Source organism: Solanum pennellii, chromosome 1 (assembly GCF_001406875.1).
Source record: "Solanum pennellii chromosome 1, SPENNV200".
Taxonomy (NCBI): domain Eukaryota; kingdom Viridiplantae; phylum Streptophyta; class Magnoliopsida; order Solanales; family Solanaceae; genus Solanum; species Solanum pennellii.
The window spans coordinates 17,757,748-17,829,836 of record NC_028637.1 but is presented as its reverse complement, the minus strand read 5'-3'; the positions used below and the strand labels follow the sequence as shown (position 1 = coordinate 17,829,836).

Genomic DNA, 72,089 nt, shown 5'->3' with positions numbered 1-72,089 from the left:
CATAAGATCAGCAACACACGAGATCAAGTTCTCCTATGATAAAAATGTGTAATGCAATGAAATTTAATTTCAAGTATAGTGATGCATGTTTGACCTAGTGATACACACCCATCGTCTCTCAGTCCTGGACTCATGAGGGACATATATGTCCATGCATCCATCGTGGTGCACGACACGTCCTTTGGTAATAGTATTCATCACGACGTGCGATATGGTCCTCGAAATATAGTATCCGTCGTGGAGCGCGACACATCCATCGAAATGGTACATCATTTATAATTTCTTACTCTCTCTCAATTCACATAACACTTGTCACAATCATGTCTTAGAATAATGCAAATGACATGTTCCAACAAATTATGAGGAGATGACCATTTTCATAATAATGCACAGTTCACAATAACACAATTGTGATACAACATCCACAATGAGTCAACAAGTCTTTCAAGCCATTCTCAACAAATCACACATTAACAATTAATCACACTGTTATTACCATTTTTCATTATTAGAATTAATTAATATGGACAAGTCAATCCATCATAAAGTCTCCCTACCCCCAAACATGAATCACAAGGAAATACACTAATTCCATACGCTTAACAAGGGTTTAGAAATTCACTTGCCTCAAATCATCGAAGAATCACTCCGACTCTTGAGCCTTCCCCTTTCGTTAGACATTCAAATCAACGGCTAGTCCCAAAAACCTACACAAACCTAAAATCAAGTTCCTAAATTTTGATGCCAATTATCATGTCAACTAAATACTTCAAAATTTCATGTCTAGGGTTAAGTTTTCACTATCTAATACCATAAATCTAATGGTAATTATATAATAAAATGTATCAATATTTAATTACTTGTATCAATATATGAAAACTAATTTGATAACTATAAGAAAATTGTGAAACCAAACAAAACCCATAACCATTATGCTTACTACAGACCGCCGTATAAAATATTTAGACCATAATCTTAATAAATCATTCATTCCGCAATCCTAATTAAATCCTAATTGGAAACCATTGACTTGGACTAGCGCTCTTTTGTAATGATCCTACAGGTATCGAAAGTTTGAGTATAAAATATCCTTGTCGTTGAGCTAAAAGATTTTGAATATTTTGTTTCATAGTTAGGCATATAAAGGTTTTGTCAAGGAGATAAGTAGAAGATAATTCATCTCTTATTCACTATGTTCAATTACAGAGTAACTCCTTAGGAACATACATATACTAATATAGAAGAATAATTTCAAAGGGAAAAGCATACTAACCTTAGGATATAGATTACTTTCAATTTGCTTCCGCCATTCTTTTTTTAAAAATTTATTCATTAACTAGGTACATTACATGTACTTCGCACATGATTGAACTATTTTATTAAGCCTACATATGATCATTCAGTAATATTCGTATTATTGAATTATACACTACATTATCAACAACATTTTATCTAAGGCAAATTGTTCTTCTGAAATATTAAAGTACTATTTTTTTTTATTTTCATTTTTGTTGTAAAAAAATTATGAGTCATTGAGAGATTTTAAGCAAAGAAGGAAGGAGACAAAGGAAGGCTTTCTTCTTTCTTTCAGAGTGAGAAAGGGAAAGCAAACGAATCGAAGCAGGGAGGCTATAACAAATAAGTCTAAAAAAATCACCCTTTGTTAGAAGTAATGAAATTTTTTTAATTGCAAGATGTTATAAAGAACAACATCAAAAGTTAAAAAAGAGACCAAAAGCGTCAAACAACAACACTCCCAAGTAAACAGGAACATCACGTCCATACAAGTTCATAATTAACTAAATTCAAATGGACGACCTGGGACTCCTTTCTTATGAATCTTAATCAATTTCTTTTTTTATTATCATATTTTATATCAAGTATACAACTAAAAATGACCTGAAAATTGTTATAATAATAAATGTTTTTTGTCATGTCTCAAAATAGTCATTACTATTTTAAGGTTTCATATCATCAGCCCCAACTTATTTGGATTAAATCATAGTTATTGATATGTTTATAGTATGCAGTTACATTGAATTAATGCAATTCTCAACCAAGCATTATGTGGCATCTGATCGTTCACATCGGATATTCTAAACCTAAATTTTGACACAAAACATATTAAAATCATGCAGCATAATTTGTGAGAACTTGAACTCACAAATATTAAAAAATAATAATAAAGACGAGCTTACATTCTTAACAATCAAGAAGAAAACGGCATGTTGGTTCACGTAATTTTTTTTAAAATAGACTTTTGGGTTGTATCTAAGTTTACAGCTCACAATTATAATTGAAAGAAACCAAAAGAAAGAGTTGTTACTTGTTTATAAAAGAAAACTTTATCAAAAGAATGAGTTATCAGTACAACAAAAATTTTCGTGAACGTGCAATTTTTTAGTTTCAAGAATACTTGATCTCTTATTATGTCATAAAAGAAGAGAAAAATAAATATGACAAATTTGTTAACTTGCGATAAAAGATACGGACTAATTGTCTATATACAAATTTTCTAGTTCAAGGAATAGTGCAATGGCATAAAAATCTTTGTTCCTAAGAAAAACAATCAAAATGATATACTAATTGTGGTAAGCAAGAGAGCAATCATTTTAGTTCTTTTAACAATCTTTATCATTTGTTCCGTATTAGTTATCAGATATTTGTTGTTGTGTGCTATCAAATATAGCATAACCTACAAACAATTTTCCCCAAAAGTATATGAAGAAAAACTATAGAAAGGGACAAAAGTGAAGACAAATTTTAAATCATCCTCACTGAAATTTTGAACACAAATTTTAAAAAAGTCACCAAAATAGCAAAAAGAAATTGCAAAATAGATACATGAATTACTATGACTTATATTAAAATTTAAGCTTTAGGAAATAGGAGGAAGAAAACATTGGTGAATGAAACACACTTCATAATAAAGCTTAATCAATGTTAATTAATTCAAAAGAAACATACCAATAATAGTGTGAGAAATAAAAGATTTGTTTACTAAAGAACCAAATGTAATGAATTCAACAATCGACCATTTCAACAATTTTACGAGTTGTTCACTGAGAGATTAATGAGTAGTAGTGTCACATTACAAGTGAAATCAATTTTCTTTGTTTAGATGAACAAACGTATAAAAAGGGACCAAAAAGAAGATCAATTTTAAATCATACTTGCTGAAACTTTAACATAGTTAAAAGAAGGTCACAAAAATAGGAGAAATAAATTGCAATAGTTACATGAATCACTATAACTTATAGTAAAGATTAAGCTCCATGAAATAGGAGGAAGAAAATTCCTATGATGAAACAACTTCATAAAAACTTAATTAATGTACTTCAATTTGACTACCCTATACCGGGAAAAAACACTACAAATTATAGTGACATGAAATTCTTCTATTTATAGACAACATAGGGGTAGTGTGGCAAAATATTTATGCCTTATTGAAAAGGTCACAACACTTTGTAAAAGTTTCAACCCTTCGAAAAGGTTACATCCGTTCATAAAAGTCACAATTTTTCATAAAAGTTGCAATTATTCATCAAAGTCACAACTTTTCATAAAAGTCATTCACAATGTTTCATGAAAAAGGAAGACTGGTTTTTGAAATAAATAAACTTAAAAGGGGATCCTAGTTTATGGTTGCGCCATAAAGGCGGGCCAAGGGTTCTCTTTTATATAAATATATGATATGATGACTCAAAGAATAGCAAACCCTCATTTATCATTAATTTGTTTTTACATGGCCAAGTGATTTAGGGTCTTGAATATTACGGACTTGGCCCATTAACTACTTACCAAAATTAACTATTTAAAACTTACCAAAATCGTTCAATGAGTAATTTAAAATTCGCATTTAAATTTACGAAAAGGAACTTTTATGAAAGAGAGAGGACTAGTTCTCAAACTGACCTTACGGGTCATTACAAAGAACAACCCGAATTTTATTTTATATCCCCGAACACCATTTTTCCAATAACCCTGAAAATAGAATATTACATGTCCTTTCAATTTTACTTCAAGGAAAAACTCAAATCCTTATCTTGATCACTCTGATAAATCAAGTTGGTGCTGCTGGATCTAAGAAGACGAGAGGTCTCAGTCGAGGAAGTCTTATGTTTATGGCAACATTGGTTTGGGTCATTCTCTTACCGTACTAGTTAATCATGTAGATTCTAGTGTTGTTTCTTAAGAAAATCTTGTTCAGATGTCCCATGGCAGACCCTTAGGCTCCAAAAAGAAGCAACAACGATAAGCATTCACCATATGTGTCGTCATTACTTCAATTATGTATGTAGCTTCTCATTTGGAAAGAGTTTAACTTATATACATTCAAAAAATAAATAATTTGTTTGGTATTGGTTACTAATCATAAGTAGGTTGACTATATTTAGGGGCCAAATTTATAAGATTATTCAATTTCCAAAATTGAAGTTTAGCATATGGATACACTATAGTGATTTTCTTATTTAATAAGTATCGTTCGTTGCAATTCTTTTTGTAAAAGGGTGAATTTGTTTTAAAACATTCGTCAAAGTTCACATAGTTTCAATATTTGGTAGTGTAAAATATCAAATCATAGTGAAATTGGGTTTCTTGATGGTGGGCAGGTGCAATTTAATATGTAGTACTCAATACGTTTTAATATCTGAGAGGGAAAATATGTTCTTCATTACTCATTCAGATAAAGTATAAATATTTCCATCATGATTGATAAAATTATGATTAATATGTATATTTTACCAATGCACTAGTCAATATATGTTGTGTTGCATATTGTTAATTTGCAACTGACCCGAATTTCAAATTTCTTGTGAGAGAAAAAGGAGGAAATTACTTTAATTTGTATTTATTTGTTTGTTAGATTCCTTTTTAATCTTTTCAGTACATACATCAATAGTTCATTGATGGACAATTATTCAAGGATTAACTATAAGAATCAAATTGCTCAGACTTTTTCGAATTTATATAAGTTTGAAATTGAATATTGTCCTTTTATATTTTGATAATGAAAACTTTGTGATTTTAACTATCCTAACTGAATTGAGAGCTTACAAGAACAAATTTACATTGTAGCCAATGAGCTAATTTTCCATTTCAAATTGATTGAATGACTTGCTGAATTCAGAAAGTTCCTATGTATAGGAAACTACCAACTAACATGTGTATGACATGCCTTAAACAGAATTGATAACAGAAAATTAACAAACTTTAAAAACCTTGACTCAACTGCCTAACTTCCTACCAATTTGACTATTCTTCAGTGTCATATTTCAATATATAAGTTCCTTTCAATCAGAAAGGTGATGGGGTGATCGGTTTCTCCTCCCACATTCAACACTGCGAGATTGAGACTGACCTTCTTCATTTATTAATTCATCGTTGGTGAATCCGCTGATCCGGCATAGCTTCTGTCAGGCCAACAAAGTTGCAGATGCCCTAGAAAAACATGGAGCCCAGCTAGCAGTGTCTAACCTAAAGATCATCCTTGCCGATCCATCAGTCCCTCTGCGATACATTGTGGCTGCAGATAAACAAGGAGTGTCATCTACTAAATGTATCTATATTAACTAGTAATAAGCTAGCATCTTTTGGAAATCTTTCTGTACTTCTGGATCCTGACAATAGCCAGGTCTCGAACTCTGTAATGTAAGGGCGTTTATTATATATAAATTTATCCTGTTTTAACAAAAAAAAAAGATTAGTTCATATACTATTTTTTATCTCAAATATTTCAATGAGTTACTTGGAGGATGTATTTCAGCTTTTTGATCAGAGTGGGCTATCGAGTTTGTTGGTTGTATGATATCAGAATTTGATTATTTTTCATTTACTTTGATATATACTTACATAGCAATTACTTTTGATATAAGATAAGATAAATTGTAGAGTATATCCTTTTTGTTGTATTCCTTGAGCCCTTTCTTTGCCTATTACTTTTTAAATAATTATATCTTTAACTACTATACTTCGAATACTAATTATAAAAAGCAAATGATCAAAATCACATGTGAAACATTCTGGTAGTGTTATTTGAACCATCTGGTGCTCCCATTTTTATCTAAATTATCACCAACTATTTAAGCGTCGAGGACATAATTATTACTCTTTTTAATTAGTCTATAGTTTCTCATGACTAATCAAACTGGATATTTATGAATTAAATCATTAATGCAGTTATTTTGTGTCACGCCCAGAGCCTATACCCTGGGCGTGGATGGCACCCGACGACCATTTTGATATTGAGCGAACCCTTGGCGTGACTTACTTAACTCAGCGGAACACTTAAACATTAGATATAACTTAAGAGTAGCTTTTAAAATAGTTTTTAACCAATATGACAACTTCAAGTCTTAGCAAATGAATGAAAATAAAACCAAAATTAACAGAATCTATCTATGAAGCCTCTAAAAGTACTAAGATGAATGTTGAGACAAACCTCACAACATTCGATAACTAAAAATGTCTGAAAAACAATAAAAAGGAGTCCTCCAGATGCAATGAGGCTCACCACTGACTCTGAGCTGCTCACTGGATCAACGGCACGCCAATTGCTAATGCTAGTTACCTACGTCTGCATCATGATATGATGCAGGCCAACTAACATCACTACATTGAATGAACGAGTATGCGAGTTGGAAAGCTAAAACAATCTTAAGTTGGAATAGGAGTAAGAAGAAACACTTACCTTGGCTCTGCACAACTCATGGATTACTACTCATTTCAATATAATCAATTTAAAAGTAATGTGCAATATAAAGAAATTTGTGTCAAACATGTTGAAATCTCTAAAAGTATGCAAGATACAATTAACTATGACATGTATATAAAAATACAAGTAAACTGATGTATATAATAATACAAAAACTTTTGTGGGAGCTTCTCTAACAGAGAACCATCAATTAAAAGCTATAGTGATGATACAACGTTACTCGGCGCACGCTGCCCGGTTATACTAATCTTGATAGAGTAAAGGACCTGAACTGCCTAATGGGTCCACTAGTAAATTGCGAAAATGTTATATCTAAAAAGTATAACCCTTTTCTACCCTTGATGGCTACATGGTTTCCATGGAGACTTGAGTTGCGAAAAGGTTTCATCTAAAAAGTATAACCCTTTTTCTACCCTTGATGTCTACATGGTTTCCATGGAGACTTGAGTTATTCTGAAACTCGCATCCTCTCATTGGTGCTCAATACTACTCTCAAAAATATATTGGCTCTTATGTTTTTAAAACATACTGATTCTGTGGTTTGAGATTAGTGCTCAAAACATAGCTTTAATAGCTCTCTTTGAAATCATAGTTTCCCTGCTTGCTTCATTTCATAAAGCTATTACTTCCGTCTGAAAACTAGTCGAAGGCTCTTTACTTGTTTAAAAGTGAAAACTTTGTAACTCTTAGGGATTACTTAGTCCCCTTATAAACCTTAAAATGAACTACACCATTTACTCTTGCTTAAATTGTAACACGAGACTTAAAACAAAGTTGAAATTTTTTTTTAAAGACTCTTGGAAACTTTAAGAACTCACTTTGACTTGGTTCTTAACTTTAGACTTGACTCTTAACTTCTTTGATTTTGATCTTAACTTTCCTTCAATAAGATTATGGATTCAAGGATCATGATCCCATGTTTATGGATGACTTTATGATGTTTAGATGTACTTTAGAGTGTAGGAATAAACTAGGAATTATAGGTACATCACTTAGGAACTCATGTGAAATATAGGGGGAAAATGTGATCTACAGGTGACCCTGGTTCTCTAAGAGGCACGTGGCACCAGAGCCTGATGGACAAAGACTGTCCTGAGAGGCTATAGATAGCTTGGCGCGCCAGGCCCTATCAGACAGAGGCTGCCATGAGGGGCTCTGGCAGGCGCGGCGCCCGAGGGTCCGTCAGACGGGATTTCTGACTTTTTTTCTATGATTTTCAATTCTAAACTCCCATGGATATCACCCCAAACACTTATGGTCACTAAAATCCTCTATACCAAATAGTTTAGATTTGTAAAACAGCACGGAAACATGGATCAAACAACCAAAGATATACTACAACTCAACCAACAAGGATTCAATGGTTTTTTTACGAAGAACTTCAGTGTTCATCATTCAATATACTCTAATTGATATCAATTAAACATATTGTTTTTTGGGTGGAAGAACCAATCACAGAAAGATCTAACATACCTTAAAAGGATCACCCCCGATGAAACTCACTCAACGGTCTTGGCGAAATCTTGGTCTTTTCTCCTTTCTCCTTCTTCTCTTCTCTTTTCCCCAAGCCCTAAGTGTATTCAATCTTCTAAAAACTGATGTAATGCTTCATTTTACCCCTATTAAACCCTTAAATGAAATTAGGAAATAGTAGGGTGAAAAGACCACTTTACCCTTACTAAAATCCGGATTGAACTTTCCTTAGTCCAACAGCCAAACTTCGAAAAGGCATATCTCCCTCATAGAATACGAAAAATGTCCAAACATGGCGGGTCGAAAATATCTCTTCACGGTCTTCCCAACCATATATAGAAATTCCCCTAACTCATCCAGAGCTAGAAGTTATGACCATTTGAAAATGACCAAAAACTTACTTTTACACTTAAGAAACTTTTCAAATTTCTCTTATTCTTTCCAAAAATGATTATTCTTAGTTGTTTGTTTAATCCTATATATTTCGGATTACAATATGTTACAATATCTCCCATTTGGGAACATTCATCCTCGAATGAGAACTTTTTCATTGAGCGAAGGGTAGTAACACTACATCATTTCAGCACTCAACCAACAAAAGCAAGCAGTACATGCTTACACATAGTCTTATAAAGTGCTAAGAAGATAATTTAGTACCTTGATCTGCATTCTCTCCGGATTCAAAGAGACGTGGATATCTGTTCTTCATATCCTCTTCAACTTCCCAACTTGCTTCTTCAACAAATTGGTTCCTCCAAAGGACCTTCACTGATGCCACTTCCTTAGTTCTCAACTAGCAAACTTTTTGATCTAAAATTTGAACTGGAATCTCCTCATAGGATAAGCTATCTGTAATCCCAACATTCTCAGTTTGTACTATCAATGAAGGATCACCCAAACATTTCTTTACCATGGACACATGGAGTACCGGATGAACCGCTTCTAACTCTTGGGACAACTCATATGCTACATTTCAAACTCTTTTGGAGATTCTATAAGGGGAAATATACTGGGGATTAAGTTTCCCCTTCTTACAAAACCTCCTAACACTCATGGGTAAAACTTTTAGATACACCCAATCGTCCACCTCGAACTCAAACAGCCTTCTTCTAACATTTGTGCGGGACTTTTGGCAACTCTGTGCCATTTTCAATATCTATTGAATCACTTTGAATTTCTCCATGGATTGGTGAACTAAATCAGCTACTATTAACCCTACCTCACAAACTTCAAATCACCCAAATGGATATCTACATCATCTCCCATAAAGAGCCTCATAGGGAGCCATTTAGATGCTCAAATGGTAACTATTTTTGTATGCGAACTCAATGAGAGGTATGTGATCATCCCAATTCTCTTTGAAATTCATCACACAAGCTTTCAAAATATATTCTAAGGTATGGATAGTACGTTATGCTTGTCCATCTATTTGAGGATGAAAAGGAGTGCTTAAGTTCAACTTCAAACCAAACCTTTTTGCAAAGATTTCCAGAATTTTGCGGTAAATTCTATACCTCTATCGACAATAATGGAGACGTGAACTCCATGGAGTCTTACCACTTTTTCAAGGTACAACTTAGCATAATCCTCGGTCGAATATATAGTCTTTACCGCCAAAAAGTGGGCTGATTTTGTCATTCTATCGACAATTACCCAAATAGAATCATTCTACATGCGAGGTCTAGGAAGGCCTGTGATGAAGTCCATATTGATCATCGTTCACTTCATTCCAGAAGTTTTATAGTCTGAGCCAACACTCCCTGCCTTTGGTGTTCTACTTTCACTTGTTGTCAATTTGGGCACTTGGCAACAAACTCTGAAATGCTCTTCTTCATGCCTTCCAACTAATATACATCTCTCAAGTCGCAGTACATCTTTGTGGTATCCAAATGAATGAATATCTGGAGCTATGAAATTCCTCCATGATCCTTATTTGGAGTCCATCCACCCTAGGTACACACGACCTACCTTGATACTGTAGCACACCATCTCCCCATTGTTCAAAAGCCAATGCTCTTTGACTATGAACATTTGCCTTCAAATCAAGCAAAATGGGGTATTGGACTTGTTTTTCTTTCACCTATGACACTAGTGATGATTCAGCCCCATTAGTCACCACTATTCCTCCTTCTGTGGAATCCATATGTCTGACTCCCAAGCGTGCATGTGAACATCTTTAGCTAACTCCCTATTTTCTTCTTCAACATGGGCAATACTCCCTATGGATAACCTGCTTAGAGCATCAACAACCACATTAGCCTTACCTGGCTGGTAAAGAATACTCATGTCATAATCCTTGAGTAATTCTAACCACCTCATCTGTCTAAGATTTAGTTCCTTCTAAGTGAACAAACATTGGATACTCCTGTGATCAGTGAATATGTCAGCATGAGTGCCATACAAGTAGTGACGTCATATCTTAAAGGCAAAAACTATTGCAGCCAATTCTATGTCATGAGTTTGATAATTCTTCTCATGAACCTTGAACTATTCGGAGGCATAAGCTATAACTTTTCCATTCTACCTCATAACACAACCCAAACCAACTCTCGATGCATCATAGTACACCACAAAACCTTGAGTACCCTATGGCAAGATCAAAATCGGAGCGGTAGTTAATCTCTTTTTCAGTTCATCAAAGCTTTTCTGACAATCTTCAGACCATTGAAACTTGACTGTCTTTTGAGTTAACTTGGTCAAAGGAGACGAGATATTTGAAAACCCTTCCACAAATCTCCTATAATAGCCAGCCAAACCCAAGAAACTCTTTATATCTATTGGGGATGTGGGTCTAGGCCAACTCTGAACTGCTTCTATCTTTTGGGTGTCAACTCTATTCCCATCACTGGAAACAATCTGGCCCAAGAATGCCATTAACTTAAGCCAAAACTCTAACTGGGAGAACTTGGCATATAGTTTCTTATCTTTCAATTTCTGTAGCACAATCCTGAGATGACTAGCATTATTTTCTTCATTCCTTGAATAAACTAGTATGTCATAAATTAACACAATGACAAACAGATCTAAATAATATTTGAAAACTCTGTTCATAAGATACATGAACACCGCTGGTGCTTTTGTCAAACCAAAAGACATAACTAAAAACTCATAATGCCAATGCCTTGTTCTAAGAGTTGTCTTTGAAATGTCACATTCCCCAACTTTCAAGTTATTGTAGCCTGAGGTAAATTTTCAAGAAGCAAGAAACACCCTGAAGCTGGTCGAAAAGATCATTTATCCTGGGGAGAGGATAGTTATTCTTGATGGTCACCTTATTCAATTGGCGCTTGACTATACACATCCTAAGGGAACCATCCTTTTTCCTTACAAACAAAACCGGAGAGCCCCAAGGTGAGACACTTGGTCGAATGAAACCTTTTTCTACTAAATCTTTCGATTGTTGTTTTATCTCTTTTAACGCTGGTGGTGCCATTCTTTATGGCAGAATAGAGATAATTTGAGTATATAGGATGATATCTATGCCGAAGTCTATCTCTCTTTCAGGAGGGACTCCGGGTAGATCATCAAGAAAGACTTATAAGAAACTCTTTCACTATAAAACTGACTGAAGGGAAGGTACCTCAGCACTTGAGTCATTAAATCGGACTAAGTAATAAATACAAGCCTTTGAAAGTAACTTCCTCGTCTTAAGGTACACAATGAAACGACCCTTAGGAACTGCTGAACTAATACTCTACTCTAGTACTTACTCATTTGAAATATGAAACTTGACAACTTGAAAATTGCAATCTATTGATGCATAACAAACATGGAACCAGTCCATACCTAGTATGACATCAAAATCTACCATGTCTAACTCTATTAAATAATCCATGGTACTCTTGTTACTGAAAAAAATAGGACAATCATGATAGACTCTTTCTACTAGAATGGATTCACCAACAGGTGTGGTAACACTGAATGGTTCGCTAAGTTGCTTAGGAATAACATAGGGAGTTACAAAAGATAAACTCACTCCTAGGTATGACAATGCATAAACAGTAAATCCAAAGGCTCGAATCATACTAGTGACAACATCTGGTGAATTCTCCTGTTCATGGCGATTATTAAGAGCATACAAGCAGTTTGTTCCTCCGCCAGCATCAGAAGTATCTCCCCTAGGTGCAGCCCTGTCTGGTGGAGCAGCTGATGAAGATTGAGCTCTATTAACCTATTACCACCGCCTCGCTTGCTCCTTGTGCACTCTTTCATGAAATTCCCGGTCTGACCGCACTTGAAACAACATGGGGAGCCTTCACGACAAATACCGGAGTGAATTCTTCGACACTTGGCGTATGCCGGAGGCTTATTACCTCCCATCTCCACACTACATATAACATCTCGTAAATATAAATTGGTAGGATTAACAAAGAAACTAAAAGTAGTTATTTTATGCAAAGAATATGAGAAATCAGAAAAATTTCCAAAGTCCAAAAGTGAGTTTTTTGTCATTTTCAAAAGTCCATAACTTCTAGCTCCATATGAGTTAGGGTCAGTTCTTTCTATGGTTGAAATACCGTTATGAGATCTCCAACGTCAACAAGTTCGCAAATTATAATATCATGTGAGGTAGATATGCCTTTCAGAAGTTGAGCTATTGGACTGAGGAAAGTCGAATCAAATTTTAGTACGGGCAAAGTGGTCTTTTCACATACCATTTACTAATTCATTTTAAGGGTTTATTAGGGGTAATAGTAATCCTTAATTCAGTTTAAGATAAGTTGAATACGCTTAGGTCTTGGGAGAAAAGAGAAGAGAAGAGAAAGATGAAGAAATCTTCAAGAACGCTAAGGTGTCGCGAGTGGAATTCGTCGGGGGTGATCCCTATAAGGTATGTGAGATCTTTATGTGTTGGATTCTTCAACCCACACAACAATATGTTTAATTCAACACAATTATAGTATATTGAATGATGAACATGGAAGTTCTTAATGAAAAACTTTGAATTCTTGTTTGATGAATTGTAGTGTACTTTTGGTTGTTTGATTCGTGTTGCTGGGCTATTTTATTAGTCTAAACTATTGGTATCTAGGATTTTAGTGATCCTAAGAGTTTAAGGTGATATCCATGGGAGTTTTGAAGGCTTAGAATTGAAAATCAGAGAAGATATGTTAGAAATCCCATCTGATAAGCCTGGGGCGCTGTGCCTGCCTGAGCCCCTCAGGGCAGCCTTTGTCTGATAGGGCCTGGCGCGCCGTGCCAGCCTGAGCCCCTTAAGACAATCTCTAACTATCAGTCTCTATTTCACCGCACCTCTCAGAGCGCCAACGTCACCTGGACATCCCATTTCCCCTCTCCCCCACTTTTTCGTAGTATTTGCTAAGTGATATACCTATAAATCCTAGTTGATTCCAACACTCTAAAGTACGTATAAATATCATGAAATCATCCTTCAACATGAGATCATGACCCTTCAATACATGATCCAATTCAAGGAAAGTTAAAATCAAAGTCAATTAAGAGTCAAGTCTAAAAGTTGAGAAGCAAGTGAAACTAAGTTCTTAAAGTTTTCAAGGGTCTTAGACAAAAAAATTTACTTTTTTAAGGCTCAAGCTACAAGTTGATAAAAGAGTAAAAGTTGAGTCTAAATCTCAAAAGTTATAAGGGAACTAAATATTCCCTAGAGTTTAAGTTTTTAGTAAAGCAAAGAGCAAATAGTGAGTTCATTACTCAAAAGCTATAAGGGAACAAAGTAGTCCCTAAGAGTTACAAATGTTATCACATTTTGAGAAAGAGAGGAAGCTAGACTTCCACATAGCCTTTGGCTAGTTTTAGAAAATGGGAAGTATGATTCCCGAAATAGCTTTTAAAGCTAAATTTTAGAAATTAACTCAAACTAGAGAAGAAGTTGTTATAAAAACATTCGAGCTAAGTATTTTGGGAGTAGTATTGAGCATCAATACGGGGACGAAAGTTCATATCAACTCAAGTCTCCATAAACCATGTATCCAACATGGAAAGATAAAGGGTCATACTTTTTAGATGATTCCTTAGTGTTTTTAGCATAGACTAGTGGATCCAGTTAGTAGTTCAGGTCCTGTACCGACGGTAAGGAATAGAGCGGTCCTCTTGCAACGTGAGGTAAGACGTTTTACATCAGTTAGGCTCATATTAATGATTTTTGGTTAGAGAATCTCCCACAGAAACTACATTACTTTCATATATAAGTAAAGTTGAGTTTATTATTGCATTACCTTTAATGAACTAAGTTTTTAAACTGTTTTTACAAGCTATATATATATATATATATGTATATATATATATATATATATATATATATATATATATTACATGTGTCTATAATGTTTTATATTGAGTTATGACTTCTTTAGTTAAGCAGAGCCAAGGGTAAGTTCATCCTTACTCCTTTCAAGATTAGTAGTTGTTGTTTCACATTCCAACTCGCATAATCATACATTCAATGTACATTGGCCAGTTGGCCAACATCATTTCATGATGCATACGTAGCTAACCAGAATCAACATCCAGTGCTTCGTTGATCCAGTTTTAGCATCCAGAGTTAGTGGTCAGCCTCCTTGCTTCCGAGGTTCCTTTATTGCTTTCTGTATTTCCTTATAGAATGTTGAGGGGTTTGTCCTAACATTCATCTTAGTAGTAGTAGAGGTTTCATAGACAAATATATAGACTGACATTCAGTTTGGGCCTCTCTTTATTTTATACATGTATTGTTTTTTTTGAAACTTAAGTGCCATTTTGCCGAGACTATTATTTAAAGTGTTTTTCATGAAAATGTTTCCAACTTTATATTTGAGTTAAGTCTTTCGCTGAGTCAATTAAGCTAGGACAAGGGTTCGGTCAAGGCCAACAATTATCGTTGGGTGCCATCCACATCCAGGGTGTAGGATCCAGCATGAAACACTTGTTATCAGAGTATAGAGTTAAAGAGTCCTAGGGAGTCTATGAAGCTATGTCTGTAGAGTCTTAGTCATCGAGTGTGAACCGCACCACATCTATGATTAGAGGCTACAACAATTAGGAAATTCTCACTTCTTTTATACTCATTTTGTACGCTAGAGTTTATCCCTAAAAGTTTCCCTCGAATTCATGCTTACGTGTGTTTCAGATTAATCATGCCTCCACGAAGAGCAGTCAGAGTCCGACAAGCCAGAAGGAATATTGAAGAACCAAAGGTACATAATGCACCGAATGTGCAACCTTTACGAGAAGTCACGAAAGTTAAATTCTATGAGGCTATCCAGATGTTGAGTAAGATTTGACCAACCAAGTTAGACAGCAAAGAGGGTCTCGACAAGAATGGGCAGACACCACAAGAATTCAGGAACTCTAGAAGATGATCCCCCATGTTTTTCTGATTCAAGGACTACCGAGGAACTGAAAAACTTTGTGGAAAATTTGAAGAATGTGTTTGAAGTGATGCATATGGTTGATAGTGAAAAGGTTGAACTAGACGCATATGAACAGAAGAATATGCCTAGGACTCGGTTCAATCAGTGGAAAGGGAACAGAGATGATAATGCACCACATTCAAGTTGGGTTTGCTTTTAAGAAGCCTTCTTGGGACGTCTCATTCCCTGAGAACCAAAGAAAGCAGAGGTGCGGGAGTTTCTTACCTTGGAACAGGACTCCTTGAGTGTTTATGAGTATGAGTTAAAGTTTACCTAACTGTGTTGCTATGCTTCGAAGATGGTTAAGGATACGAGAAGTAGGATGAGCTTATTTATTGCTGGCTTGGGTCGTACTTCAAGCAAAGAGGGTAGGGCTGCAATATTGATTGGGGACATGGACATTTAGAGGTTAATGGTCTATGTACAACAAGTTGAAGAGGAGAATATGAGAGACAGAGAGCAGTATAGGAAAAAGAAGCTAAGATTTGGAATGAGTCTAGTTAACATAAGGGTGGTTCAAGTCGACCATAATTTTAGAAACAAAAGGGGCATGTACCATCATCTTCTAGTGCACCTGCGCCAGAAACAAAGGTGAGTATAATAGCCAGAATTCACAGAACTATAAGGCTAGAACAATCCAGTCCCAAGGTGGGGTGGCACAAAGAGATAGTTGGGCTCCTGCATGTAGTAGGTGTGGTAAAAACCACGCTGGTAAGTGTCGTGATGGCGAGTTGGATTGTGTGAAATTTGGTCAAGAGGGGCACTACGTGAAAGAGTGTCCTAAGAATAAGTAGGGAGGTGAAAATCTAGGAAATAGAGCCCAATCTTCATCAGTTGCTCTACCAAACAAGGCCGCACCTAGAGGAGCAAGAGCACTCTCCAGATGTTGTCATGGGTATGTTCAAAGTCTTTACTTTTGTTGTTTATGCTTTGTTAGACCCAGGAGCAAATTTATCTGTTGTATCTCTTTATATTGCAAATAAGTTTGATATACTTCTTGACAAAACTTTGTGAATCCTTCTGTGTTTCCACACATGTTGGAGAGTCTATTCTAGTGGAAATAGTCTATCGTGATTGTCCAATTTCTATCAATCACAAGAACACCATGACTGATCAAGTAGAGTTAGAAATGGTAAATTTTGATGTCATTCTAGGCATGGTGTGGCTTCATGCCTGTTATGTGTCAATAGATTGTAGAAATCGAGTTGTTAAATTTCAGATTCCTAATGAGATAATCATAAAGTGGAGTAGTAGTTTAGCAGTGCCTAAGGGTCGTTTGATTTCGTACCTTAGGGAGAGAAAGTTAGTTTCAAAGGGGGTGTATCTATCACTTAGTCTGAGTTAATGAAAGGGAAATATTACCTTCCCTTCAGTCACTTTCTGTAGTGAAAGAGTTCCCAAAAGTCTTTCCTGATGATCTACCCAGAGTCCCTCCTGAAAGGGAAATATACTTCGGCATAGATAACATCCCAGATACTCGTCCTATCTCTATTTCTCCATATAGAATGGCACCAACAGAGTTAAAGGATCTAAAAGAAAACCTGAAAGATTTGTTAGAAAAAGTTTTCATTCGACCAAGTGTCTCATCTTGGGGCGCTCCGGTCTTGTTTGTAAGGAAAAAAAATGGTTCCATAGGATTTGTATAGACTATTGCCAATTGAATAAGGTGACCATCAAGAATAAATCCTCTTCCAAGGATAGATGATATTTTCGACTAACTTCAGGGTGCTTGTTGCTTCTCGAAAATTGATCTCAGGCTACCATCAGTTGAATGTTAGGTACTATGACATTCCAAAGCAGCTTTTAGAACCAAGTAAGGGAATTATAAGTTTTTAGTTATGCCCTTTGGTTTGACAAATACACCAGCATCATCCATGGATCTTATGAACAGAGTCTTCAAAACATATTTAGATCTTTTTGTCATTGTCTTCATTGATGACATACTGGTTTGTTAAGGAATGAAGAAGATCATCCTAGTCATCTCAGGATTGTTCTGCTGACATTGAAAGATAAGGAGCTATATGACAAGTTCTTCAAGTGTGAGTTTTGTCTTAAATCTGTGACATTCTTGGGCCACATTGTTTCCGGTAATGGGATTAGAGTTGATACAAAAAAAATAGAAGTAGTTTAGAGTTGGCCTAGACCTTCATGTCCAATAGATATAAGGAGTATCTTGGGTTTGGGTGGCTATTATACGAGGTTTGTCGAAGGTTTCTCATCTATCTCGTCCCCTTTGACCAAGATAACTTAGAAGACAATAATTTACAATGGTCTAAAGCTTGTGAGAGAATTTTTTTGGAATTGAAAAAAAGATTGACTACCGCTCCGATTTTGACCTTAGCAAAGGGTACTTAAGGTTTTATAGTGTACTGTGATGCATCGAGAGTTAGTTTGGGATGTGTGTTAATGCAGAATGGCAAGGTGATAGCATATGCCTCCAGACAACTAAAGGTTCATGAGAAGAATCATCCAACTCATGACTTAGAATTGGCTGCAGTAGTGTTTTCTTTGATGATATCGCGTCACTTCTTCTATGGTGTGAAATTGGATTTGAAGGATTTTGGAATAGAACATTTGGAACACAAATCGGTACCGTTTGGAGACTCATAAGTATTTCCCCTATCCTCCCCCCCATGTATTTCCTCCAACATTTCTGTGAGGCGCTAGACTTGAAAACCCCTCAGAATGCGTCGGTGCAGTTCCCGATGAATATCGTTAATTACCGTGGCAACCTCCTTGTGATTTTGAATAAGATGCTCCCAATTTTCCAGAGACATATGTTCATGTTAACATATTCATGGATCAAAAAATCCTCCAATATGTGTTCACTCAGAAGGAGTTAAATCTCAGACAAAGGAGGTGGTTAGAATTACTCATGGATTATGATATGAGTATTCTTTACCACCCATATAAGGATAATGTGGTTGTTGATGCCTTAAGCAGGATATCTATGGGGATTACCACCCATGTTGAAGAAGAAAAAGGGAGTTAACTAAAGATGTCCACAGACTTGCACGTCTTGGAGTCAGATTTATGGATTCAACAGAATAAGGGATAGTGGTGACTAGTGGAGCTAAATCATCACTATTGTCAGAGGTGAGAGAGAAACAAGACCAAGACCTCATTTTGCTTGACTTGAAGGCAAATATTCATAAGCAAAGAGTATTGGCTTTTGAACAAATGGGGAGATGGAGTACTGAAGTACCAAGGTAGATTGCGTGTACCTAGGGTAGATGGAATCCAAGAGAGGATCCTGAAGGAGGCTCATAGTACCTGATATTCCATTCATCCCGATTCCACCAAGATGTACCGCGATTTGAGAGAGATATATTGGTGGGAAGGCATGAAGAAAGATAATGTTGAGTTTGTTGCCAAGTGCCCAAATTGCTAACAACATAAAGTAGAGCACCAAAAGCATCATGGTTTAGCTTAGACTATCGAACTTCCGGAATGGAAGTTGGAGATGGTTAATATGGACTTCATCACATGCCTGCCAAGATCTCGTAGGCAGCATAATTCTATTTGGGTGATTGTTTATTGAATAACAATGTCAGCCCATTTCTTATCAGTAAACTCTACCTATTTGGCTGAGGATTATGCTAAGTTGTACCTTCAAGAGGTGGTGAGACTTCATGGAGTTTTAGTTTCTATTATTTTAGATAGAGGTGCACAATTTACTTCAAAATTCAGGAAAATCTTTCAAGAAAGGTTTGGGTTCAAAGGTGAACTTAAGCACTACGTTTCATCCTCAAACAGATGGACAAGCAGAGCGTAGTATGCAGACCAAAGTAGATGATATCTTGAGAGCTAAAGTGATCGACTTCAAAGGGAATTGGGATGATCACATACCTCTCATTGAGTTCGCTTACAACAACAGTTACCGTTCGAGCATCCAAATGGCTCCATATGAGGCTCTTTATGGGAGAAGATGCAGATCTCTTATTCGGTGGTTCAAAGTTGGTAAATCGAGATTAATAGGACCAAATATAGTTCACCAAGCTATAAATAAGGTGAAAGTAATCCAAGAGAGATTGAGATGACACAAAGTCGTCAAAAGTCCTACACAGATATTAGGAGAAGGTCGTTAGAGTTTTAGGTGGATGATTGGGTGTATTTAAAAGTTTCACCCATGAAGGGGGTTATAAGGTTTGGTGAGAAGCGGAAACTTAGTCCCTGGTATATTGATCCTTATAGAGTCTCCAAGAGGGTTGGGAATGTAGCATATGAGTCGGAGCTACCCCAAGAGTAAGAAGTGGTTCATCCAGTATCCCATGTGTCTATATTGAGGAAATACCTGACCATCTTAACCTTGCTAGAGTATATGACCTGAACTATATAATGGATCCACTGGTAAACCGCAAAAAAGGGTTCATCTAAAAAGTATGAAGGTTTTCTACCCATGATTGTTACATGGTTTTCAAGGAGACTTGAGTTAATCTGAAACTCGCATTCCTACATTGCAGCCCAATACTATTCCCAAAAATATACTGGCTTTTATTTTTTTTAAACATACTGATTCTGTAGTTTGAGATTAGTGCTCAAAACATAGCTTTAATAGCTCTCTTGGAAATCATAGTTATCCTGCTTGCTTTATTTCATAAAGCTATTACTTCTGTCTGAACTAGTCGAAGAGTCTTTACTTGTTTAAATATAAAAACACTTGTAACTCTTAGAGATTACTTTGTCCCCTTATAACTTTAGAGAATGAACTCAACCTTTACTCTTGCTTAACTTGTAACTCGAGTCTTAAAATAAATTTAAAAAAGTTTGTTAAAGACAGTTGGAAACTTTAAGAACTCACTTTGACTTGGTTTTTAACTTTTAGACTTGACTCTTAACTTCTTTGACTTTGATCATAACTTCCCTTGAATGAGATTATCGATTAAAGGATCATGATCTCATGTTTATGGATAATTTTATGATGTCTAGATGTACTTTAGATTGTTGGAATTAACTAGGAACTATAGGTACATCCCATAGGAACTCATACACAAAGATAGGGGGGAAATGCGATCTCTAGGTGTTACTGGCGCTTTGAGAGGCGCGGGGCGCCAGAGCCTGACAGACAGAGACTGTTTAGAGACGCTCTAGCAGGCGCGGGCGCGCCGAGCATTGGCTGACATTGGCTTCCTTGAGGGGCTCAGGTAGGCGCGGCGCCCCAGGTCTATAAAATGGGATTTCCGACTTTTCTTCTCTGATTTTCAATTCTAAACCTTTTAAACTCCCATGGATCTCACCCCCAAACACTTAGGATCACTGAAATCCTCAATACCCAATAGTTTAAACTCGTAAAATAGCCCGGAAACACTAATCAAACAACCAAATGTATATTACAACTCAACCAACAAAAATTCAACAGTTTTTTTTTAAAAAAACTTCAAAGTTCATCATTTTCTCGACTCTAATTGCGCTGAATTAAACATATTGTTGTGTTGGTGGAAGGAACCATCACAGAAATGTCTTAGATACCATGAAGGGATCACCCCCGAAGAAACTCACTCAACTATCTTGGCAAAATCTTGGTATTTTCTCCTTTCTCCTTCTTCTCTTCTCTTTTCTCGCAAGCCCTAACCGTATTCAATCTTCTAAAAAGTTACTTAAGGCTTAAGTTTACCTTTAATAAACCCTCAAAACAAATTAGGAAATAGTAGGGTTAAAAGACCACTTTACCCTTACTAAAATCAGGATTGGAATTTTCTCAGTCCAACAACCCAACTTCTGAAAGGCATATATCCCTGATACGATATTGAAAATTCCAATACTTGGTGGAGTTGAAAAGATATATTCAAGGTCTTTCCAACCATATAAAGAATATACCCTAACTCATCTCGAGATAGATGTTATGACCGTTCGAAAATGACCAAAAACTTACTTTACACTTTAGGAAATTTTCCAGATTTCTCTTATTATTTAAAAAAATGATTGTTCTTAGTTCTTTGTTTAATCCTCGCTATTTTGATTTATGAGATGTTACATTTCGATTAGGACTCAGATAATTAAATATTAATTATTACACAATTAGATACAGTGCTTTGCTTAACGGTTAAAATCTGCTATGTTTGATTATTCTATTGTATGAGAATATTGTTCTAGTTTCCTTTCTCCTGGTTTTTTTTTTCTATTAGAAGAATTCTGCTTATAAGTGTGATTAATGTACTTCAAGTGGGATAAAACATATCAAACCTTAAACAAATGGCGTTATGCCCATATTACATCAAATAGAACTAGTTAAGGCTTTTTTTTTCGTTTTTGGTCTCTATTCCCTAAGACTCTCTTTCGGAACGATATGGCTACTATGAGTTCTTTATGATATATTTTGGGTCTAATAATGGCCCTATAACCTTTATAGGCTTGATGAAGTGGTAGCCCATTCCTTATCTTTATTGATTTGTCATAGTTTTCATTGATGATATTCTTGTATACTCACAGGGCAGTAGTGATCATGAGCAACATTTGAGGATTATTCTCAAAACTTTGAGATATCACCGTCTTTATGAAAAATTTTCAAAATGCAAGTTTTGTCTTGAGTCTTTTGCATTCTTGGGGTATGTAGCGTTCAACGATGGTATCATGGTAGATACGACATCCATAATTCACCTAGGTCTACTTTAGCTAATAAGATTCAAAAGCATTGTCGGATTGACAAGATACAACAGATAGATTGTGAAGGGTTTCTCTACTATTGAATCACCCATGACGCAATCAATTCTTCTTAATTTTCCTTTTAAATGTTCTGAGTATCGTGAGATTATCTTTCAAAATGTCAAGGACTTGCTTACCACTGCTCATATATTGACTTGTCTAGTTGAGGGTGAGGTATTCAAAGTATATTGTGATGCATCCGACATTGTTTTGGGTTGTGTGTTGATGCAGTTGGGAGGGGTTATTGCTTAAGCATTGAAAAAACCTAAGCTACATGAGTGAAACAACCCCACTAATGCCTAGGACTTGGGGGGCGGTAGTTTAGCGCTTAAGATTGTGAGGAACTACCTATATTGGATTTATTGTGAGATCTAAACTGATCACATGAGTCTCAATATATTATGAGCCAGAGGGACCTTAATGCAAGACAATACCACTGGATTGAGATCTTGAAGGACTATGACATATCTATTCTCTATCATTTTGGAAAGCGAATAGGGTAGCATATGCCTTGAGCTAGAAAGTGGTTATTATGGGTAGTCTAGCCTATTTTCAACTTTGGATCATTCTTTATCATAGGAGATTCTTCTTGTGGCAAATAGGACAATTCTATTGGATATTTAAAATTCTAGGTGTATTTTGGCGTAGATGAGGGATTAGTCTCCCTTGCTTGATCAGGTTCACTGTATCATTTTTAGGATGAGACGTTGATGCATCTTTCAGATATGTTGTTAGAGGGTGATTCAAGTCAGACTCTCTAAAATTTAGATTGGATATTGAGATTTACTTTCCAATATGTGTTTCGAGAGTTTGGAATTTGATACAATTATACTTTGTAAGACCCATAATTCTAGATATCCTATCCATCTAGGCACCGAGAAGATGTATTATGATTTGAGATATGATTATTGGTTGAGCAACTTGAAAAAATATATTGTAGACTATATGTCCCATTTCTTGTGTTTTGAGTAGGTGAAGGCCAAACATTTGAAGCCTTACAGTGAGTTTTAGAGATTGCCTATTCTATAGTGAAAGTAGGACCACATTACTATGGACTATGTTGTGGGTCTGCCTCGAAGATCTATAGTTGTTGACAACATTTGGGTCATGGTTGATTGACTAAAAAATTTTGCATACTTTCTCCATGTTCAATCTTCATTTAGCGCTCATAGGTTTGCTCGTATCTATATTTGGGAGGTGGTTCATCTTCATGGTGTGCGTTTGTCTATTATCTCAAATCCGGGTTCTTAGTTCACTTCTAGTTTTTGAAAGACCTTTAGGAAGGAGTTAGTCACCCATGTTGACTTTAGCACATCTTTCCACTCAAAGACCAACTGACAATTGGAGTGTACTATTTAGGTGTTTTAGAACATAGTGTCCGTTTGTGTTTCAGATTTTGGAAGTCATTGGGAATAGTTATTTCCTACGGCGGAGTTCACATACAACAATATCAACCATAGTAATAGATGGCCTTGTTCAAGGCCTTATATGGTACGTGTTGTCGCTCTTCAATTGGTTGGTATGAATCTATAGAGACTAGGCTACATGGTACAAACTTGATTCAAGAGGCCTTGGACCAGTTGCGTGTGATTCAGGATAGGCTCATGACAACTCATACTAGACACTAGATTTAGGTAGATCACAGTCACCCATAAATGGGGTGATATGATTGTGGAAGTAGGGCAACCTTAGCCCCAAATATATTTTCCCTTTTGACATCCTTCAGACAAATGGTGAGGTTGCTCAATTTGGGTTATTTAACATGTGATTCAAGAATAATCGAGGATATGCAGTAGGGGGTAAAAATGTTAGGGCTCTTTGTTTTAGGTAAAACTCGCGTTTTGGAGGATGCCTTTGCTTGTTATTGGTTCTTTATGTGTGACATTATTTCATGTTGTTCATGCGACCTATTGAATAGTTAGTGTTCTCATTCCCTAATTATGTCCTATTCTTGTGGTATTTTGATGATTTTCAGGTATGAAGACGAAGAGACAAGGCAAGAATTAATACTTGGAAGAATGGTCAAAAAAATTTAAAAAGTGTCAACTCTACACAGGTAGTCGTCTAACCAAAAGGGAGGATTTCCCAAGTGGTTTGACCTCGCCTGAAATGATAATTGTAAAATCTCCCACCTCACAAGAGCCAATAATAATCTAAGAAACTAAAAATAATTACTTTAAAGAAGAAACGGAAAAAATTGAAAATTTTCCTAAGTTCAAAAAGTGATTTTTGGTTATTTCAAAATGGCCATCTACTATCTTAGGATGAGTTAGAGTCAATTATTTTATACGGTTGGAAATCCCTTTGAGAGTTCTTTTCAACTCCTCCAAGTATATTCATTTTCAATATCGTATGAGGGAGATATGCCCATCAGAAGTTGGGTTGTTAGGTTGAGGAAGGTCACAATCCGGATATTAGTAAGGGTAAACTTGTCATTTCACCCAACTATTTCCTAATTTGTTTTAAGGGTTAAATAGGAGTAAAAATAGGCCTTAAGTTAATTTTAGAAACCTAATTCACGCTTAGGTCTTGGGAGTAAAGAGAAGAGAAGAAGAAAAGGACAGAAAGATCATGAATCATAGAAGGAGAAAAGGAGAGAAAGATCAAGAATCCATCAAGAATGCTAAGGTTTCGTGAGTGGAATTCGTAGAGGGTGATCTATATTGAGGTATGTGATATCTTTCTATGTTTGGTTAGTTCATCCATACACGAATTATTTTAATTCAGCAAAGTTTTAATAGATTGAATGATGAACAATATTGGTTAAATTCTTGTTGGTTTAGTTGTAATATGTTTTAGTTGATTGGATTCATGTTTTCATGTTGTTTTTCGGGTCTAATCTATTTGGTATTGAGGTATTTTATGAGCCTGAGTGATATGGGTAATATCAATCGAAGTTTAGAGGTTTTAGAGATGAAAAATGGAGAAGAAAAGTTGGAGGTCCCGTCTGAGAGACCCTGGGGCTCAGTGCCTTTGAGAGCCCCTCAGGACAGTCTTTATCTGAGAGGCTCTGGCACGCCGCTCCAGCCAGAGTGCCTCAAGACAGAATATGTCCATCAGACTTCTGGCGCTCGATGCCTCTAAGAGCACCAAGGACACCTAGAGCCCCCGTTCTTTCCCTATCTTTTTGTACTAGTTCCCGAGTGATGTACCCATACTTTTTAGTTGATTTCAATACTCTAAGATACATAAAAACATTATGAAATCATTCATAAACATGAATAATGAACCTTTAATCCATGATCCAATTCAAAGAAATTTGGGATCAAAGTCAAGGAAGTTAAGAAGTCAAGTCTAAAGCTATGAAGTAAGTTAAAGTAATGTTTATTAAAGTTTCCAAGAGTTTTATTTAAATGTTTTAACTTTGTTTTAAGGCTCAAGTTTTGAGTTAAAGAAAGAGTAAAAGGTTGAAGTCTTTCCTTAAAAAATGTACAAGGGAATTAAGTATTGCCTAAAGAGTTGATTAGGATCAAAAGTTTCAACTCAAGCAAAGAGTTACACAGTTGAGTTAATTTCTCAAAAGATATAAGGGAACTAAGTATTCCCAAGAAAGTTTATAAATGTTTTATATATTTAAGTTAAGAGGAAACTAAGATTTTCGAACAAGAAAAGTGAACATTGATTCCAAAAGAGCTTTTAAAACTAAGTGTTGAGAAATTATCTCGACCTAAAGAAAGGAAGTTATTTTTAAAAGCATGAGCTAAAATATATTTTGGGAGTAGAATATAGCACTGATGTGGGGATAAGAGTTCATATTGACTCAAGTCCCCATGTAAACTATGTAGCCATCATGGTTATTAACGGGTCATACTTTTTAGATGATCAGGTAAGTTAAGATAGTGGATCCACTAAGTTAAGGAGTCCTATGCGACAAAGACGTATAGGATAGTTCTGGCAGCGTGGGAATGACGCTGCATCACCACTTAGGCTCATAGTGTTGGTTGTTGGTTAGGGAATCTCCTACAAACTATATTACTTTCATATATGAGTAAAGTTGAGTTCGTTATTGCTTTTTCTTTAATGAACTAAGTTGTTTTATTGTTTTACAAAGCTTTATATATCACATTAGTTTTAAATTGCTTTATATACATACTTTGGGTTGAGTATTTATGAGTTGGGCATAGCCAAGGTAAGTTAATCTTATTCTTATCAAACTTAAGTCTTGTTAACATTCCAACTTGCATACTCGTACACTCAATGTACTGATGCCAATTGGTCTGCATCGTATTATGATGCAGACACAGGTAATCAGGATCAACATCTAGTGCATCATTGATCAAGTTTGAGCACTCAGATTCAGAGTTGAGCCTCCTTGTATTTTGGAGGATCCATTTTATTCTACGGAGTCTTTCTATTTAACAATGTTATGGGGTCTGCCCCAAAATTCATCAAAGAATTTTAGAGGCTTCATAAACGAATAATCAGTTATTTCAATTGGATGTGTTTTATTTTAGATATAATATTTTGAGACTTATGTGCCATTTTGGGCAAGAGATTGATTTAAGTAATTATGAGAATGCGTGTTATTTTTCATTTAGTTATGTCTTCCACTGAGTTAAGTAAGTCAAGCCAAAGTGTCGTTCAAGGCCAGCAATGATCATTAGGTGTCGATCACGTTCAGGGTGTAGTATCTAGTCGTGACAATCTTGGTATCAGAGAACACAGTTCAAAAGTCCTAGGGAATCTATGAAGTCATCTCTGTAAAGTCTTATTCATCGGTGTGAAGCACGCCACATATATGATTAGGAGGCAACAACATCTGGGAATTTCTTCACTTTCTTCATCTTACCTTTTTGTTCATTAGAGTCTTATCTATAAAAAGTTTCCCTCTAATTTGTGTTTGCGCGTGTTTTAGATCATCATGTCTCCACGAAGAGCAGTCAGAGGTAGTCAAGCCAGAAGTAATGTTTGAGGAACGAGAGGTACCTAATGCATAGAATGTGTAACCTCAAGGAGAATTCACGAATGCTGAGTTTTGTCAGGGTATCCAAATGTTGAACCAAGCGTTGACTAACCAAGTCGGCAACAAAGAGGAGCTCGACAAGAAGGGCCGGAAACTTTGAGGATTTAGGAAATCCTGAGGTTGAATCCCTTAAGTTTTTCTGGTTCAAGAACTACTTAGGATCCAAAAAACTTTGTGGAAGAGCTGAAGAAGGTTTTTAAGGTGATGCATGTGGTCGATACTGAAAGGGTTGAGCTAGCGGCATATCAGCTGAAGAATGTGTCTAGGACTCAAATCTACCAATAAAAGGAGGAAAGAGGTATGGATGCACCACATCTGAGCTGGGCTTGTTTTGAAGAGGCTTTCTTGGGGCGTTTCTTCCCTCAAGAATTGAAGGAGTCAAAGGTACAAGAGTTCTTTACTCTGAACCAGGACTCCTTGAGTGTTCATGAGTAGGGGATCAAATTCACCCAACTATATGGCTATGCTCCTGAAATAGTTAATCATATGAGGAGAATAATCAGTTTGGGTCATGCATCGAGTAAAGATGGAAGAACGGCAATGAAGATCAAGGACATGGACATTTCCCGATTGATGGTTTATGTGAAACAAGTTCAAGAGGAGAAGATGAGGGACAAAGAGGACTACAGGAACAAGAAATCCAAGACTTGGAATGAGTCTGGGCAGAAGAAAGGTGGTTTGAATCGACCACAATTTCAAAAAAAGAAGGGACATGCACTATCATCTTCTACTGCACCTGCGCCCAAATATAGAGGTGAGTATAATGGTCAGAATTTGCAGATTTTCAAGGATGAACCAGCACAGTCCCAAGGTAGTGAGGTACAAGGAGACAGTTGGGGTCCTGCATGTGCTAAGTGAGGTAAAACCCTCCAAGGTAAATGTTGTGATGGCCAAACAAGTTGCTTCAAGTCTTGTCAAGATGGTAACTTCATGAGAGAGTGCTCTAAGAATAAGCTAGGTGGTGGAAATACGGGAAATAGAGCTTCATCTTAATTATTAAGTCCACTAGATAGGGCTACATTTAGAGGAGACACTTCTGGTAGTGGCGTAGGGAAAACCCGTCTCTATGCAATCACTAGCCGACAAGTTCAAGAGAACTCGCAAAATGTTGTTAGGGTTATGATCAAAGTATTTAATTTTGATGTTTATGCTTTGTTAGACCCAGGAGCAAGTTTATATTTTGTAACTCCTTATGTTGCAAATCAGTTTGAGATTCTTCTTGAGAAAATTTTTGAGTCCTTATGTGTTTCTACCCTTGTTTGAGAGTTTATTATAGTGGAAAGAGTCTATCGTGATTTTCCTATGTCTATCAATCACAAGGACACTGTGGCTGACCTAGCAGAGTTAGAAATGGTAGATTTTGATGTCATTTAGGTCTGGAATGGATTCATGCCTTTTATGCATCAATAGACTATACAATTCGAGTTGTCAAGTTTCAAGTTCCTAATGAGCAAGTCATAGAGTTGAATAGTAGTCCAGCAGAGTCTAAGGATCGTGTTATTTCATACGTTAAGGTGAGAAAGTTAGTTTCAAAGCTGTGTATTTATCACCTAATACGAGTTAATGACTCAAGTGCTGAGGTATGTTCCCTTCAGTTAGATCCTATAGTAAGAGTTTCCAGAAGTTTTTCTTAATGATCTACCTGGAGTCGCTCGTGAGAGATAAATAGACTTCGGCATAGATATCAGTCCAAATACTCATCCTATCTATATTCCTCCATATAGAATGACATCAGTAGAGTTAAAAGAGTTGAAAGAGCAGCTGAAAGATCTGTTAGATAAAGGTTTTATTCAACTAAGTGTCACACCTTGGGGTGCGTTGATCTTGTATGTAAGGAAGAAAAATGGTTCCCTTAGGACATGTATAGACTACTGCCAACAGATAAAGATTACCATCAAGAATAAGCATCCTCTCCAAAGGATAAATGATTTTATCGACCAGCTTCAGGGTGTTTCCTGCTTCTCAAAAGTTGATCTGAGATCTAGCTATAATCCTTGAAGAGTTACAGAATGAGACATTGCAAAGACAACCTTTAGAACTTCATATGGGCATTATGAGTTTTTGGTTATGTCTTTTAGGTTGACCAATGCACCAACAGGGCTGACGGATCTTATAAATAGAGTCTTCAAGCCTCACTTAGATATGTTTATTATCATCTTCATTGATGACATACTAATCTATTCAACGAATGAGAAGATCATGCTAGTCACCTCATAATAGTACTTCAGACATTGAAAGAGAAGGAGTTGTATGCCATGTTCTCAAAGTGTGAGTTTTGGCTTAAGTCTATGGCATTCTTGGGTCACATAGTTTCCGGTGATGGGATTAGAGTTGATACTCAAAACATAAAAGCAGTTTATAGTTGGCCTAGACCCACGTCCCTAACCGATATTAGGAGTTTCTTGGGTTTTGTTGGCTTCTATACAAGATTTGTTGATGGGTTTTCATCCATCTCATCACTTTTGATTAAGTTGAACCAAAAGATATTCAAGTTTTAATGGTTTGAAGCTTGCCAAATTAGCTTTCAGGAATTGAAAAAAAGGTTAACTACTACTGCAGTTTTGACCTTAAAGGAGGGTACTCAAGGTTTTGTGGTATACTATGATGCATCAAGAGTAGGATTGGACTGTGTGTTGATGTAGAAAAGCAAGGTCATAGCTTGTCTCCAGACAGTTGAAAGTTCATGAGAAGAACTACTCAACCTATGACATAGATTTGGCTGTTGTGGTTTTCACCTTGAAGATATGGCGTCACTATTTGTATGACATTCATGTGGATACATTCACTGGACACAAGAGCCTACAATCTGTGTTCACCCAGAAAGAGCTCAATATTAAACAAAGAAGGTGGTTAGAACTACTCAAGGATTACGACATGAGTATTCTTTACCACCCTAGTAAGGCTAATGTAGTTTTTGATGCCTTAAGCATGTTATTCATGGGGAGAACCACCCATGTTGAGGAAGAAAAGAGGGAATTACCTAAGATGTGTACAAACTTGCAGGCCTGGGAGTGAGACTTATGGATTCTAGAGACAGAGGGATAGTGGTGACCAATGGGGATGAATCATCACTGGTGTCAGAGGTGAAATAAAAGCAAGACCAAGACCCCATTTTTCTTGATTTGAAGACAAATGTTCATAAGCAAAGAGTATAGAATTTTCAACAAGGGGGAGATGGTGTGTTCAAGTACCAAGGTAGACTGTGTGTACCTAGGGTAGATGGACTCCAAGTGAGGATCATGGAGGAGGCTCATAGCTCAAATATTCCGTTCATCTGAGTTCCACCAAGATTTACCGTGATTTGGGAGAAGTATATTGGTGGGAAGGTATGAAGATGGAGATGCTCAATTTTTTGCCAAGTGCTCGAATTGCCAACAAGTGAAAGTAGACCGCCATAGATATAAATAATTCGCTCAGAATATAGAACTTTTGGAATAAAAGTGGTAGATGATTAATATGGACTTCATCAAAGGCTTGCCAAGGTCTCCCAAGCAACATGAATTTATTTGGGTAATTATCAATTAAAAAAACAAAAATCAGCCCACTTTTTGCAGGTAAAGACTGTCTATTCGGCTGAGGATTATGCTAAGTTGTACATTAAATAAGTGGTAAGACTTCATGGAGTTGCGATCTCCATTATTTCATATAGAGGTGCGCAATTTACTACTCAGTTCTGGAAGTCTTTTCAGAAAGATTTGGGTTTAAAGGTGCACTTAAGCACTGCTTTTTTTCCTTAGACGGATGGATAAACAAAGTGTACTATCCAGACCATAGAAGATATGTTTAGGGCTTCTGTGATTGATTTCAAAGAGAATTGGGATGATCACATACCTTGCATTGAGTTCGCTTACAATATTAGCTACCATTCGATCATCCAAATGGCTCCATAGGAAGCTTTTTATGGAAGAAGTTATAGATCTCCTATTGGATGGTTTGAAGTTGGTGAAGCAAGGTTGATAGGACCAGATCTATTTCAGAAAGCCATAGAGAAGGTGAAAGTTATTTAAGAGAGGTTGAAGACGGCAAAGAGTTACCAAAAGTCCTACACAGATGTTAGGAGAAGGTTGTTACAGTTTGTGGTGGATAATCGGGTATATATTAAGTTTTAACCCATGATGGGTGTTATGAGGTTTTGTAATAAGGGGAAACTTAGCCCCCGATATATTGGACCTTATAGAATATCTACGAGAGTTGGCAATGTAGCTTATGAGTTATAGCTACTACCAGAATTAGTAGCGATTAATCGAGTATTTCATGTACCCATATTATAGAAGTGCAAGGGTGATCCATCATTGATAGTACCAACTGTAAATGTTCAGATTAAGTATAGCTTACCATATGAGGAGATTCTGTTCAGATCTTAGATCACCAAGTTTGCAAGTTGAGAACAAAGGAGATTGAGTAAGTCAACATCCTGTGAAGGAACCAATTTGTAGTAGAAGCAACTTGTGAAGCTGAAGAGGATATGAATAAGAGATACCCACACCTCTTTAAATCCACAGAGAATACAGATTAAGGTACTAATCCTCTTCCTAATACTTTATAAATTATGAGTAAGCATGTTGTTGCTTGCTTTGATTGATTGAGTGTTAAACATGATGTCACTATTCTTAGCATAGTGAAAGAGATCTCATTTGAGGATGAATGTTCACAAGGAGGAGATATTGTAATATCTCGCACTTCATAATAGCCAATAATAATCTAAGAAACTAAAAATAATCACTTTTGGGAAGAAAAAGAAAAATCTAGAAAATTTCTTAAGCTCAAAAAGTGATTTTCGGTCATTTTCAAATGGCCATAACTTCTAGCTCAGGATGAATTAGAGTCAGATCTTTATATGGTTCAAAATCCCTTGGAGAGATCTTTTCAATATCGTATGAGGGAGAAATGCCTATTGGAAGTTAGGTTGTTTTGGTTGAGGAAGGTCCCAATTTGGTTTTTGTAAGGGTAAACATGTCATTTCACCCAACTATATCCTAAGTCATTTTTAGAAAACCAATTCACGCTTAGGGCTTGGGAGAAAAGATAAGAGAAGGATAAAAGGAGATAAAGATCAAGAATCCATCAAGAAAGCTAAGGTTTCAAGAGTGGAATTCATCGGGGGTGATCCCTATTGAGGTATGTGAGATCTTTCTGTGTCACGTTTCGGCGCAACTATTGGATTGGGTTAAAATATTCAGGCACAATTATAGGAGTAGATTGCGACGTTTCGGCAAGCTAACAGTTTGAATTTGGGTTCCTTAAGAGGACCACTAGATTGGATTCCGTGAAAGGACCATTGAGTTGTGTTGTGTATCTACTTGTGATGATTACGTTTATATTTAATTATGATTGATGTTGCAACAATATTTGTTTCTTTGAAAAAAATCATTATTTTCTATTTCAACTCATCTTCTGAAAATAGATATTTTAGTGGTTTGGGTGTATGAAAATATCATATTTTTAACTCTTAAGTCTTTCCATTTTGTTTAGTGTGATTGCTTGAAGTAGGATTGAGATTTTCTCAAAATAAGGGTTTTAGAAATTAAGTGTTCTGAAAATAGGGTTTTTTCTAGAAATTATGTTTTCCCTAATATGTCATGATGTTTATAAGAGAAGGAATTTTTTTTAATTATATTTTCCCTAAAATGAAAGTAATCATTAAATATTTAGACACTGAACAACACAAATGAATGAGAATAGTTTTAGTACGACGTACCTGTTGAGAGTTGCTTTGAATTTTCTCAACATTCAAGTATTTCTCTAATTGAAGAGATTGGGTAATTATCTCATGTTGATGCTTGCTGAAGTTATCTTCCTCTGTCTGTTTTTTCAGAAAACAAAACAAAAATCAGATTCATTGCTTAATATTGCATCATTCACTGATTACTCATAACCGCCATCGAGAGTAGTACATTTAGAAGGAAGCATACGTGTAGCAGTAAATGATCGTTTTGACTGGGATGACTTTTTTATCCAAACTGTTGACTCAAGCTCATCTTAAACAAATGTCTACCTGCAATCTAACTTATGTTGTGAATGTCCACAATTTGATAGATTATGTGAATGAACAAACTTGACAAGACTTTATTTTCTGATTAGAGTTGTATAGATGTATAGTTCTGATGATTTACAATAGTGTTGCAAATTAAATTTGTATTGAGAGAAATAACCAAGGATTACAGTTAGATTTGAAATCAAATTCATTCTATATGCATAATACAAAAGTTTTTATGTCTTATTTAGTCAGAAAGAATGAAGTATTATCTAGTGCTTAAAAACTAGTTCTGATTGTATTTTGACTAAGATGGTATTTTTTCTGTATTCTTGACATAGCTGCACATTGTACATTATTTATATTGTTATTGTTCCATATTGTTTCTAATAACTAAGGTAATGAAATGTTGTAACGTTGCAAGCCCCTATTGTTATAACCTCGTCATCAAGGACTAGTTGATATTCACTTGAAGTAAACCTCACTCTTCGTTTCTGTGTCTGATTTAGCTCAAGATTTAAGTTTTGAGGTATTTTGTTTACTTAATCTAACTACGATGAATATTGTTGTGATTATCTTGAGACAATTCAAGTTAAAGCCTTTTTTTAAAAGATCAGTGAAAAGTTTGGAGAATTTTAGTTCTGTTGTCGTGGGTGTTTTTGTGATTAGTTCTTGCTGGAGGAATATATTCTATTTTTTTAAACTTGTTTATTGCTTTTATTTTTTTGAATAATACATTTTAGACTTTAACTTTTTCTTTGATTTTATTTGCTAGAGGAATTGTTGTACTTATAGAGGAAAGTCATGTGGTTTTCATAGGAAATATTTTTTGAAATAAAGATTCTTATCAACTGCTTGTTCGGAATCTTAAAATATTAGCCAAATCAAATCAAAGCAACTACATAGTCATCAAGAACCTCACCAACATAAAGATAGAAAAGAAAAACATCACCAATGCCTCGCTTTGTTACATAAATGTAGGGTCATTCTCCCTTCTTTGGAACTACTGCTTTTGAAAAAATTAATCAAATTTTCTATACCATGCCCGTGGAACTTGCTTTAGACCATAGAATGTCTTTTTCCATTTGTATGCTTCGCTCTTCCGTTGACTAGATATCAAGCCTTCAGGCTGGGAGACGTATACATCTTCATGTAAGTCACTATTTAGTAAGACAAACTTTACATCAAATTGGTACACAAGCCAACCAAGTTTACCAGCCAAGCCTTGAGTTGTTGCAATGCTTTCAAAGTGCACTATTGTTAAAAATGACCCTTCAAAGTTGATCCATTATCGACCTTTATCCCTTTTCATAGTTCCGTCAACATTGTAGATGTTTAAAATTACTTTAGCTCAATAACATTCTTCCTATAGAAAACCTCCAATGATTGGTTTTTCTCAATTAATTGAATCTCTTCAATCATTACAATATGCATAAAAATCTTTCGGCGAACAAAAGCATATTGGTAAAGTTCCACTAGATGAAGATGAAAAGCCCCTCTCTTTATTTCATTATTTCATTGATGGGTTTTCACGACGTAAGCCAATGGAAGCAAACAGGCAATCGGCTGCCTACAGGACTCCGTTCCAACAGTTGTGCCAAAAATTGACAACTCGGTCCAAGTTAGTTTGCCGGAACGTGGCAATGTGATCCCCAATCACACCCTACAGTCACAACACAAGTACATCATCAAGATCATACGACAAGAGGTTATTCATGACATACAATTATTCAATTATCCACACTTACGATTAAGGTGATCAATAATGTACATTCGCATATATACATGCATTATAATGAAGCACTTACCAACATGAAATCACAACTATCACCTACCTCGAATCCAAGCTTGAATACCCTAAGTAACTTAAATGTTCCATTTTCGAATTCTTTCCACTTGTTTTAGGTCTACAAATAACATTTTATATGCACCAACAATGAAAAGTCTAATTATCACTACAACATCTTAGACCTCTAACCACCCTAGAAAAGTGTGACCTAAACTATGAAAAAGTGTGGCCTTTGATAAAAGGCCACACTTTTTGAATTTAGGCCACGCTTTTTTGGAAGTGGCCGAATGAAGTGTTACCTTAGAGTTTAGGCAACACTTTTCACATGTTGCCTTATCAGCTACACTTAAAAGCGTACCCTAAAATATAAAAAGGCCATGCTTTTTAAGCTACGCTTAGAAGAGTTTCCTTCTAAGCTACATTTAAAACTGTAGCCTAAAGAGCAAAAAGGCTACACTTTTGCAATTACACTTAAAAGTGTTTCCTGATCAGCTACACAAAAAAGCGTAACCTAAAAGGCAAAAAAGCTACACTTTTGCAGCTACGCTTAGAAGTGTTACCTTATCAAATACGCTTAAAAGCATAGCCGAAAAGAAAAAAAGACCACGCTTTGCAGCTACGCTTAAGAGTGTTGCCTTGGCAACTACACTTTCAAGTGTGGCCCTTATGTATGACAAAATTCTGAAGTGTAGTCCTTTCCTATATGCATATCTTTCAATTTACACTTCTTTCTACACTTCTATGTGTGGTAATATTATTTTGGCTATAAAATATTTATATGCCACAATTTCTAATTAGACACACCAATATTATTTTGCAATTAATAATCTCAAGCATCAAATTAGCTAATAATTAGTTCAAATATATAAATTTATAGTAAACTTCAAAGGATAGTCTTGTGTACATACACATACTTATAAAGAAATATTTTAAATATATGTGTACATGTGAATAGTTCAAAAAGTATTCAAACGTTTGCAATAGTTCAAAATCACTTCATTAATCATCAACTTTCACTTCAATGAGATCAAATTAACTTGTGGCGACCCTTCAAATTTGAGCACCTCTATTGCCCTATACACATTTAAAACAAAATATAATTAACAATCAAAATAAACCAACAAATCAGATTGCAACAGTTTGTATCAGTTAACTTTAAAAAAACACCATTAATATAATAAGAGCTAAGAATATAACAGTTTGTATCACTGCACATTCAACACCAATACTTACTCTGCACATTCACGTCTTCTTCCAGAGTTCTGCCTTCAAAATTTCAAAACACAATGGTGAATAAAACGACGGTCTTCAAATCATACATGAAACAACAAGAATTGTGCAGTATATGTCTCACTGCATGAAATAACAGAGAGTCACGAAACACATAACATAACAGATCAACAATCATACAGAAACAAATTTGGAAAATAATTTGGTAAGAAAGAACCTAGAAATTTGACGATTAAATTTTATGCACTTAGACGGACAAAACAAAAATTCCTGTAAATTTAATGCTTATTTGACGATCAAATCTTTGTGTTTTTGGTTGAGTGGAAAGATGATGGTGTCCTATGGGTAGACGAAAAGAGTGATTGAAAATGACTACACATTTTCCTGAGACGTGTGGTGGTGTGTACAACAGAGACACCCTAGAATATCAATGACGAGGGAGCACAATCTTTTTGTTGAATTCACGAAGGGAGTGGAATTGAGATACAAAAATGGGAATGTGTTGTTGCTTTATATATACAGAGAGGAAAAACATCTTATTTCATATCGATTCCACACCCTTTATGAATTCTAAGAACTGATCATGCTCTCTCCCTTCTTGAATTCTAAGAAACGATCATGCTCTTTCGACACTGATATTCTAGGATTTATCTGTTGCACATGCCACAACTGTTCTCTGGCGAGTGTTCCATCATTTTTTATTTCCCCTTTATTCTGCCCATAGGACACCATCGGCTTGCCATCCAACTACAAACGACATGATTCCAGCCACAAAGATGCGATAAATTTGGCCGGAACTATTATTTTTTCTCCATTGAAGTGCATATGATCAAGAGTACCAAAGCATTTTTCAATGGCGAAAAAAGAATAATGCCAGTAAAAGTTATAAACAAAGCAATAGCAATCAATTTTTAAGGATAATTAATATGGACCCAAACCGAATAAATGTTAATACAATTTATAGACAAAGCACTAGCAAATCAAGAGTACCAAGGCATTTTCAAAGAGAAATCAACCATTACCTATGACATAATGTATAAGCAGATTGAAGCTGCCATTTTGAAATATCAATAAATCAACGAAAAAATCAATGAGGGATTGAAGTTTTATGTTACCCTACAGGAGGCTACCACTAACGTGAAACAACAACGTAGTGATTTTGCGATTAGAAGAAACTTGTAGTGAAGAGAAATGATATAATAGGTAAAGAGGCAGATATCAAGTCTCAGAGAAATAACAAGAAACATGTAGTGCAGAAACATGTTTGGATATTCTCAAACATGTCCTCCTTATAGATCTCCACAAACGCCTTACCATTTTCCAGGTCAAGGTTCAGGACCACGTAAAATGGTGAAACTTTTTCTAATAGAAGTAATAGATGGGACAAAGCTGTGTTATCAACTATTTTCAGAATTTCCATCACTATATAAACTGATCCTATAAGATGTACACTAATTCTATACCTGCACAAAAAAAACCCTTATAAGGAAGTTGTATCCAAAACTACACACACAAATCAGCCACAACTACACACATAAATTAACTAACATAAATTAACTATAATGATCTTGTTGTGCATGATCAACCAACAACCAAGAAGAACAAGAAAACTATCTTCCCAATTTGATACTTCAATAAAGGAGAGGGAGAAAGAGAGAGAAATACTTAAGGAACAAAAAAAATACTTGTTTAAGAATTGGATCATGAGTTGACCCTGAAGAATTTGGATATCGTGGCCTCTTAGAGCTTGTGCGCTACTTGCATCAACAGGTGAAACAATATTAGATCCAACAACCCCAGGTATATCTTGAACATTCAATCCAGGGTTGTTTTGCAGCAATTGACTAAAAAATGTCGCATTTCATCTCTCATTTCATTCATATTTTAATTCATTTCTTTCTTTAGAGAAGTGAATTCATTAGCATGCTTTTGTTTGATCTAGTTAATTTTCTCATCTTCTTTCAGAGAACTTGTTGTCACTGATCTTCCATAGCACCTAAGTCGTCCAGGTTGCTCCTTTCCAATCACTGCCCTAAAGGAGTCATCATCTGTTTCTCCAGAATTTCGACGATTCTGAAGTTCAGTCTGTTGAATAAAAATTGACATCCATAGTTAACTGTAAGAACTATTTACTTAAGACCAAAATCACCTTATTATTCATTTGTTACCTTCCTTCCGAGCAACTGTTCCTGTATTAGTAATCAAGAACTAAAAAAAGCTAACTACTTTTCCCAGAAAATAATTCGAAATAAAACATATTTTAGATATCCTCATACTTGTACACGAAGAAGAAGAAGAAGAAGAAGAAGAAGAAGATGATGATGATGATGATGACATGCTTAACAAAAAACAATGGTCTCACACTGTCCACAATATACAAATTTTAATTCTGAATCAAATTCACCAATATTCCTATTTAAAAAACGTAATATTGCAACTTCAATATCGGGCTGAATTTCCTTTCTCGAATTTGTACGAGTTGCGATAAACATTTAAGACTGTGATGGTTAATCATTGTTTTCTGTTGTTACATACTACCAATTATATCAAAAGAAATTTAAAAAAATCAACATGTTCTAATTATGTATGAAAAAAGGAAATTCACATGCCTGATAAGTATTACCAATGTCACCCGTACTCTTACAAAATTAATCGGTCCCATTCGATTCCTCCACATTTGTTGTTTTCTGCTTTTAGAGTTCACCTCATATATGACCTGCAATTAAATAAATAAAAATATGTTTGAGGAACATTTCCATTCGAGGAACATTTTTAAGAAACAAACATGATTATGTTTAAGTAAATATGTTTGAAGTACATATTTCTATGTAATGGACATAGATTAAATGGAGAGAACTAGCAACCTTTTTCAGAAAACTAACAGAATTTCCTATCAAACTAGTGGCTAGTGCTGAAAATGCAAAACTTTCAACTGCTGGTAGAGCATGGAATTGACAGAGAAAAAGAGTGAGATCGGATCGCATTGCAGGCTAATTGCTGAATATATCACTGCATACAAATTGGAGAACATAATGATGAACAAGTATACCCAAATTGGCCTCAACCCACTTCCTCCCCAATTTCATTCTCATTTTCACAAATTCCTTAGAAAACCCAAAACTTAGTGTACTATTAAGACTCACATGAACTGTTCAACATACAATTTCATGTTCTCTAGATTCATCTGAACTGTTTATTTAACAGAGTGAGTCTACTTTTAATGAAATACATATATTAGATTTTTTTAGGACAGTATTTCAAATTTCCAAGAGCAAAATCAAGAAGAGAAACAACAAAATAAAACTTCGAATGACAAGTAGGGGAATAACAACTATGAATACAAATTCTCGAATATTTAATGTGATATTACATCAAACCAGCAAAAATAACTAATTAAGAAATATATCTCATATTGAATCAACATCAACTCAAAGATAAATCAAATAAAAAGAAACAAACTTATCTAAACAATTTTTGAACAGTCACAATATCAATCTTAAAATAGAAGCAGAGGCGAAAAGAGTACTATGAGGAAAACGACATTACCTTTCTTCGGGTGGTGAACTGGAAAGGGAAGAGCAGGGAGACGATCTTCACCACGAAACTCGAACACAAACGACAGTTGAGAATTCCGGGCATAATCTCGGACTCGAACAAAGCTTGGGAAAATAATCTGCGAAATAAATTAGAAAATGAACTTGCAAGAAAAAACTGGATGATGAATTATATGCAACCTGGAGAATGAAAATAAGGACTACCTATTAAAAGAGACTTTTAAAACAGCCAATCAAATGATCAAAACGATCAATAACAAACATGATCTATCTACTCAAAACAGCAGTAAACTTCAGGGTCGTAAGTAGCATACTTCAGTTAGTGTATTTTAAAATATTGACAGAGTTAGTCTACTTCCTTGATAATCTTATAATAGTGAACTTGTCAAATGATCAGTTCAATGTTGATATGCAATATATCTGGGACCTAAAGTGACTTTAGCAGTGACCACACATGAAAATATTACTGGCTTATACTTGAGTTCTTCATGACCACCAAAAATCTCCAAATGTTGAGCAGCTGAAGATGTTGACTTGAGTTTGTTACACATGTTAACAAGTAGGTCAATTAGTGTAGCTAGTATATAAGCTTGTACTTTCATATGCATTTCCAATTCCAGCTGACAACATCTAACTATGACAATTGTTGTGAACATGAGTCCCACAGTTTCAAGAAGTTAGCTGAAGCGTACATCATATAGGAGTTTAGTTTCAATTACTGCACAAGTTGTTTGGGTAAAAAATTTGATCAAAGAATGGAAAGAAAGATAAGTGTTTAAATATCACCAAAACTAATTGTGTAATATGAAAATGAACATTGATTAGGATATTTATTTTTTAGAACATCATACTCTACCTAGGCATCTCCAATAGACTCAACAAATGCAAACTGGGATTTTGAAATTCTGTACTTTATAATATTATTTATGTGCTTATTCGAATCCAGCCTAGAAGATGACATCAGGCTCTCTAAGCATCAGGCTCACATGTTTCTTTTGTCTATAGATGCTTCCTCCAGGCGATTGGCTCTGTCCAAATTGCACATGCAAATTTTTTTAACACCGGCGGTACTATCACAAAGGAAGGTAAGGGAGCTATAAATGAGATTCCCTAGTGCAGACTCTGTGAGAAAAAATGTAAAGTTGTTTTGCTTTTAGAGGTTTAGTTGTTTTACATCTTCTATAATTGAGCTGAATTATTGAACTTTCATTTTACAGACCATAAATCATGCAGTCTGGATATGAACGCTATATCCTCTAGTTCTATTAATCCATCTGTATCATTTTGCGGGCAGAAATGCCAAGAGGTATTTCTATTATTCTGTTTGTGAGTTATCCTGTATGATATATAGCATATTAAGAATCACTAAAAATTATCAACCTTCGTTATTCACTATTTTTTTATTGTTGTCCTATTGAAAATTCTAATGGAGTTAACTGTCATTACCTTCATATTAAATAAATAGCATTTGGCATAGAGTCCATCCATGTGTTGGAAAATGCAGTAAAAATTGAGAATCAAAATTATGCAACTAATTGCATAGATAGTAAACAAGAATAAAGGAAGAAATGAGATGAAAAAACTTCAAGGACTATAAAAATGATCCAGCTGAAAGGATGTGCTAGCCAAATAGTATGCAGATACAGCCAAAAAATGGCAAAATTTTGGACTTCAACCCTGAAATAATATAATAATCCCAGAGTTAACTTTTATTGTCTGAATCATTTCTTCATTTCTTCTTGACACACTGTTTTCAATGAACCCACCTGCAATTTGGACAGTTTCAGATCACAAATATGCACATTACAGTGTTGGGGCCAATTAAAGGATAGGTTGTTCATTGAAAATAGTGTGTCAAGAAGAAACAAAGAAATGATTCATACAATAAAAGCTGATTTTGGGATTATAATATTATTTCAGGGTTGAAGCCCAAATTTTTGCCTTTGTTGGCTGTATCTACATCATATTTGGCTAGCAGATCCTTTCAGTTGGATCAGCTTTATAGTCCTTGAAGTTTTTTCAGCCCATTTCTTCCTTCATTCTTGTTTATTGTCTATGCAATTAGTTGCATAATTTTGATTCTCAGTTTTGACTGCATTTTTCAACACATGGATGGACTTTATGCCAAATGTTATTTATTTACTATGAAGGTAAATGAAAGTTAATTTAATTAGAATTTTCAACAGGACAACAATCGAAAAATAGTGAACAATGAAGTTGATAATTTTTAGTGATTCTTAATGTGCCACATATCATATAGGAGAACTCACAAATAGAATAATAGAAATACCTCTTGGCATTTATGCCCGCAAGACGATACAGATGGATTAATAGAACTGGAGGATATAGGTTTCATATCCAGACTGCATGATTTATGGTTTGCAAAATGAAAGTTCAATAATTCAACTGAATTGTAGAAGATATAAAAAACTAAACCTCCAAAAGCAAAACAACTTTACATTTTTCTCACAGATTTGGCACTAGAGAATCTCATTTATAGCTCCCTCACATTCCTCTGTGATAGTACTTCCGTGTTAACAAATTTGCATGTGCAATTTGGACAGAGCCAATCGCCTGGAAGAAGCATCAACAGAAAAAAGAAACATCTGAGAATGATGCTTAGAGAGAATAGATGTCATCTTCTAGGCTGGATTCGAATAAGCACATAAATATAGAATTTCAAAATCCCGGTCTACATATGTTGCATCGATTGGAGATGCCTAGGTAGAGTATGAAGCATATGTTCATTTTCATATGACACAATCAGTTTTTGTGATATTTATGCACTTATCTTTCTTTACATTCTTTGATCAAATTTTTAACCCAAACAACTTGTGCAGTAATTGAAGACAAACTCCTATATTATATATGCTTCAGCTGAACTTCTTGAAATTGTGGGACTCATGTTCACAACAATTGTCATAGTTAGATGTTGTCAGCTGGAATTGCAAATGAATGTGAAAGTACAAGCTTATATACTAGATACACTAACTGACTTATTTGTTAACATGTGTAACAAACTCATGTCAACATCTTCAGCTGCTCAGCATTTGGAGATTTTTGGCAGTCTTGAAAAACTCAAGTGTAGGCCAGTAATATTTCCTATGTGGTCACTGCTAACGTTACTTTAGGTCCCAGATATGTTGCCTATCAATATTGAACTGATCATTTGACAAGTTCACTGTTATAAGATTATCAAGAAAGTAGACTAACTCTGCCAATATTTCAAAATACACTGACTAAAGTATGTTCCTTATGACCCTGAAGTTTACTGCCATTTTGAGTACATAGATCATGTTTGTTATTGATCATTTGATTGACTGTTTTGAAAGTCTTTTTTGATAGGTTAGCCTTATTTTCATTCTCCAGGTTGCATATACCTCATCGTCCAGTTTTTCCTTGAAACTTCATTTTCTAATTCGTTTCGCAGATTAGTTTTCCCAAGCTTTGTTTGAGTCTGAGATTATGCCCGAAATTCTCATCTATCGTTAGTGTTTGAGTTTCACGGTGAAGATCGTCTCCCTGCTCTTCCCTTTCTTGTTCACTGCCCAAAGAAAGGTAATGTCGTCTTCCTCATAGTAGTCTTTTCTCCTCTGCTTCTATTTTAAGAGTGATATTGTGACTGTTTGAAAGTTGTTCTGATGAGTTTGTTTCTTTTTATTTGATTTATCTTTGAGTTGATATTGATTCAATATGAGATATGTTTTCTTAATTATATACTTTTGCGGGTCTAATGTAATATCGCATTAAAGATTCGAGATTTTGTATCATAGTTGTTATTCCCCTACTTGTCATTCGAAGTTTTAGTTTGTTGTTTCTCTTCCTGATTTTGCTCTTAGAAGTTTGAAGTACTGTCCTACAAAAAACAAATATATGTATTTCATTAAAAGTAGACTCACTCTGTTAGATGAACAATTCAGATGAATCTAGAGAACATGAAATTGTATGTTCAACAGTTCATATGAGTCTTAACAGTACTCTAAGTTTTGGGTTTTCTACGCAATTTGTGAAAGAGTATGAAATTGGGGAAGAAGTGGGTTGAGGCCAATTTGGGTATACTTGTTCAGCATTAGGTTCTCCAATTTGTATGCAGTGATATTCTCAGTGGTTAGCCTGCAATGCGATCCGATCTCACTCTTTCTCTCTTTCAATTCCTCTGCTCTACCATCAATTGAGAGTTTTGCATTTTCAGCACTAACCACTAGTTTGATAGGATATTTTGTTAGCTTTCCGAAACAGGTTGCTAGTTCTCCCCATTTAATCTATGCCCATTACATAGAAATATGTACTTCAAACATATTTACTTAAATATAGTCATGTTTGTTTCTTAAAGATGTTCCTCGAATGGAAATGTTACTCAATCATCTTTTTTTATTTTAATTACAGGCCATATTTGAGGTGAATTTTAAAAGCAGGAAATTACAAAAGTGGAGGCATCGAATGGGACTGATTAATTTTGCAAGAGTACGGGTGACATTGGTAATACTTATCAGGCATATGAATTTTCTTTTTTCATATTTATTAGAAAATGTTGATTTTTAAAATTTCTTTTGATATAATTGGTAGTGTGTAACAAAAAAAAACAAGGAGGAACCATCACAGTCTGAAATGTTTATCGCAACTCGTATAAAGATGGGAAAGGAAATTCAGCCCGATACCAAAGTTTCAATAGTAAGTTTTTTAAAGAGGATTATTGGTGAATTTGATTCAGAATTAAAATTTATATATTGTGGACAGTGTGAGTCCATTGTATTTTGTTAAGTATGTCATCTTCTTCTTGTTCTTGTTGTTGTGCAAGTACGAGGATATATTAAATATGTTTTATTTTGAATTCTTTGCTTGGAAAAGTTATTAGCTTTTTTTATTTCTTGATTGCTATTACAAGAACAATTTGCTCGGAAGGAAGGTAACAAATGAACCATAAGCTGATTTTAGTCGTAAAGTAAATATTTCTTACAATTAACTATTGATGTCAATTTTATTAGACACGCTGAACTTCAGAATCGCTAAAATTCCAGAGAAACAATTGGTGATGCCTTCAGAACAGTGTTTGGAAAGGAGCAGTCTGGACAACTTAGATGCTATGGAAGATCAGTGACAACAAGTTCTCTGAAAGAAGATGAGAAAATTAACAAGATCAAACAAAAGCATGCTAATGAAATCAGTTCTCTGAAGGAAGAAATGAATGAAAAAATGAATGAAATGAGAGATGAAATGCGATATTTTTTTAGTCAATTGCTGCAAAACGACCATGGATTGAATGTTCAAGATATACAAGGGTTTTTTGGATCTAACCTTGTTTCACTTGTTGATGCAAGTAGCGCACAAGCTCTAAGAGGCCACAATATTCCAAATTCTTCAGGGTCAACTCATGATCCAGTTCTTCAAAAGGTATTTTTTTTGTTCCTTAAGGCTTTTCACTCTCTCTCTCTCTTCTTTATTGAAGTATCAAATTCTGAAGATAGTTTTCTTGTTCTTCTTGGTTGTTGGTTGATCCTGCACAACAAGATCATTATAGTTAATTTATGTGTGTAGTTGTGGCTGATTCGTGTGTGTAGCTGTGGCTACAGCTTCTTATTAGGATCTTATGTGTGCATGTACAGAATCAGTGTACATGTTATATGATCCGTTTATATAGTGATGGAAATTCTGGAATTAGTTGATAACATATCTTTGTCCCATCTTGTACTTCTATTAGAAAAAGTTTCACGATTTTACGTGGTCCTGAACCTTGACCTGGAAAGTGGTAAGGCGTTTGTGGAGAACAATAAGGAGTACAGGTTTGAGTACATCCAAACATATTTCTGCACTACATGTTTCTTGTCATTTCTCAAGGACTTGAAATCTACCTCTTTACCAATTACATCATTTCTCTTCACTATATGTTTCTTGTAATTACAAAATCACTACATTGTTGTTTCATGTTAGTGGTCGCCTCCTTAAGGGTAACATAGAACTTCAATCCCTCATTGATATTTTCGTTGATTTATTGATATTTCATAATGGCAGCTTCAATCTTCTTATAGATTCTCTCATAGGTAATGGTTGATTTCTCTTTGAAAAATGCCTTGGTACTCTTGATTTGCTAGTGCTTTTTTTATAAATTATACTGGCTGTTATTCGATTTGGATTCACATTAACTACCCTTAAATCTTGATTGCTATTGCTTTGTTTATAATTTTAACCCGCAGTTATTCTTTTTTCTCCATTGAAAAATGCTTTGGTACTCTTGATCATATGCACTTCAACGGAGAAAAAAGAATAGTTCCAGCCAAATTTATCGCTTCTTGGTCATTGGAATCATGTCGTTTGTAGTTTGATCGCAAGCCGATGGTGACCTATGGGCAGAATAAAAGGGAAATTGAAAATGATGGCACAGTCGCCACAGTATAGTGGTGCATGTGCAACAGATAAATCCTAGAATATCAGCATCGAGAGAGCATGATCATTTCTTAGAATTCACAAAGGGAGAAACCATGATCATTTCTTAGAATTCACAAAGGGTGTGGAATTGAGAATCAATAAGAAGTTTTTCCTCTCTGTATATATAGATCAACAACACATTTCCATTTTTGTAGCTCAATTCCACTCCCTTCGTGGATTCAACGAAAAGATGTGCTCCGTCATCATTGATCTTCTAGGGTGTCTATGTTGCGCACGCCATCACACTTCTCAAGAAAATGTGCAGTCATTTTCAGTCACCCTTTTCGTTTACCCATAGGACACCATCATCTTTCCACTCAACGAAAAACACAAAGGTTTCATCGTCAAATAAGTATTAAATTTATAGGAATTTTTGTTTTGTCCGTCTAAGTGCATAAAATCTCATCTTCAATTTCTAGGTTCTATCTTACCAAATTATTTTCGAAATTTGTTTCAGTGTGATTGTTGATCTGTTATGTTATGTGCTTAGTGACTCTCTGTTATTTCATGCAGTGAGTCATATACAGCACAATTCTTGTTGTTTCATGTATGATTGGGATTACCGTCGTTTTATACACCATGGTGTTTTGAAATGTTGAAGGAAGAACTCTGGGAAAAGACGTGAATGTGCATAGTAAGTATTGGTGTTGAATGTGCAGTGATACAAACTGTTGCATTCTTAGCTCTTATTATGGTGACTTATTGGTGTTTTTTTTAAAGTTAACTGATACAAACTGTTGCAATCTGATTTGCTGGTTTGTTTTGATTGTTAATTATATTTCATTTTAAATGTGTATAGGGGAATAGATGTGCTCAAATTTAAAGGGTCGCCAGAAGTTAATTTGATCTCATTGAAGTGAAAGAGGACGATTAATGAAGAGTTTTTGAACTATTGCAAAAATTTGAATACTTTTTGAACTATGCACGTGTACACACATATTTAGAATATTGCTTTATAAGTACGTGTATGTACACAAGACTATCTTTTGAATTTTATTGCAAATTTATATATTTGAACTAGTTATTAGCTAATTTGATGTTTGAGATTATTTATTGCAAAACAATATTGGTGTTTCTAATTAGAAATTGTGGCATATAAATAATTTACAACAAAAAAGATATTACCAGACTTAGAAGTGTAGCCAAAGGAGTGTAAATTGAAATATATGCATATAGGAAAGGACTACACTTCAAAATGTTGTCATACATAAGGGCCACTATTTAAAGTATAGCTTTTAAGGCGACACTTTTAAGCATAGCAGCAAAGCGTGGTCTTTTTTCTTTTCGTCTATGCTTTTAAGCGTAGCTGATAAGGTGACACTTCTAAGCGTGGCTGCGAAAGTTTAGCTTTTTTGTCTTTTAGGCTACGCTTTTAAGTGTAGCTGATCAGGCCACACTTTTAAGCGTAGCCGCAAAAGTGTAGCCTTTTTTCCTTTTAGGCTATGCTTTTAAGTGTAGCTTAGAAGGAAACACTTCTAAGCGTAGCTAAAAAAATGTGGCCTTTTTGAACTCTAAGCTACGCTTTTAAGTGTAGCTGATAACACAACACGTGAAAAGTGTTGCCTAAACTCTAAGGTAACATTTCTTTCGGCCACTCCCGGAAAAGGTGGCCTAACGTCAAAAAGTGCGGCCTTTGATTTCATAGTTTAGGCAACACTTTTCTAGGGTGGTTAGAGGTCTAAAATGTTGTAGTGAACTAATGAGATACACAACACTGTCAACATAATAGTAGAAACCACAACTATTTAGACACAAGTTGTGTTACCAACATACTCCTTAATGATCTATAGGGTGACACAGCGTAATCAAAAACAACCACGACTGATTTCAATAAATATGAAGAAGATACAAAGTATCATGCTAAGAGATCATATTTTAAGAGAAGATACTAAAATTGTTGATTATCTTGAAAATAGAGCACTCAACGGTAGAATTGTAGAATTCCAAAGCATATGAGAAATAGATTGTTAAGCAAAGAGAGTGATCTAAACACTAGTACATTGGATCTATAATTGCACAATGGAGGTTATAAAGGAGATGATTGATGATTAACAAACGCTCCTTTCTCAAATTTTCGATAAGGTTTTCTTAGTTTCTTCTTACAAATTTATAGACCATTGTGCTACTAGTAATATGGTAATGCATGGGTCAGAATCAATAAAGAGGGAGAAATGCATATCAGAAATGAAGATTTATACTTACTGTTTATAGCTGAGCAACAAAGAAGCATAAGGAAGAGCTTCATAGCACCGGTTAGCCACATCATACCGAGATGGAGGGTCTTGTTCTACCAAAGGACAAACATTTTCAGTTGTGGTAAGTGTTTTTGAGTGATGAAGAAGAGGAGGCCTAGAATTGAAAACCCTACTACATAGGAAAATGTCTAACGAAGATAGCTTTTTGCTTTTGTTTTATACAGAGATGGGGTTTTCCATTTTGGGCTGCCCAATATCTTTTTTGTAGCAAGTATATTTTGGCACTAGGCCCAAATTAGTTAATTTGTTTAAGATTCTTTCTCACATCAATAGAAGGCCTAAATTTTCTTTTAAAATAGCCATGCGGTCATTAAACTTTCTCAAACAGCAATGGTGTAGATTTCATTCCCAACATTACCCCCCAATTTCTTTGGGAAATAAATTTTTTAATTTATTTTCTCAAGTTATTCAAACTCAACATAACCCTTTTAAACAACTATTTATTGAATACATAAAATTATCATCAGTTTTAGGACTTCGATATAAACATCTAATTTTTATTAACTAAATACTATGATAGAAATATAATTAAATAGTGCAAGAATAATCTACACGAGAAGAGAGAAGAGGGAGAGCTACTCTTATTTTTCCTTTTATTAATATCTTTTCCACCACATTAAAGGGATATTTATAAGAAAAATAAAAAACATTGGCTCAAAGAATATGTGAGACCATATTCTTGGACACAAAGGGAAAAAATGCGGATTTCATATTTTACACCACTCCCCCTTGATATCCATGTAAATGAGAAATTATAGTGAAAGAAAAAGTATAATAACATTCATTGTTTGTTTCCTCATTAAAAATTACTTAAAAGAAGCTATTTATAAGATCATTGTAAGAAACTACGTGCAGAGCTACTTTTAAGTGGCCTATAAGAGCATTATGGTTTAAGTTACTTATAGGAACCTACTTGCAGAGCTGATTGTCATTTGCCAGTATGCATACAAAGTTGTTTGTAGGTTTTGTTAGTTATGTCGAACTTATCATGAGAACTATGTAATCAACATCTATAATATGATGTATTCACTACTTCTTGGATTTCATCAATAAATAATGTATTCAATGAAGAAAAAGAGTACATATATCTAGTAATACACATTGAGAGTCGCCTCATTAAAAATCTTAACAAAAAATCAGTGCGATAAAACATTGATTACGAGAGAAAGAGTGAAGAGCGTATTTACACCCCCAATTAAAACCTCATTTAATTTTCGTAAAGAATGTCTCACAATCTTATACTTAGACTTCCAAATGTTCATATTGATTGCGTATTTGTAACAAAATGACATTCATGAGAATGTTGTATCATGCAGTCTATCATGATATATTGTTTTCTTGTCAATTGGATATGTTCAGTTCAATTAATTTGTGACCTCGTCGCTGTAGACACATTTCTCATTAAGTTGTTTGTAGCAATTGCCAAGTGAAAAATGTTTTATATGACTGTCTTGTAGAATAGTATAATATGACGGTATTTCGTCATACAACCAAATAGCTTTCTTGAGATCATACTTCATATATACCAAATGGTTTCTTGTAGTTTCATAACCAATAAACTTTTACAAGATTTGTTAGATAAAATTTTTTATAAATCAATATTTAATTCCCTTTGCTAATGTCTATAAATAGGAGTAATGTTGTATTTTCAATCACGTCAATAAATTTATTATACCATAAATAATTATTGAAGGATGCATAAGTGCATCAATTGCACTTTTACATGGTACATTCTATTCATTTTAATGAAATCAAAAGTTTTATGTTAAATGATCTCATAAGCATTGGGGTGCTATTCAATGGAGTGGCTTTAAAACTTTTAAACCCTTCATGGATTTTTATGTAATCTTTATTTCTAGATAGACATCAAAGTCATTTCTTGTACGTATTCAAATTTTTCATATACTGTCAGACTCGTAGAAATCTCATTGCAACCATCACAAGAGATCACACCTCCATAAAATAATGCTAGAACTTTTGCGAAAAATCTTTAGGCCCCAAGGCACAATCCATTTTTTATATCTTGCATTTTTTTGTCTCATAATAATCTATTTATACCCCGCCAACATTATATTCAAAACACTATTTTTTGCAAATGAAATAAGATATACTTGAATTGTGTTTTTTTTTTTGCCAGTCATTTATCTGCCCACACTATTTAACAGATTTAATATCAAGATCTTCATTATTGTATATAATTTTGAGTGCTACGTTAAATTAAATATATTATCGATGAATTTTTTATATCGACTCTTCTATGATCTAACTTATCGAGTTCTCTTTATTTTTTCATCGTTTTCAAGTACCTGAACTTTCTTCAAGTTTTTATGAAGTGTTATGTCGTGGTGCTCTTTATATGACACTTGTCTCATTATAATGACCACCATAGTAATTTTCTCTGTATCTTCTACTTATTCAAGAAGTTTAATTTTTCGAATCGATTTATCTGTATATTTCGGGCGTGCCGTAAAGTAAAATATTTTTTCATTAAGGATCATACCAATAACAATAATTATTCCATATGTATAACTTATTCTCCAGTTGCTTATCATCCCTCCCCTAATATTGGAGAATCTAATAGGGGCGGACCCACGTTAGGTCTAGGGGGTTCACTTGAACCCCCTTAAAAAAAATTACATGCTATATATAAGGTAAATTTTCTGTATTATATGCATACATACATATATATATATGTATATATATATATATATATATATTGGGAACCTCCTAAAAAACAAATAGAAATAGATGGCTCAGTGGCATATTCTCTGAATATTAAGTTGCATGCCACAGTTTGAATCCCTATTACAACATTTATTAAAAAAAATTTAGTTTCAATTTATTTTATTTTTAAAAAGAACTAGTTATGTTTTTCAAACTTATTTTAGCCTTATTTTTAATTTTAAAATGTGCTAAAAGTGTAATTTTAAACCAAAAAAAATTCAAGGATCACTTTTGTAAAAATTTATTTACATGTTTATACTTTTATATTTCGAACCCCCTGAACGAAAACTCTGGGTCTGCCACTGGAATCTAACATTCACCCAACCTTATTTGAGGACTCATATTTGTGCATTATTGTCACGACCCCAAAATACACCCTAAATGTAAAATGGTATATAGGACCACGAGAGTGTTAGGTAGTGGAGCCTGATTAATTTTAGGCTTTCCTATTTATTCTCTATTTTAGGCTTTCCTATTTATTCTCTATTTATTCTCTGTAACAAAAAATACTCTGATTTATTAATATAAATATACCTCACCGCCGTGGAAGTTTACTCACGGGGTGTTACCACGAAATATTGGGTTTTCTCTTTCTCTCTCTAGATCTCTCATCTCTTTCTCTTGAAAGTACTTGTGTTCTTCATTCATCTAGTGTGTGTGCGTTAATTCGATCCTAACAACTGGTTTCAGAGCTAAGGAGATTCAATACGATCATAGAAGATGGATAGTTCGAAGCTTGGAATCGAGAAGTTTGATGGATCCGATTTTAGTTTCTGGAAGATGCAGATCGAAGATTATCTGTACCAGAAAGATCTTCACGAACCGTTGACAGGGGTGAAGCCGGAATCCATGACGGAGGAGAAGTGGAAACTCAAGGATCGCCAGGCTCTAGGGTTGATCCGGTTGACTTTGTCAAGAAACGTGGCGTTCAACATCATGAAGGAGAAGACTACGTTCGGTCTGTTGAAGGCACTGTCAAACATGTATGAAAACCATCGGCTATGAACAAGGTAAATTTGATGCGTAGATTGTTCAATTTACAGATGCCTGAGAATGGATCCGTTTATGATCATATAAACGAATTCAATATGATTGTGAGTTGACTCAATTCTGTGGATATTAATTTCGAAGATGAAATTAAGGCGTTGATTTTGATGTCATCTCTGCCCGAGTCTTGGGATACTGTTGTTGCTACGATTAGCAGTTCCCGTAGATCTGAGAAACTAAAGTTTGATGAAATTCGTGATGTTGTTCTTAGCGAAAGTATTCGCAAACGAGAAGTGGGAGATTCATCGGGCAGTGCTCTCAGCGTTGATCGAAGGGGGAGAAGTAAGACGAAAGGCTAAAATCAACATGGTCGATCAAAATCAAAGAATCGAGGAAAATCACTGAACAGATCAAACGTGACTTGTTGGAACTGTGGAGAAAAAGGGCACTTTCGGATGAACTGTACAAAGCCAAAGAAGAAACATAATCAGAAATTTGGAGATGACAATGATTTTGTAAATTCAGCAGAGGACATTGGGGATGCTCTAATCCTTAGTGTGAACAACCCGGTTGAATCATGGATTTTGGATTCTGGTGCATCTTTCCATTCGTCTCCAAGCACGGAGTTGTTCCAAAACTTGAAATCTGGAAATTTTGGAAAAGTATATCTTGCTGACAATAAAGCCTTAGTGATTGAAGGAAAGGGGGATGTTTGCATAAAGACCACCGCGAGAAACCAGTGGACATTGGAGGATGTCAGATATATTCCTGGGATCAAGAAAAATCTAATCTCTGTTGGTCAGTTCGATAGCACGGGATATGCAGCATAGTTTGGGAAAGGTTCGTGGAAGATCGTGAAAGGTGCTATGGTAGTAGCTCGTGGCACCAAATCTGGAACCTTGTACACCACTGCAGGGTGTATAAACATGGCCGCTGTTGCTGAAGGTGCTTCCGGTTCATGTCTGTGGCACAACAGACTTGGACACATGAGTACTAAAGGAATGAAGATGCTGGTTGCAAAAGGAGCATTAGAGGGTCTGAAGTCTGTTGATATGGGTCTTTGCGAGAGCTGTGTTATGGGCAAGCAGAAAAGAGTAAGCTTCACAAAGACTCCTAGAGAGCCAAAGAAAGTGCGGTTGGAAATGGTCCATACAGATGTTTGGGGACCATCTCCAGTATCATCACTTGGAGGATCCAGATTCTATGTTACCTTCATTGATGATTTCAGCAGGAAGGTATGGGTTTACTTCTTGAAGCATAAGTCAGATGTGTTTGCAACTTTCAAGAAGTGGAAAGCTGAAGTTGAGAATCAGACCGGTTTGAAAGTCAAATGCCTAAGGTCTGACAATGGAGGAGAGTATGACAAATCAGAGTTCAAGGCATTCTGTGCAGCTGAGGGAATCAGATTGATGAGAACAGTTCCTGGTAAGGCAAGGCAGAATGGAATTGCTGAGAGGATGAACAGAACATTGAATGAGCGTGCAAGGAGTATGAGGATACACTGTGGGCTGCCCAAAACACTTTGGGCGGATGCTGTGAGCACAGCTGCATACTTGATCAACAGGGGACCATCAGTTCCTTTAGGGTTCAAGATTCCAGAGGAGGTGTGGACAGGAAAAGAACTCAAGTACTCACACTTGAGGACTTTTGGTTGCACTGCTTATGTTCATGTTGATCCAGAAAAGAGAGACAAGCTTGATGCCAAGGCTGTGAAGTGTTACTTCATAGGATATGGTTCTGATTTGTTTGGTTACAGGTTTTGGGATGACAAGAACAGAAAGATCCTGAGACATTGTGACGTGACATTTGATGAGTCTGTCCTGTACAAGGACAGAGAGCAGAAGGTTCTAGAGATTACAAAGCAAGTGGGAGTTGAGGTTGAGTTGGAGAAGAGTAACCCCAGAGATGTCGAAGCAGATACTCAACCAACTCCTACTGAAGAATCTGAAGTGGAGCAAGTTACACCTGAGCAGGTGTTAAGGAGATCATCCAGATCCATCAGGGCACCAGATAGGTATTCACCTTCATTACACTATCTATTGCTGACTGATGAGGGGGAACCAGAGTCTTTTGATGAGGCCCTACAGGTGGAGGATTCGATCAAGTGGGAGCAAGCCATGGATGATGAGATGAGGTCACTTGAGAAGAACGACACATGGGTGTTGACTGAGCTACTTGCAGGGAAGAGAGCTTTGCTGAACAAGTGGGTGTTCAGAATCAAGACCGAACCAGATTGCAAAAGAAGGTTCAAGGCTCATTTAGTGGTTAAAGGATATTCACAAAGGAAAGGTATTGATTATGCTGAAATATTCTCTCCTGTTGTGAAGTTAACCTCTATTCGAATTCTGTTGAGTGTAGTTGCATCGAAGAATTTGCATCTCGAGCAAATGGATGTAAAAACAACGTTTTTACATGGAGATCTGGACAAAGAGATCTATATGCAGCAACCGGAAGGATTTGTGGTTCCAGGCAAGGAACTCATGGTGTGCAAGCTCACCAGGAGCTTGTATGGACTAAATCAAGCACCAAGGCAGTGGTACAAGAAGTTTGACTCCTTCATGACCAAGAGTAGATTCTGCAAAGCTGAAAATGATCCTTGTTGTTACTTCAAGAAATACACTGATTCATATGTCTTTCTACTCTTGTATGTGGATGATATGTTGATTGCAGGATCTAGTATGAGGGAGATTAACAATCTGAAGACAAGGTTGTCTGCAGCATTTGAGATGAAAGATTTGGGTCCAGCAAAACAGATTTTGGGGATGAAGATTTCTCGGGATAGATCTGCTGGCACTTTAAGTCTATCTCAAGAGTTGTACATTGAGATAGTGTTGAGCAGATTCAGGGTTAATGATGCTAAACCCAAGACTACTCCATTGGCATATCACTTTAAATTGTCAAAGGAGCATCACCCAAGACTGCCGAGGAGCGTGATCACATGACACTTGTTCCATATGCTTCAGCAGTTGGTAGTTTGATGTATGCTATGGTCTGCACTAGACCTGATATAGCACATGCAGTGGGAGTTGTTAGCAGGTACATGGCGAACCCTGGGAAAGAGAATTGGGAAGTTGTGAAGTGGCTTCTGAGATATCTGAGAGGTACATCCAGTACATCACTTTGTTTTGGCAAAGGCAAGGTGACTCTACAGGGTTTTGTGGATGCTGATCTTGGTGGGGACGTTGACTCGAGCAAGAGTACATCCGAGTACATTTATACCATAGGTGGAACAGCAGTGAGTTGGATGTCCAGGCTTCAGAAGTGTGTTTCTCTTTCATCTACTGAAGCTGAGTATGTGGCAATAGCTGAAGCTGGGAAAGAGATGATATGGCTGGCAGATTATCTTGAGGAATTGGGCAAGACGTAGAGCGAGAAGATTCTTTACTCAGATAGCCAGAGTGCCATACAGCTGGTGAAAAATCCAGTCTATCATTCCAAGACAAAGCACATCAGAAGGCGATACCATTTCACTCGCAGGGCAGTGGAGGATGGTGATATGTGCTTGGAGAATATAGAGAGTGCAAAGAACCCGGCAGACATGTTGACGAAATGTGTTGATGTTGGGAAACTGAGGTTATGTAAAACCTCGGTTGGTCTTCTGTAGTTGTTGCTACAGATGTTGCGGTGCGGTGAAGATGTTGATGATGAAGAGATTTTTTTTTGAGAATGTATTTTTTGGATGACTGAGTCAGTCTCCAAGTGGGAGAATTGTTAGGTAGTGGAGCCTGATTAATTTTAGGTTTTTCTATTTATTCTCTATTTTAGGCTTTCCTATTTATTCTCTATTTTATGCTTTCCTATTTATTCTCTATTTATTCTCTGTAACCAAAAATACTCTGATTTAGTAATATAAATATACCTCACCGCCGTGGAAGTTTACTCACGGGGTGTTACCACGAAATATTGGGTTTTCTCTTTCTCTCTCTAGATCTCTCATCTCTTTCTCTTGAAAGTTCTTGTGTTCTTCAATCATCTAGTGTGTGTGCGTGAATTCGATCCTAACAGAGAGGTCCTACACAAGCCACTTGACATACATTATACAAGATAAAAGGAGTAAAGAGTTCAAAAGATACATGTCATATTTCAAAGATTTATTGTAGTAAATTAAAAGTCTTACATTTGTCTAAATAATACAAACAAATATCTAATCAACAATGATAAATAATTCAACCAAAAATAATAATAAATCATAATTGGATGAAATCCAATGTTATTGAATTGAAATCCTTATTTGATCAATTAAAGTTTAATTTGAACATTTGAACATTTGAAACTTTGGAGGCTCCATGGAAGGAAGGACTCCATGGGTGAATACCCACATACGTTTCTGCTTAGAGTCAAAAAAGAATGAAGGAATGAAGACTTGAATGGAACCCTAACTCTTCTTCTTCCTTAGGTTAAGAGAATTTGGGAGGATGAATTTCGCTAAGTAGTGGAGAAATAGGAGAAGGATATTGAAGTGGGAAGCTTTACGAATTAAAAGCTTTATAAAAGGCTTAGATTAGTAGACAAAATGGCATGCTTTTGGTTTAAAACATTTAGGATAACACATTAAAGCCCTTAAAAGATAACTAATGAACCCCTCTCTACGGTTTTGAGCGAAGGTTCATATGTATTTCTACATACTGTACTGGTCATCAGTAGAAAGTTCAGAACCCATTGTTTTGGACCACTTTTGACAGATCTTGTCTATGTCTCATAGTTCTTCCTACGCTCTGTACACACAAATTGTAGAAACTAACTTTTCCCTTAAAATATCACCAAGTTTGGGACTTACCTGTGAGACCTATATACGGCTCACACGTGGGATTACGGGACATTCTGCTGAACCGTAAAAAAAAGGGTATTGGGACTTGAATTTAGAAAATCATTTTGCTCTTCCTATGATCTCCATCTACACCCTCTAGAAGCTTTTATGGTTCATGGATGGGACCCATAGGGACAACCTATAACCCAAAAGAACTTCTTTTCTTTCTTTCCTAATTTTGATGTGTTAAAATATCATCCCCTCGAGAACATTCATTCTCAAATGATACGCAAAAATGATACACAAGGAAACATAAGAAGGGCAGGGGAAGAGATCAAACCACCCAACATGAATGCAACTTCATCAAATGCACAATAGCAAGAGGAACATAAACTCCAAGCTTAAGCATATTCAAAACAACATTTCATAATGCAATCTATACTAAATGCACGTAATAGTGAAATAATCTATAAGTACCCTTGGGGTTATTTATTTGTTTTCAATGTGCTTTTAGTATTTTTTCCCTTCCCGTAGCTTTGGTACAATCCTCAAGTCAACAGAAAACATTAAAATGTCAAAATTATCTTCAAAAACACCTTCATGAAAATAAACAATAGCAAATTATTTAAACTCGTGTTCCTCCAATGAAGTAAATGCTAGAACTCTAATATTCTCCGTATAGTGATGATATCCATTTTTGCACGCACGAGCCACTGTCAATGAAACTCTAGCAAGCTGCCAGGAACCGATACAAGCAACCTTAAGTAGAGCACTGTGTGTTTTGCAAGGAAGACATTTTACACTTCCCAATGAGTTACAACACATTCATAACCTTTACCTAAGATAACACCAATAATATTAATCCTCTCATATTTGTTGTGCACTTATGAGTTAAAAGTTAGAAAATCATAAACTTAAACTGCAGCCAAATTAGTCTTCAAAATCATATATAGGAGGTTAGAAAATTATGTGAAATCTACCGGACTCTCATTCGAGATGCTGGAGGATTTTAATCAAAAGGGTAGATTGGAAAGCTTGCGTGGTAAATCTTAAAGTTTCCTTAAAGACTTGTAACTTTCATCAACTAGCACTAGTTTGACTAAACTGACCAACAATATTTGTTTTTCAGAAAAAAATTAGCTTGCATATCAATACAGCTACAGAAATAATGTTGACCGTTCTAAATCCCTGGGCACTCATCTTCCTAGTTCTGCAACTCAAGGGCTGCGGCTCATTCAGATTGATATATTTTAACTTTATATCAAAACTAGGGTAACAAAAGATGAAATCGGACCGAACACAGAAGTAAAATCTCAAGCTCTTCCAACCAAAATAAACTAGGCTAGAAGTATGCGAAAAATCACATAGGGTGGTCTGCATGTGATTTAACCAAGATAAACTAGGCTAGGAGACAACACGAGGAAGACATTAAAAAGCCCTAAATCAAGGAGAACCAAACCAGACATAGAAAGAGATATCTTCAAAGTTGACAGTGTAGCTAAAGTAGAAATCTCAAGTTCGCGGCTTTTTATGATCTCCACGGTATAATTTGTTGGCAAAGCACAAACGCTTCTCGCCCACGGAAAGAAAGATCACAACAATTAGTTTGGAAAGTTAAATGCCCTAATTGAATTTATGAAAAAGTTGTTTCCTTGTCAAACCGAACTATAATATCAAGTCATACAAAAAAACCTAACATATAAATCTCTCATTCAATCACTAATATATATCAAGGGTGCATCACTGAATGAATGACTCACAAACACATAGTCAAACAGATTACACCACACTGGTATCCTTCCTTTAATTGCTATATGTCATATATATCTTGTGTAATTTAGCATAGGTCCTCCAAAAGAAATTACAACTGAACAGAAAAATACAAATAGCAGAAGTATGAAAGCTGACGAAGTGAATTACAATCTTCTAAAGATGGACAAGAAACAGTGATACTTCAAACAACTTAATGCTTTGAGTTATTTCAATTTTGAAGATCTATTTGGGAGATGGATATGGCGATTGTAGATGTTTCCTACCGATTCTATATTATCGATCCTTCTTTATACGCTCACCAAACAACATTTTTTTTAATGTCTATTTTATAAGTCAAATCAATCTGTGTGTCCCAAACCTCATAACAAATTCACCTGTATAATTTTTTCGAGTAAACCAATTTGCTAGTTAAAATGTAAGGTAAGTCATGAATATTTAATTGTGTGATCGGTAGGTCACGAATTTTAGTCGTGAAAATAATCTCTTAAAAATATAAAGTAAAACCGCGTACTACAGACCTAATGTGGCGTGGTCCTTATGCAGACTTCGGGCACTCACAAGTTGACATTCTACTTTTTTTTGTTTGCAGACTAGTAACAATATTGAATGGTGGAGTTTCACAACTCAGTTGATTACCAATCGAGAAAGAACAAGAAAAAGAAAACTCACTGATCACATAGCTTGTCCTGGTGACAAATAAAAGCCTTCATCTTTTTTTTTTTTCTCATTTAGGGCTTTATTTTGATAGAAATAGTGTCTTCAAATGCTAATTTAGTCTCAATATCTGATGAAAACTCTTAAGTTTCAGGTATTTGAAGTTTGAGTGCAAGCATGGACACTTAAGCACAAAAGTGAACAATAAGTCTAAAAAGAACGAAGAAATTAAAGCCTCAACATTGCCAAGTACATTTGGTGAGTCGCGGAAGAGACGTACTCCGCCCTTTGTTAAAGCATGCAAAGCCCTGAAGGAAGAGGATAAAAAAGGTGATGACTGGAGTACTCGGCGCTTCGACGAACAGTTTCGCGAAGCAATGCTATACCGTCCAATGGTCCAGAACATGAAGATGCTAAAGGCAAGCACAAAATAACGATTAAACAGAAGAAGCGTGAGTTGCTGAGTCATTCGGCGATCTCAATTAATTTGGCCAAATGGACCGCCACAACACTTAATTTGAAAGCTATAAATACTAGTGTTAGTTATTATTTTTTTAAAATCCAAACGTTATCATAATTTAAACTTTGGAATACTATTTTTCTTTGCATTTTGTCTTAATTTTGGAGAGGGGTCTTGGGAGAATTGAAGAAAGAAGGATTTCATCTTCCCCAAGTTGGAAGTAGGTCTTCTCCATTCTTCTTCCTTTGCTTAAATCAAGGTTTAATTTCATACACCCATTTGATTTTAGTATCATTTTAGGTGTATTTTGTCATTAATTGATGTGTGGGTAAAAATCCCCATTCTTGGGTTGTGATTTAGTAAATATGAGTTAATAATATTGTTGGGTCTTGCTTGCTGATAGATTAGATGTATTTTAATGGTGATTTCACCTAGTGGTTGTGGTTAAAGTTAATGGGTTTGTATTTGCAATTACAAACCCAGCTATGTATTTTTGGCTTTCCCGAGAGGGAGGTTGTAAAACCAAGACATCTAGACTAATGGCCTAAGGAGTGGGTCGGCATGAGGTTCAGCCCGTAGAGGATGAGCCCTAGTCCTATATCCTAATACTCAGCTCGAGAGAGAGAGTGGGGTAAGGCGTAGGCTAATCTTCATGCGGCAAATGAGTGTCCGAGAGGAACACATTTGAAATGCGGTAAGTTTCTCGGGAGAGAACTTATTTCCATCTAAAGCTTATCCTACTCACTATTATCTTGCAAATTTCCTATTGAAATCATGCACACAATGATTTATCAGAACTTGTATTGCGGTCATACCCCAAGAACTTCTTCCGATACTTGATTTTTTTTTGCATTTTTACCGTTTTTACTACACTTGCGACAAAATCCCCCAATCGATATGTGATACTTTGGTATCACCCCTTTTTAATTTACAATATTTTTATTAGTCAATCTCTTTAGCTATGACTAATTAGAATTAAATTTTAATTGACTACATCTTCTCGAAACCGCTCCCTTGGGATACGACCCCAATCCTTGGTTGGATTACTGAACTATCAACGATCATACACACTCAAACCATAGGTTAGTATCGTTGGTCACGATAAGCATTAGCTACTTCGGTTCTTATAAATAAATGAACCAAAAAACATAAAAATAAAATAAAATAGCAACTTTAGAATACACTGCTTAATCCATAAATAGCAACTTTAGAATACACTGCTCAATCCTTGGCATGTTCAAACAAGATTCTAGTTTACCAGCTTTTTTATATCCCTAATATTAATCTTTAGGAAGTAAGACAACACAAAGACCAAGAACAAAAGAGACAAGAACCCCTTCAAGTTTAGTATAAAACTAGTCTTTCTCTTTTCGTGAAAAGTTATGACTTGAATGAAGATTTGTGATTTTAACGAAAAGTTGTAACTTTGATGGAACTTTGTGACTTTTGTGAAATGTTGCGACTTTAATGAAGAGTTGCGACTTCTATGAAAAGTTGCGACTTTTATTAAAAGTTGTGATTTTGATGAAGAGTTGCGACTTTTATAAAAAGTTGCAAGTTTTATTAGTTAATGTTGTGACTTTTCCAAAGGATTTCAACTTTACCAAATAGTTGTAAGCTTTCTGACAAGTCACAATAAAAGAAAATTTACACTACTCTTTGTTTTCTATAAATAGTGTGATTTCCTCTCATTTTAAAACAACGAAAATTCTAAATATCTTCTTCTTCTTCACCTTCTCTTTCTCCTCATCCTCCTCCTTCTTCACAATTGTATATTTGTGTACTTTGCCCCTGTTGAGTAGCTCATTAACACATTTGCTTATGCTAAATATCCTAGTATGTATTTTTACAATCATTAATTAAAGCTTATGTTATTAAGGATAAATGATAAGATATAATAATTTTCGTTTTCCTTTAAATTATTAACTAGGTAAACTAAACGCGCTTCGCACGGTGGTAAACTTCATATATTGACTTGCATCTCTTTTGAGTTTAATGAAATAATATATGACCATTTGAATTGACATCTCAGCAAGTCCTTCAAAATTGTTGATGGTACTAATTTGCATTTTCAAAAGACATTGTTACTTTTTTTTTGGTTTCGAATAGTACATTCAAAACATGTAAAGCTTTGCGAATTTTAATCCAATATAAAAAACATGTTTATTTATGTTGGGTCTGACTAATTTGGATCCATCAAAATAGACATTTTAACTTCAATTCAATATGCATTATGTTTGTGAACTTTATTTGATAGAATATGAGAATGTTATGAAACTGCCGTCATTATTTTTTGTGGGATAATATATAGACATACACTAAAGCTTGACTTCAAATGTTAAATTAAAAAAATACTCTGATTTCGAGTCTCTATATATAAATGCATTAATTCATCTCCTCCATGTTAATTAAACACTCCCACTTGTAAAATGATACTCTTGTAATGTATATAATTTTTTATTGAGTAGCAAATGAATCATTAAAAATGTGGTAAATCACTGGCTATCTTAATTCTTTTCAAATATAACCGAAAATATCATTTGCTAGAAATATTTCAATTAATAATTTGATAATGCAAGTATTTTCTATTTTCACTTACTAAAATACTTTATTTGCCTCAAATATTTTCGCTATCTTCCTCTATATTAGATATGAGTGAATTTGGAAATAATGTCCTTAATTTACTACACAAACGCTTGAGCGTGGTTGCATACGTGAAAATAATGACGACAACTCTACCGGATGAAACATCTTTAATTTATAAAAGTTTGTCAATATGTTACATTCTTAGTCTATTTGGTTTAACTGTTTTGAGAAGAGAGATATCTATTGAATAACTATAATACATAAATAGGAAAAAAACATGAAAACAAAAATAAAAAATTATCAATTAGTTATATAAAATAATCCCTCACAAATTAATGAGATTCGAACATTGTAACTACATTTATAACAAAGACTACAAAAGAGCAAACAAAGAGGAAAATTCCAACTATCCTTCATCGTTTCAACACTGGACAAAGATGAAATAACATATCATTTTTTACATGTCTTCCAATTGTAAAAGATAATGCAAAGAAATAGTCAGTACCTCACTTGAAGATAGTAAAATTGCCAAGCTTCATGCAATGCGGCTATGCATTCAAATTTTAAAGGTTCAAGTGCACTACTTCAAATTCCTTGAATATGTTAGCATAAATGCCAACCACTATTTCTTTGACCTTCATTTCTTTTTGCTTGTTATCTTGCTTGATTATCTCAAATTACATCTGACCACAACGATCCCATGCTTTTCCAAGTCCTAAACTACGGATTGCAAAATCATTTGTTAACAAAAAACAATCTGCCTTCACAATTCAATAGGCTTCAACAGTAAAAATTCAGACAGAACAAAAGTTATACAAGAGTAAGCAAACTAAGAAAATCCAAATATCCTTCTTTCACTACGTATGCATGTTTATAGAATTTGTAATGATCCGTATTAATTTTACCCATGATGGATATGTTTTTGACTTGGTACACCATTTACAGTAAAGGTATCTTGTATGGCCAACGAAAATGCAAAATGTATGCGATATACCTCGTCTCATCTAACAATTATATAACATACATTCTGGAATACTTATTCTAAAAGTTGAGATTCCCTCTCGCTGAAGCTGATTATTATCAACATACTATATAAGATTCGCAAGCAAAATTACAGAAAAGAACGTTGCCAAGGAGGGAATAAAACCTCTTCTCGTCTCCTACACTTACGCATCAATGTTCATAACAAAAGCACCTAAAAGCTGGACAATTTGTAGCAATGCAAAAAAATTGAAAATGAAAGTTGCGTTAATTTTAATCACACCTATAGCAAATCATGTAATGAACTCTAGTTTACTCTTTGTTTTCAAAACACCATTGTAATATTGTGGAATAGTTGTGAGTTTCTAGGGTACATTTCAAATTGAAAGTAGAGGATAAAAAAACATAAACTACTTTGTAGATGAGTCATAAATGTGATAATTAATAAAAACCTGCATACATTTTCATTGCAAAAATAATTATTTGGAGACAGATTCACTGCAACCCCAAATTTCGCTCACAAAAAAGTGATTTCTACTTACTAAAAATAAAAACTACTCAATTGATGAAGGGTGAAGATCCTTGCTACCCTGAATAACATTTGTAAAGAAAAATATATAAGGTAATAGGTATTTTATTGAGTAAAATAATAAACGTTAGATTTTGATTGTACATTCATTTTTCTTTTTTGAAAACATATGAGACATTGACCTATAAGTAGAGGAAAAAGTATGTGTAAATTTACATAGAGAATGAACATGCTTAAAATTTACCTAAAGAAATAGCATAAAATTACCCACGCTTCCGGCGGGAATCTAATAATACTTAAAATCTATCGTCACTAAAACTAAAATACTGTAGTATCTAAATAAAAGATTAATAATATAAACGAAAATGAAAATTATTACATCTTATCATTTAACCTTAATTACATAAACATAAATTAATCACGGTAAAATACATATCACGATCTCTAACATAAGCAATGTGTCACTGAGCCACTCAACCTGAGCAGTGTACACAAATATAGAATTTTGAATAAGAAGAAAAAAAAAAGAGGTTTGAGATTTTCGTTGTTTTAAAATGAGAGGAAACACCTCTATTTATTGAAAAGAAATGGTAGTGTAAACAAATATTCATTGTGCTTTACCAGAAAAGTTATGACTATTTGAAAAAGTTGCAACCCTTTAGAAATGTCACAATCTTTCATAAAAGTCATAACTTTTTATAAAAGTTGCAACTCTTCTTTAAAGTCACAACTTTTCATAAAAGTTACAACTCTTCATTAAAGTCGCAACTTTCATAAAAGTCACAACTTTTCATAAAAGTCATATCATTTCATGAAAGAAGATGACTATTTTTTGGGTAAGTATTCATAAAAAACGTAACTCTTAACAAAAATCACAATTTTTCATAAAAGTCACACATTTTCAATAAAGGAGAAGGCTATTTTTGTAACTAAATAAATTTAGAAGGAAATTCTAGTTTGTGGAGGCGACACGTAGGTGGGCCTATCATTCTCTTTTATATAAATATATGATTTTTCTTACTACGTAATCTTGTATGTAAGATAATATATTGTTTTAGTTATAATGCCGGATATGTTTTAAGGAATATTTTATAAATTATGTGATATTTAATTCTCGCGCGAAGTGCAGGTAATTTTATAGTTATGACATAAAATTCAATTATTCGTAGTTCTTGTAATAATTCAAAACTAGAAAATAATTGCATGTTTAGAGAGATCACTTACACATGAGGTACTGAAGCAAGAAGCACTCATTAGTCCCAACATTAATAAACAATCACGCAGGAGAATAAATTTGATTATTCGTTTCAAAACAAAAAAACAGACAAGAAATCAGCAAGATAAGCTATATAATACTATGAGTCACACCTAACACAGAAAAGAAATATTAAGTTCCACTGACAATTATAGATCAACAGAAAGAACACGTAGTTAGAGAGAATGCCGATATGATAAATTTACATACCAGCCATCCAGTACCATGGCTCAGCACGGAAGCTGGGAAAAATGTTGTAGTTCATATAAGCGAATAAATCCAGAATATTAGATTGAACATTGGCAACAAGATATAAACCTCAGCGAGAGAAACGAAAACTTCAGCCATCATCTTACAGAATTAGTCCAGCTTCAACATTGTTAATTAACAGTTGCTTTACCAATTGTGTTTTCTAGCTTTTGCTTGACTTGTGATTGTTACCTGCGTTGTCAACATGCTTTGAACTGATTATATACACAGCGAAACTTAATGTGTTAATACATCATAAGTAGTATAACTAATTTAGGTTTGCTTATGTTTTCACTTTTCTCCAGTGAGATAATGCTTTAACCTTTTAGGATTTCAACTATTATTAAGAATTTAATTTATTCATAAATTTAGAAGTTCCGAAGGACAAAGGACCACCCTAAGGGTCCTTGAGGAGGACCCAACCCTTTGGCCAAAAATCTGTCAAAAAAAGTAGCCATCCACAAGCACCATTGACGGAACGACAATGGTTTGACGGGGCCTGGATTGGCTTCGTGAGTTGAGACTTAGTCTCCTCACAAAACCCTCCCCAACTCCCTCTCTGAACCATTTGATATATAGCCAGGATGGGGCCGTCAATCAATCGAAGGTCAATGGATGGTCGCCGTCTATGGCCACCTGCAATTCTGCCAGGGGTTCGGCCAAGTGAGGGGTGAATTGGTAAATTCACCCCACATTCTAATTAAATCGTCTAAGGTCATTTTAACTTTTTAGGGCATTTTAAGTTGGTTAAAACATAGAAACCCCAAATTAGAATTCATTCTTCAAAAATTAAACCCTCCCCTCCCCAAAGTTCTCTCAAGATCATCATTGAAGAAGAAGGAAGGAAGGATGCTGCAAATAGGTCCAATTCACTAAGGTTCCAAGTTTAGTTTAAGTCTCTGATTAAAGGTATGTGAGTCTTTTTCATCCATGAATTCTTCCATCCATCGAGCCCCCATAGTTTCCCTTTGTGAATCTAACATACCCCAATTTAGCTAGAGTTGTGACTACATTGTGGGTAAGGCTTGATTATGATTCCAATGTAGTGGATAGCATTCAATTATATTTATATCATGATTATATGATGTTTCATGTGAATTCCTTAATGAACCCTAATCTATGTTGATGAAGGTGATCTTTGTGGGTTTATGCCAATAGGGGCAATGTTGGAGGTTCTAAGTTGATCTTCTTAATTCAATTGTCTTGAATACTAATTGATATAATCTAAATATGAATTGAACTAAGTTTAATTGAATAGGAAGGATCTTAACTTGTAAATCTTGAATTGGTCCTTAAAGATTAATTATGACTAGATTCACCTAATAATAAAGAATGTGATGAGAATTGCTTAAGAAGCCTACTAGTTGAAAGTCTTCTAATATACAAATGAATGAGGATAGTATGAAGTGAAGATTTTGATATTAGGTTGTTGTGTTTTCTATAGATTTAGGATTTGAATAAATGAAAGTGACAGAATCACTTGACCATGGCTAGGTTTTCAAGGACATCCTTCCATGAGAGAAAAGTGTTAAGCGAGGATTAAAATTAAAAGTAAACCTTACAGTATATGCTTGACTCCAAGTGGATTTTCCAATGATAAGGAGTGTCACACAAGATAGGGTCCAGACTCCAAGAAGAGAGGAGAGCCTCACCTAGTAGATGTGAGGACTATCCATGTTTAAGGGGGAACTCTTACGTAGTAGAGTGTGTATTTCCCCCAAGTGTTGTCATCCTTCACGTAGTTGAGTCAAGGTTCCCTACTAGAGATCTCCATATCCTATGAACTAAGACATGCTTGAGAAGCATCTCATAGTGCTCAAAGCATAATGAATTAAGTCTTACTTAATGAAGTAACTCATAGTGTTCATTATTGTATATGAATTTATACATACTAAATGTGGTATCTCATAGTGTTCATGACTTCAGATGGACTTAGACATACTTAAAAAAGTATCTCATAGGGTCCATGGGAATAAGGAACTTAGACATACTTAGTGAAGTATCTCCTAGGGTTCAACCTAATAATGAACTAAGATGTGCTTGAGAAAGAGTACCTCATACAGTGAATAGTATTATGAGACGCTATGAGTTCATAGCACAAAGTATGACATAGGGTCATCAAAGAGAAGCTTTGAGATAGGATTGGACTAGAGTTTCCTTTCCTAGTTATAGTTGACTGAATGAGAAAGATTCGTTAGTTTAGAGAGTGAAGTTAATGATGAGGCCAAAGTAGGGTATGTAAGACTAGGATGACTTCAAAGCTATCCTTAGTGTGAAGGGTAGTATAGGATGCCTTTCATGCATTGCACAATTGTGTCTCAGAGTTACATAGAAGTATGGTAACCTTATTGCATAGAGAGGCTTTAGAATAGTCCCTGTATATAGACTATGTTAGGATTACATGTAAACCTAGGTCTTGACTAAGAGAGTGAACTATGACCAAGAATGACCAAACAGAGGTACTTAGCTTGGATGGTAGTATGGGATGCTATCGTTGCATGGAACAAGTAAATTTGGAGGTGGATTGTGAAGTACTTCACTCGTCGTAATAAAGGCTTACTATTGAGGTGTGTAACCTTGCAGGTCTAAGTAGAGACCATAATATGTATGTGATGTTTCTCCTATGCTCATTAACTATGTTTTATGCTGACTTATCTTCATATGAAGCTTATGTTGGAGATTATGCTATGCTATGATAATTATGTTATGACTATGTTATTGTCTCTTATGCTTATGCTTTATGTTGACTAACAATTTGAGATGCTCTTATGATATTATGTTAGCTTTCGTACTTAGTACCTTTGTAATATCGCATATTGTCTACATTCTAACCAAATGTAGGATTGGAGCTTTGAGTTGCTTGGAGGGTAGAGTTTTAAGGGCTTTTGAAGAAGTGAAGAAGTGGTGAGTCCTCATAGCTTCGAGGACAAACCATTATGTTCCATTATGTCTTTAATATGTTTTTAGACTATTATGTGGGTTGCATTCCAGGACTTTTATTCATGTTACTCATAGATGGTTTGAGACAATAATGTTAGAAATACTTCCGTTTTTATAAAATACTTTTCGAGATATGTTTTTAAAAAAGTCAAAAATTCTTCCATATTTTCTATGCTTTTATGTAATGAACGCTAAGGGCTTGTATAAGAACTTTTTGAGGTCGAATACACAATGTTACGAATGGGGGTGCTCTTGGGTTGTGACAGATACCAATTTGCCATGACCCAACCCATCAGGTCTTGTAAGAACCTATAACATCTAAGTAGGATAACCCTCATATCCAATTAAATAAAAACATACGGAAAAGTTAATGGAAACAGAGAGAAAATGTACCAACAAAATTTTATAAATAAGAATTATTACAACAACTTTGATTTAAGACTTGTAATGTAATTAACACCCCCAAGGATGTAGTCTAAATAAGTACAAGAGCTACTAAGAATACAACTAGACATAACAATATTAAAAGACACAACTCCCATCATGCTGAAGGAAAGTAAAAGCTGTTGGAGAATTCTTCGTCTTCACCGAATGAAACATCACCAACCTGCATCAAGACTATGTCAAAAGACATAGAAAGAGTAGTATTAGTATAACCACACAGGTAGGCATCATCGATCAACCGAGCCCACCACATAACGTACGAAATCAATTAATAAGAATATTCGATAGACCACTCGCTTCTTCACCTTTACCCCTTCTAGGATACTTCCGAAGTTACACTAGTACCTCTTACTATTAACCATCTCCTTATTCAACCCATTCACTAGTTTCTTGAATCAGAGCCTAGTCATTCTGACACATAGAATATACCACGAAAATGACTACGCTCATTGAGACTAACCACCCACTGCATACCATTACCTCCTCTTTTGTATTACTCGCCTTTGTAAGGTGGTACATTATATCAATCTTACTAACTACAGACCATGAACCCTCTTTTTCCATCTTTTAAATTAATCTCTATGGACAAGTCAACCCTCAGCCACTGTCGTTACCCCCAAACACGGGTTACAAAAAATACGCGACTTTCGTACACTACCTTTAATTATCGCCCTCAGAATATACTAGGCCATCATACTCACTTACCAACGGGTAGAACAATCATCAAGTATCGCTTACCAATAACCCGCCCTTCGTCATTATAAGATGCACAAGTATGTCAAGTCAATGTTCCTCCCAAGGTACCCAAACCCAAACTCTTAGCATACATGAACGTGGTACCTGATCCCATAGTTATTATGGAACTGGCAACCGATCCAAGTTAGTTATGTAGGAACGTGGCAATCGACCCAAGTTCGTTATGATGGAATGTGGAAACTGATTCATTCAACAAGCCACAATCACAATTACAAGGTACACACTCAAACGATACAATCAAGTCATGATTCATGGCATTCATTCTTCCTATATTATCATTTACAATTAACGTAATCAACCATGCAACTTTTGCACACATACATGTATCATAACTAACAAGTGAGGATACATCACAAAATCATAGAATCGCGACCATCGCCTAGGAACCATTAATCGACACATAGCATGTAAGAGTTAATTCGACCATACTTAGCCCTAGCTCATCAACTACGGCTTCATTCTAGGGTTTAATCATAATTCATTTGGTACACAAAGGCCTATCCATAACTCCTACCATTGAGTATCATTAAACTATGCAGAGGACACATATTTATAAATAATCAATTCATATAAACTTAGCCTACTCTTGGACCAAGCAGTTTCATGGAGTTTTTGTCTTCAATTCCTGTTTTCGGGCTTCTTGACGGTGATCTTAACTGAAAATCCACCCTTCGCACTCCTTCTTCTAGAAATCTTCTTCCTCTTCTTTTAGGAAGAAGGAGAAAATAAGATTTTGCATTATTTACGTTCTGCCTTGCCTATCCCGCCCTGTCGCCGGATTACCCTGTCGTGGCGCCGCCGTTCTAGCAACATCTGGCCCGTCCTAGTGGGATAGTTGGGTCATTACATAAAGAAAACCAAGCTGAGGAGCATAGTGAAGTGTCTGTAAACAAGGAACTCAACAAACCTTCACATATAAGATATATTCTCTGAATTTCTACAAATTAAGACAGAACCTGGCAAAGTTTCAGGTGGTCCATACGAGGCGGTACTCTAGGTATGTGACAAACTCCACACTTTTCCACACTCACCTTCTTCTTCTTCTTTTTAACTTTTCACGCTCATTCTTCCTATTAAATTTTGATTTCCTGGAGTATATGGAAACTTGTGGTATGATAGACATTGGCTAACAAACTACAAATACACTTGGTGTAATTGTTGGATGCTTAGTAAAAAAATTAAATGGAGTTTGAATAGAGTGTTTATCAATGATCGCTAGGCTCAAAAATACGATCAACAATTATGTTTAGCTTATGGCTAGACCAGGTTTTGATCACAAATCAATGTTGTTTAGTTGTAAAAATGGGAACATGGTCAAGTGAGGTTGTTGGTGGGAGACTTTCCAGAAGCTAAAGTACAACATCTAGAAGACTTAGATATTATAAACAAATCACATGTCTTATCATAATAGCAATAAGACATGGCATTATTAATCCCATGGGATTTGCCCAACTAGCTCAAGTTTATATTTAGCTTAAAAACTAGGGTTCCATTTTCATAAAAACGAGTTTTATCAGCTCTTTGTAAAGCCTAGAGTCAGAGGCATATATATATATATATATATATATATATATATATATATATATATTTAATTAATGTGATGAATAATGTTATAATCACATAACTCACGAAGTATTCTGAGTAATGAGGATTTCAAGTTCTTGTTATCATACTTTCAAATAGGAAAGGCAGGGTTCAATTTCCTCTTCTCATCTTCTTCATATTTAGTAGTATTAGTGAGTAGTGGCGTAGTATTATGTTCTTCAACTTTCACTACCACCTATTACTTCATCTTTTTGTTTTGTTATCATCTTTTACCTTTCAATATTGTCTTGATTATATTCTTTTGAGTCGATGGTCTAATAAAGAACAATGACCCAGCAAAGATAAAAATAAGGTTTGTGTTGCATCCCACCTTCCTGGACCTCACTTCTGAAATTATACTGATATGTTAAAAAATGAGAGGTACATCAATTATAGTAGATTCAGGTACAAAGAACTAACATATAAAATTCCATCCAACTCAATTTATTATTCATCTTCATGGCTCCTAAAATTATTATAGCTCTCATGGCTTTGAAAACAACTACTTCGGCAACATGCCAAGACACTCAATAACAAGCTTACGACAACAAACCCAATTTCTAATCGCGTCACGAGAAAAATAAAGCTTAAGACAGCACACAAGCTTACAAGAAAGACATATCGAAACGGACTGTTATAACTCTCTGGTGCATACAAGATAACCAGAGAATTGGCTCATAATGAGTATCACCATGGCTCAAATCATATAATTGATTGCATTTCCATCCAATCGCCAACCTTCAATATGGATCATATCATCAACATCCTATGTTCGGAATACACGTCTTGTTTTTGTCTTTTTTTAATACAGTTCTTGATAAAATGAAGCAGCCTTATGGTGTTACTTCTAATCCTACATGGGCGGATGATGCAACAAGAAAAATAGTTCCATAATCAAACAAGTAGAGAAAACACCTCATTTCTCCAACATCACCACCTTATAACACTGAAAATCATAGTTCTCAAATTTACCAGATTCGCTAACAACTAACAAATCAATTAACAAGTTGATATATCCAACCAAAAAAATCAATA

General features: G+C 35.2%; 1 long non-coding RNA gene across 2 annotated transcripts; it reads right to left on the bottom strand.

Moving 5' to 3' along the window:
* Window positions 1-35,814: 35,814 nt before the first annotated feature.
* On the bottom strand, window positions 35,815-48,522 carry LOC114074375. Of its 2 annotated transcripts, XR_003574754.1 has the most exons (7): window positions 48,333-48,522; window positions 41,998-42,281; window positions 40,564-41,473; window positions 39,700-39,826; window positions 37,839-38,869; window positions 36,157-36,276; window positions 35,815-35,997 (listed from the first exon to the last, which is right to left on the bottom strand). It is a non-coding gene; the product is annotated as an uncharacterized LOC114074375 (long non-coding RNA). The 2 variants fall into 2 exon arrangements; XR_003574753.1 differs by having other exon boundaries at window positions 40,564-42,281.
* Window positions 48,523-72,089: the final 23,567 nt, after the last annotated feature.